The 70,111-nt window shown below is 41.9% G+C and overlaps 8 protein-coding genes across 12 annotated transcripts; 1 reads left to right on the top strand and 7 right to left on the bottom strand.

Moving 5' to 3' along the window:
• Window positions 1-32,104: 32,104 nt before the first annotated feature.
• On the bottom strand, window positions 32,105-33,498 carry LOC122030190 (gibberellin 2-beta-dioxygenase 1-like). Its single transcript, XM_042589358.1, has 3 exons — window positions 33,116-33,498; window positions 32,672-33,023; window positions 32,105-32,583 (listed from the first exon to the last, which is right to left on the bottom strand). The coding sequence occupies exons 1-3, from the start codon at window positions 33,496-33,498 to the stop codon at window positions 32,332-32,334; spliced, it is 987 nt and encodes a 328-aa protein (XP_042445292.1). The 3' UTR covers window positions 32,105-32,331.
• A 1,144-nt stretch (window positions 33,499-34,642) lies between these two features.
• Window positions 34,643-37,459, bottom strand: LOC122030061. 2 transcript variants are annotated; one of them, XM_042589214.1, is made up of 5 exons: window positions 37,221-37,459; window positions 36,281-37,104; window positions 36,021-36,191; window positions 35,581-35,922; window positions 34,643-35,505 (listed from the first exon to the last, which is right to left on the bottom strand). In XM_042589214.1, the coding sequence occupies exons 2-5, from the start codon at window positions 36,300-36,302 to the stop codon at window positions 34,907-34,909; spliced, it is 1,134 nt and encodes a 377-aa protein (XP_042445148.1). In that variant the 5' UTR covers window positions 36,303-37,104; window positions 37,221-37,459; the 3' UTR covers window positions 34,643-34,906. The 2 variants fall into 2 exon arrangements, with proteins under 2 accessions (XP_042445148.1, XP_042445147.1); XM_042589213.1 differs by lacking the exon at window positions 36,281-37,104.
• An 11,051-nt stretch (window positions 37,460-48,510) lies between these two features.
• LOC122029768 (basic leucine zipper 61-like) lies at window positions 48,511-50,152 on the bottom strand. Its single transcript, XM_042588895.1, has 4 exons — window positions 49,444-50,152; window positions 49,261-49,351; window positions 49,064-49,190; window positions 48,511-48,957 (listed from the first exon to the last, which is right to left on the bottom strand). Exons 1-4 carry the CDS (start codon window positions 49,905-49,907, stop codon window positions 48,815-48,817), a joined length of 825 nt encoding a protein of 274 aa, XP_042444829.1. The 5' UTR covers window positions 49,908-50,152; the 3' UTR covers window positions 48,511-48,814.
• A 1,327-nt stretch (window positions 50,153-51,479) lies between these two features.
• On the bottom strand, window positions 51,480-52,385 carry LOC122029851 (RING-H2 finger protein ATL40-like). The gene has a single exon (XM_042588995.1). The coding sequence runs from the start codon at window positions 52,263-52,265 to the stop codon at window positions 51,531-51,533; it is 735 nt and encodes a 244-aa protein (XP_042444929.1). The 5' UTR covers window positions 52,266-52,385; the 3' UTR covers window positions 51,480-51,530.
• Window positions 52,386-57,250: 4,865 nt separating this feature from the next.
• Window positions 57,251-57,929, bottom strand: LOC122030527. The gene has a single exon (XM_042589742.1). It carries the CDS (start codon window positions 57,839-57,841, stop codon window positions 57,329-57,331), a length of 513 nt encoding a protein of 170 aa, XP_042445676.1. The 5' UTR covers window positions 57,842-57,929; the 3' UTR covers window positions 57,251-57,328.
• A 1,670-nt stretch (window positions 57,930-59,599) lies between these two features.
• Window positions 59,600-60,351, top strand: LOC122028719 (abscisic acid receptor PYL12-like). The gene has a single exon (XM_042587583.1). The coding sequence runs from the start codon at window positions 59,627-59,629 to the stop codon at window positions 60,203-60,205; it is 579 nt and encodes a 192-aa protein (XP_042443517.1). The 5' UTR covers window positions 59,600-59,626; the 3' UTR covers window positions 60,206-60,351.
• Window positions 60,352-61,137: 786 nt separating this feature from the next.
• LOC122028717 (rab3 GTPase-activating protein non-catalytic subunit) lies at window positions 61,138-65,179 on the bottom strand. The gene is made up of 8 exons (XM_042587579.1): window positions 64,715-65,179; window positions 64,468-64,608; window positions 64,103-64,294; window positions 63,920-63,981; window positions 63,678-63,835; window positions 61,868-62,016; window positions 61,629-61,772; window positions 61,138-61,437 (listed from the first exon to the last, which is right to left on the bottom strand). The coding sequence occupies exons 1-8, from the start codon at window positions 65,177-65,179 to the stop codon at window positions 61,258-61,260; spliced, it is 1,491 nt and encodes a 496-aa protein (XP_042443513.1). The 3' UTR covers window positions 61,138-61,257.
• Window positions 61,138-69,734, bottom strand: LOC122028718 (CBL-interacting protein kinase 19-like). 4 transcript variants are annotated; one of them, XR_006124926.1, is made up of 10 exons: window positions 68,105-69,734; window positions 66,907-67,003; window positions 64,715-66,601; window positions 64,468-64,608; window positions 64,103-64,294; window positions 63,920-64,001; window positions 63,678-63,835; window positions 61,868-62,016; window positions 61,629-61,772; window positions 61,138-61,437 (listed from the first exon to the last, which is right to left on the bottom strand). XR_006124926.1 is itself a non-coding variant. In XM_042587582.1 (2 exons), exon 1 carries the CDS (start codon window positions 69,578-69,580, stop codon window positions 68,111-68,113), a length of 1,470 nt encoding a protein of 489 aa, XP_042443516.1. In that variant the 5' UTR covers window positions 69,581-69,734; the 3' UTR covers window positions 66,642-67,003; window positions 68,105-68,110. The 4 variants fall into 4 exon arrangements, 2 of the variants coding, with proteins under 2 accessions (XP_042443516.1, XP_042443515.1); XR_006124925.1 differs by having other exon boundaries at window positions 68,097-69,733; XM_042587582.1 differs by lacking the exons at window positions 61,138-61,437; window positions 61,629-61,772; window positions 61,868-62,016; ... (3 more) ...; window positions 64,468-64,608; window positions 64,715-66,601 and having other exon boundaries at window positions 66,642-67,003.
• Window positions 69,735-70,111: the final 377 nt, after the last annotated feature.

Here is a 70,111-nt window from a genome sequence, read left to right as displayed (position 1 = left end):
TAAGTGAGTTACTGACAACTCATTTAATCAATATCTTAGTCCAAGAATAGTACCACTCAACTTTATCGTCATGTCGGACTAAGTCCACCTGCAGGGTTTAACATGACAATCCTTATGAGCTCTTCTTGGGGACATTATCAACCTAGATCACTAGGACACAGTTTCCTTCTATAATCAACAACACACACTATAAGTGATATCATTTCCCAACTTATCGGACTTATTGATTTATCAAACTAAATCTCACCCATTGATAAATTAAAGAAATAAATATCAAATATATGTGGTTGTTATTATATTAGGATTAAAAGTACACACTTCCATAATAATTGAGGTCTTTGTTCCTTTATAAAGTCAGTATAAAAGAAAACGACCTCTGATGGTCCTACTCAATACACTCTAAGTGTACTAGTGTAATTATATAGTTAAGATAAACTAATACCTAATTACACTACGACCTTCCAATGATTTGTTCCTTTCCATTTTGGTCGTGAGCTACTGTTTATAATTTATAAGGTACTGATAACATTATCTTTTGTATGTGACACCACATACTATGTTATCTACAATATAAATTAATTGAACAACTACAAACAAATGTAGATAATTTGACCAAATGTGATTCTTTATTCAAAATAAATGTTTACAAAAGCTTAGGCTTTCAGTATACACTCTAACAGGGAGATGATATGATAAATGATTGTTTGATATCATATATTGAGCGAGATGTGTTTGATACCATTGATAATGAAGCTATTATTCAACATTTTCAAAATATGAAATCTCGAAGAGTGATATTGTAAAAAACATATGAAGTTCATATATAACTTTTATTATACATTTTTTGTGTTGTATTATTTTTTTTAATTTGTTGAATTCCTTCCCCCCTAAATTGAAAATCCTAACTATACCACGGCTTTTGACCATTACAACTCATTATGATTATAAGATATGATAAATACATGTGAAAACATCTTTCCTTAACAGAAATCTATTCGAGGATATACAACTTGAAGATTTCATATCTGTTAACAAAACCAAAGTATACAAGATTTAATGGTCCATTTATGGACTGAAGCAAAAATCTAGGAGTTAGAATATCTGTTTTGATGAGGTAATCAACAAGTTTGATTTCTCATAAAATTCAAATGAACCTTGTCTGTATATGAAAGTTAGTAGGAGTGCGGTCGTATTCCTAGTGTTATATATTGATGACATATTGCTCATAGGAAATGAGATATCTATTCTATAATCAGTTAAATTTTGGTTGTCCAAAGCGTTCTCCATCAAAGACATGGAAGAAGCAACCTATATTCTTGAGATAAAGATCTGTAGAGATAGGTCAAGATGGTTGATTAATCTTTCACGGTCTACATATATAGATAAAGTGCTAAATGATTTAGCATGGAATAATCCAAGAAAGATTTTTATCCCATGAGACATGGAATTCACCTTTCAAAATCTATCTTCCCAAGCACACAAGAGAAGAGGATGTGTATGAGTCAAATCCCATATGCATCAGCTATAGGATCGATCATATATTTTATATTATAAACTAGGCCCGATGTATCGTATACTCTGAGTGTCATGAGCGGATATCAATTGGATCTAGGAATGGATCACTGGGTAGTTGTTAAGTCAATTCTTAAGTACTTGAGAATAACTAAGGATGCGTTCTTAGTATATAGAGATGGTGATATGGTAATACGCGGATATACTGATGTTAGCTTTCAGACGGACAAGGATGACTTTAAATTCTAGTTTGGATACATATTTATCTTAAATGGAGCCACAATTAGTTGAAAAGTTTCAAACAAAAATCGTTCTTGAATCTACTATTGAGACAGAATACATAGCTGGTTTTGAAGCAGCAAAGGAAGTGGTTTGAATTAAGAAGTTCGTCACTGAACTTATTATGATTCCAAGCATTGCTAAAGCATTATCAGTTTATTGCGACAACAATGAGGTCATTGCACGGGCTAAAAAATCAAGGTCTCATCAACGATCTAAGCATATGTTTCACGCTATCATTTGATCAAGAAGATCATAAGTAGAAAAGAAATACCATCTCCTCATTGCCGAGCACAAAGAGAGTTCTCCAGCAATGAGGCACAAAGCCTCATTGCCGGGCACAAAGTCGATCCGGAGAACTCTCTCAGATCACACCATCTCCTCTCTTTGGCTAGTACCGAAGCGAAGATGAAACTTATGGCTTTGAGAAGCCGTCTCGAAGATATCTCGACATAGATATAGATAGAGGCAACCTTTCTAAAAGTTTCTTTTGCTACACGTCATCTAACAAGTATGATCTAAACAAAGAATTTTATTTTCTATGATTATATCTACATGTGTGAATCACGTATGTGTATAATGCATGTTGTAATAATTTAGAAAATTATTATGTTTCTATTGCTTGTTTTCAAAATAAAAATTTTAAATCGTACTTAGAAACACCCAACACCTTTGTCCCAGTTTGCCCCTAATTCCTATCACATGATATGTAGTGCCATCATTATTTATCGATTGTACTATGACCCTCTTGATTGAGTACTCTTTCACTACTTTTTCTCACTATGGGGAGAGCTCCAGGTTTTCTATTTCATAGTCAATCAGGATGTAATTTTCTCAACAAGTACCCTTCCTCGCACCACGGATGAAGAGGCCCCTCATTTTTGTCAACCCCCCCCCCCCCCCCAACCCACATCGTACACCTGGCGCACCACTTAGCAAAATGATCTGCCAACTCAACTACCATTTGGACAGTATAGATTGGAGCAGGCATACTTGGAGCTGACTAAGATTGTAGGCAGTCTAAAGTTTAGTGTCGCCCATCTAGTGGAGAATGAGACACTACTTTACCATACCAAGCTAAGTCTAAATGCAATCCCTTTAGACGACTAACTAAGTAAGGCATATCTTTGGTTAAGTTTTTCTTTTTACTAATTAACTGTTCTTGTCTTTGCAGATCAAATTATGTTTAATGCCTCGATGAACAAAAAGTGGAAATAGAACTTGCCTTCTATGGATGACATATGGACCTCAGAGGACATTGTCAAGGGATCATCAAAGTTGTTGCCACCCCACTCCTTTGTGGCAGGCGAGTCTACTACAGTCATAGTCGAGACTTCTACGGATGCAGTTACTGTTGGTTAGTCCTAGGAAGATCGTACCGGTTTCACTGTACAAAAATTTTGTACAAGTGTTGAACCTTTCCTAAACAACCCATTGTGTTCTTTAGAAGTTAAATTAGGAATCACAAACGGAACTTAACATTATTGATTCCAAATTTAACTTATCTGTTATTAATGGTTTAGATTTGGATAGCAAGCGAAACTTAACACTATTGATCCAAATCAACCTATGTTATAAAGTTAATTAAATATTTTTTTCTAAAATCGGTTCCCAGGTCAAACATGGCGAGGTACTAGATCTTCTTGGGTATGAGATCATCCACCACTGCCCCGATAAAGCCTTTAATAGAAATTCAATATTTAATTTCCTAAAATAACATTAGGTTTAACCGAAAAGAACAATCAAATCACAAATTTGAAAAATAAAAAAAACACAACTCGAATTACAAATTCAAAAAAACTTAAATCTAATGTCTCTTGTATTTGGAATTCATACAAAGAAAAATAACTAGCATGATGCGGAAAGCAATTACTAGTTATACCTTTTCTTTGTATACTAATAACCTCGAGATCTTTCGTCGTATTCCTCACCTCGCCTTGGACGTCGTGTGGGCGACAAACCTCCAAGATGAACACCACCCAAAAGCCTTCTTTCTCCTTCTTTAAAATCCTGCCACCACCACAAGAGAACAAAAGAGAGCAAGGGGAAAAGAAGAGGGAGAGGGTCGGCCACAAGAGGGAGCACCAACTTGAGAATAAGAATTGATCATTCATGAGGCCTCCTCTCCCCTTCTTTTATATTATTTGCCCAAGGTAAATAAGGAAAGACTTTTTATAAAAATTAAAATCTTCCTCTTGTTTTTCCTTTTCCGCTTTTATTTTTCCTTTTCTTTCCTCTCGATTGATTCAATCATCAATCATTGATTCAATTGATTGAATCATGGATGATTGGATGCTTTTAATGGCCGGCCCCTTGCTTGGACACCAAGCAAGGGTGGTCGGCCACATCATCATCAAGAGAAATAATTTTTTATAAAATTTTATAAAAGAAGAAATTCTCTTATAAAATTTTACAAGCTCTCTTTCCTTATGTGGATGTTAAAAAAGGAAAGTTTTAAAAAATTAAAACCAAGTTTTAAAATTTACAACTTCTCTTCTAAAATTTCTTTTTTTTTAACATGGTTACAAAAAAGGAAAGTTTTAAATTTAAAACTCTCTTTTAAAAAATCATGAGGATGGTTAAATAAGGAAAGTTTTAAAACTTTTAAAACTATCTTTTAAATGACCTAATTCAAATAAGGAAAGTTTTAAATTTTAAAATCTCTCTTTTAAACTTGTAGTTATCTACAAAGAGAAGATTTTAAAAATTCAAAACACCCCACCTAATTTGAAATATAGTGGTCGGCCCCTCCTTTGCTTGGGCACCAAGCATAGGGTCGGCCCTCTTGAGGAGATGGTGGTCGGCCCTTGGCTTGGTCACCAAGCCTTGGGTCGGCCCCCTTCTTAGACACCAAGATGGGTTTTTATTTGGATGGACTTGAGACTTTAATAAGGCTACGACAGAGACCTAGAGGAGAAATTGGTTTTGGCCTTCCGACGAGCTTGAGTATCTCGTGTTCGCCCTGAACACACAACTCAAGTTCATCAACAATAACTCATTCCACTAGAGAGTTATTATTGCACTACCGCACCAATCCCAAATTATATTATGGGCTCCTTCTCATCATGAGTGTGTTAGTCTCCCTATATTTAAGATATCGAATGTCCACTAATTAATTGAGTTACTGACAACTCATTTTAATTAATATCTTAGTCCAAGAGTAGTACCACTTAACCTCATTGTCATGTTGGACTAAGTCCACCTGCAGGGTTTAACATGACAATCCTTATGAGCTCCTCTTGGGGGTATTTTCAACTTAGATGACTAGGCACAGTTTCCTTCTATAATCAACAACACACACTATAAGTAATATCATTTCTCAACTTATCGGGCCTATTGATTTATCGAGCTAAATCTCACCCTTTGATAAGTTAAAGAAATAAATACTAAATATATATGCTTATTATTATATTAGGATTAAGAGCACACACTTCCATAATAACTAAGGTTTAATTCTTTTATTAAGTCAATATAAAAAGAACTTACCTAAAATAGTCCTACTTAATACACTTAGAGTGTACTAGTGTAATTTATTAGTCAAGATAAACTAATACCTAATTACACTACGACTATTCCAATGGTTTGTTCCTTTCCATCTTAGTCGTGAGCAACTGTTTATAATTTATAAAGAACTGATAACATGATCTTCTGTATATGACACCACACATCATGTTATCTACAATATAAATTAATTGAACAACTACACTTAACAAATAAATGTAGACATTAGACCAATGTGATTTTTTTTATTTCAAAAATAAATATTTACAAAAATTAGGCTTTTAGTATACACTCTAACAGTTACAGCTATGACTGAGACTTCCGAGGCTATAGCCGAGATGGGGGTTCCTTCTTGTAGTGCTGGAATCCTTTGTTGCTGAGATGATGGTCTCGATCGTCGAGTTGAGAGAGCCTCCCGAAATATAAAAGTCCAAGACTAAGGCCTAAACCGCAGTTCAACACCAGGAGATGGAAATCGATCCAATCTTAAATGGAAAGCCACTTGGTGCCACCATCAATAAGAAGCTACCCTCATGCAGCAAGCACTAAAGGAAAAGCTGAAGCGTCAGGGGCCTTGGTTACCTCTATGGCTGCTGGCAAATCCATTGTTCAAGAATCCAGGAAAGCGCTCTCCAACTCATGCAGCATGTCTCAACACTAGGTGTCTTCATCTTCTGAGCCAACACATTCGAACTTTGGTTCTATCCTGCCGTCCCAAAATCCCTAGGCTGACTGTGAAGAGAAAAAAATAGGTCAAAGTATTCTGTAGAGAGACTCCATCGGTATGAGACTAAGATCTTACCAAGCATGGAGTTGGGCAACTTAAGTGAGGTCCTTAATGCCTCTCTCACAAAGGTATGACCCCATGTTCAATTCACTTAGCAAATATTATAGTTGAAATTTCATGTTTGTGTAGACTTGGAAGGAGCATCCCGAGCTTCACCACAGACTAATCGTCTTCGTCAAGCGATTTCAACAGATGGAGGTGTAGTTAACAGAGCTAGTAGGCCAACCTGCACAGCTGAGCTAGGAGATAGAAGAGATTCAGACAACATCATCTGCGAATAAAGGAAGCTCCTATTGAGGCCAAGGCAGACATAGCTGAATTGGAGAAACTGTGACAAGAGGTCGAGCTTCAAGTCAAGGAAACATACGAACATAAGCAGTCCTTGAAACATGCTAGTTCCACGACTATGGTTTTAGAGGAGGAGGTGGACAAAACTAAGGAGTTATCTATGGCTTTCACAAAAGAGGCTGCTAAGGCGAGGAGAGAACGTTATAGCCCTTGAGGCCAAGTAAGCCAAGCTTTGCAAAGCCCTTCGTGAGCCAGTCGCGAATAGGTAAGACTTTGAGCAGCATTTATCAAAAGAGAAAGAGAAGCGGGCAAAAGTAGTCTCTGAGTTGACTATCCGCAAAGATGATGAGGAGCAGAAGAAAACTTTCCTAACCTCTGAAAAATTTTATAGCCTGCTTGCGCAGAGAACATGTAGAATGCTCCAGCATGGATATGAAGGTGTCATTCATTAGTTCATCCAATCAAATCTCATCTCAAGGGGAAGTGATTTGATATTTCTGAACTGCAGAAGGTCTGGAACGAACTACTTGCCTCTGAGAAGGCGAACTAACAATGCCTGCCACTTAAAATGCTACCTCTATTTTTTTGGATTTTCTAAAACTTGCCTTTAGTTATCTCTAGTTATCTTTATGTTATCTTCCGTCTTATTACAAAAACCTTCATTATGAATAGTTATTACTTTTCAAAACTTGCCTTATTGGTATGCGTTGAGTGTGTGCTTTTATAGTGTATCCGAGTGAGAAATAAACAAGACAACAACTAAGGCAATGATCCTCCCCCCAAAAATCTAAGTGAGAAATGATCAGGAGCTTGGCTGAGTGGTATGCATGGTTGTCTTCTTTTAACATGTTTGCCTTGAGGAGTATTGAGCAGTGAATGATCTGACATAAAGTCATAAGCATAGAGACATCGAGTTTGTCGTAAATCAAAGTACCTGATTCGGGACTTGTGGTTCCCAACATATCCTAGAGCTAAGTTGTTGGTTGGAGTTAAGAGTTCGGAGCCTATCATAAGACTGAAATAGAGGGGGTGTCATCAACTGAGGTCACAGTATAAATGATATCAGGATCTGAGACCAAGCAGAGCAATGTCATGATTTGAGCTAAGACATGGAGGTGGGCCATTGAGGCCAAGTCCGAGTAGGTATCTCATCTCCTAGCAAACCTCATTCCTTGGGCTAAGTTGCTAGCACAGGGCTAGAAGTGTCAGACCCATTGTATGGGTCGGATTTGTGTGATAATTTTTTACAGAGATAGAGGGTGTATGCTGAATTGAAATTATATAAAATAAATCTCTAGACTTATCATCATAACAACTTAAGCGAATAATCTCAAGGTGTCAAGTAGGGAAGAATGAACTGCTTGAAAAGACCGTGTTGCCTTGTATGGCGAGGCTGAGATGTTCCTGGTCAAGCCTATCATAACGCTAAATCACTAGCTCGGGGCTAGAAGTTCTGAGTCTATCGTAAGGCAAAGCCATTGGCGAGTGGTTCTAAGAGGAGAAGCAGGGTCTCATTCGCTAACGTGATGACAAGTTTTTTGAGCCTATCGTAAGGTGGAGCCGTTAACAAGTGGGGTTACAAGGGCGGACAGAGTCTCAGTCGATAGCACAGTGTTAGATTTTCCTGGCTTATCGTAAGGCAGAGTCATTAGCAAGTGGAGTTAAGAGGGCATACAGAATCTTAGTTGCTAACGTGATGCTAGATTTTCCTAGCTTGTCGTAAGGCTGAGCCATTAGTGAGTGGGGATAAGAGGGTAGACAATCTCAGTCACCAGTGTGATGCTAGATTTTACCAGACTATCATAAGGCAGAGCCATTAGCGAGTGTGGTTAAGAGGACAGACAGAATCTCAATCGCACACGATGCTAAATTTTCCTGGTCTATCGTAAAGTGGATCCATTAACAAGTGGGGTTAAGAGGGCTAGCAAAGTTTTAATAGCTAGTACGATGCTAGGTTTTCTTGACCTATTGTAAGACAGAGTCATTAGCGAGTGAGGTTAAGATGTCAAGTAAAGTCAACCACTAGCACAATGCTAGGTTTTTCTGGCTCGTCGTAAGGTGAAACCATTAGCGAGTAGGGCTAAGAGGACAGACATAGTTTCGGTCACTAACCGATACTAGAATTTTTTGCCCTGTCGTAAGGCAGAGCTATTAGCGAGTGGGGCTAAGAGGGAAAGCGAAATTTTAGTCGCTAGCATGATGCTAGGTTTTCCTAGCCTATCATAAGGCAAAGCCATTAGCGAGAGGGGATAAGAGGATAAGCAAAGTCTCAGTCGCTATCGCGATACTAGGTTTCCTTGACCTGTTGTAATGAGGTGGACCTGACACGCACTTCAATAGTCAAGCTGGCATCAAGGAGTCCCGACAAGCCATTCTGAGTCTCAAATTAGAGTTTGCTTAATATAGTATGCAGGAAGGAGAAGGTGGAGCAGAAGGATCGGACCAGGCGGAGTCCCAAAATGGGGAAGAAGAAGTCCTTTGTCTTTACCTTCTTTAGAGTATATATACTGTCAAAAGAGCATCTCCCCATTTGATGATGTAGAGGCAACATGCTTCTCCTTCATCCTCGTAAGTGCCAATGAGGGGGCCAAATTCGACAGCTATTAATTATCTCACCACTCACCAAACACCACGTGTTTGTAAGAGAGCATCTAGGAGACCAGAACTAACAATCTCGTAACAATTTCTCCATTCATCTATTGCCACATGTTCTTGGATATTCCTAGGGAGATAGTCTATTTGATGAGGCTATTATAGGCCAAGTAGGGTGTATGCCTAACACGAGGATAAGGAAATGGAGAGTATGTCAGGAGACCTTATGTATAGATGAAGTCGACAACTGAAGCTGAGACAAGATGCCGAGATCGTTGATTGAGATGTTGGTTGCTACTCGGAAAATCTAATGGTTCCACTGTACAAAAATTTTGTACAAAGGTCTGAACCTTTTCCTAGCTACCATGTGTTCTTTTAAATTAAACTTGGATCGCTTGCAGAACTTAACACGTTTAATCCAAAGTTTAATCTATTTGTTCTTTTAGGTTTTGACTTGGATCTCCTCCGGAACTTAACATTTTCGATCCAAATCACCTAGGTTATTAATTCTATTAAATATTAATTTCTAAAATTAGCTTCCAGTACTGACGTAGTGAGGCACATGACCTTCTTGGATATGGGAGCAACCACCACCGACTAGACAAAGTCTTTTAAGGAAAACTAATATTTAATTTCCTTAAATAACTTTAGGTCAACCGAAAAGAACAATCAAATCACAAGGAAAAGAAAAAATAAAGAACACAATATCAAAAATAAATTCGAAATACTAGAATCGTACGCCTCTTATATTTGGTATTATTTCCAAAAATAACTAGTATGATGCGGAAAGGAAAAATACTAGTTATACCTTTTAGAAAGACCTATTGATCTTCTACTGTATTCCTCTTCTAACCTTGGACGTTGTGTGGGCAACGATCTTCCAAGATGAGGACCACCTAGCACCTTCTTCTTCTTCCTTCAAGTTTCGGCCAAGCACCAAAATCCAAGGATGAAGAACTTTTCCACCAACTAAGCTCCAAGGGATACAAGCTTTCTCTCCTTCTTCTTCTTCTTCTCCAAGTAGTATCCGGCCACCACAAAAGCTCCAAGCAAGGAAGAGTTTCGTCCACCACAAAGAGGAAGAAAGGGAGAGAGGATGGCCGACCACAACACCAAGGAAAAAGAGGGAGAGAATAATAGAGGTTGTGTCTCATGAAGGCACCCCAACCCCCTCTTTTATATTCCTTAGCTTTGGTAAATAAGAAAATTTAATTACAATAAAATTTCCTTAACTTTCCTTGACAACAATTAATTAAGAAAAATTAAATAAAATTTCCTAATCAATTACAACATGGCCGACCACCTCAATAAGAGTAAACAAGGCAATTTCAATCAACAATTAAAATTCCTTATTTGTCTTCGAAAATTTTAAAAAATAAAATTTCCCTTTAAAATCCCTTCATGGTTGATAAAAATAAATTTCTATAATTTTAATTTTCCTACATGTGAATAATTTATAAAGAAGAAAAATAAAATATCTTTCCAATCTACAAATAAGGAAAGAGATCTAATCTCTTTCTTTAATCTTTTGTAGATCCTTTTAAGAGATATTTTAATTTTTATCTCTCCAATAAATTATATCTTTCACATAAAAAATATTTAAAATTAAAATTCTTTTAAATTTAATGGGGGCCGGCCACCTAAGCTTGGAGCTTGGGTTCAAGCTAGGGACGGCCACCCATGAATCAAGGCTTGGCCGGCCCTAGCTTGATCCACAAACTAGCTTGGCCGGCCCCCTTATCATGGGTATGAAGGTGGGTATAGGTGGGTATAGTACTCTATAAATAAGAGGCTACGATAGGGACCGAGAGGAGGAATTGGTTTTGGTCTCCCGATGAAATTAAACATCCCATGTTCGCCCCGAACACACAACTTAATTTTATCAATAATAATTCATTCCACTAGAGAACTATTATTGAACTACCGCACCAATCCCAAATTATATTTTTGGGCTCCTTCTTATTATGAGTGTGTTAATCTCCCTGTGTTTAAGATGTCAAATGTCCACTAATTAAGTGAGTTACTGACAACTCATTTAATTAATATCTTAATCCAAGAATAGTATCACTCAACCTTATTGTCATGTCGGACTAAGTCCACCTGCAGGGTTTAACATGTTAATCCTTATGAGCTCTTCTTGGGGACATTATCAACCTAGATTACTAGGACACAGTTTCCTTCTATAATCAACAACACACACTATAAGTGATATCATTTCCCAACTTATCGGGCTTATTGATTTATCGAACTAAATCTCACCCATTGATAAATTAAAGAAATAAATATCAAATATATGTGCTTGTTATTATATTAGGATTAAGAGCACACACTTCCATAATAACTGAGGTCTTTGTTCCTTTATAAAGTCAGTATAAAAGAAACGACCTCTAATGGTCCTACTCAATACACTCTAAGTGTACTAGTGTAATTATATAGTTAAGATAAACTAATTCCTAATTACACTACGACCTTCCAATGGTTTGTTCCTTTCCATTTTGGTCGTGAGCTACTGTTTATAATTTATAAGGTACTGATAACATCATCTTCTGTATGTGACACCACATACTATGTTATCTACAATATAAATTAATTGAACAACTACAAACAAATGTAGATAATTTGACCAAATGTGATTCTTTATTCAAAATAAATGTTTACAAAAGCTTAGGCTTTCAGTATACACTCCAACATGAGACTGAGCCGTAGAGGATGTCAACAACTGAGGTCGAGATGGGTTGCTAGGATCCAAGACTGAGACAAAGCCATGGAGGATGTCGATAGCCGAGGCCAAGCCATGATGTTGGGATTTATGATTGAGTGATAGAGGATGTCGGCAGCTGAGGCCGAGATGAAATGTTGGGATCCGATATTGAAAAGGAGCCATGGAGAATGTGGGTAGTTGAGGCTAAGACAGGATTCTAGGATCCGAGATTGAGATTGAGTCATGGAGGATGTCTATAGTTGAGGCCAAGACATACATGCAGGATGCTGGAATCTGAAACTGAGACTAAGCCAATTTATCAGCAAGTGAGACAGAATGTTGGGATTTGAAACTGAGACTAAGTTATCGAAGATGTCAGTAGTTGAGGCTAAGACAAGCTGTTAGAATTCGAGACTAAGATTGAGCCATGGAGAATATCGACAGCTGAGGTCGAGATAAAATGTTAGGATTTGAGACTAAGATTTATCTTTTGGCAAACTCTATTTAAGAGGATTAGTGTTTTGAGCTGGTTCGATCAGACCCTAACCTCATCTATACTAGGTTTGACTCCCTTTGGATCACGCTTAACTTACCTTGCTCAGTAAAATTTTCTATTCCACGGAATACATGAGTAGGGCAGTATTTCTCCAGATCACTGACAATGACTCAAAACTCGTAAGAAAGTAACATGAACCAAATTATAACATGCATCTTTGATGCATTGTAAACTTTTTAAATTTTAAACCAGAGTTTGCTTACAATCTTTAATCTAGAAATGCGTAAGTTGATTTCTTTAAAAATTGAAAGTATCTACATATAAGCAGGCACACTTCGGATCACAGCTTATCTTTCTACGAGAAACTCCTTTTTTATTTGTGGGCAAAGAATATCAATTTATATATATTACAGCTCTCTCCCACCTTAATTAACATTTGAAGCCACATGAAATTATAAAAGAAATGGTTCATTCTTTTATATCATTGATAAATTCTCCATTTACTTTAAAAGAAATGGTTCATTCTTTTATTTTCAAAACTTGCCTTATTGGTATGCGTTGAGTGTGTGCTTTTATAGTGTATCCGAGTGAGAAATAAACAAGACAACAACTAAGGCAATGATCCTCCCCCCAAAAATCTAAGTGAGAAATGATCAGGAGCTTGGCTTAGTGGTATGCATGGTTGCCTTCTTTTAACATGTTTGCCTTGAAAAGTATTGAGCAGTGAATGATCTGACATAAAATCGTAAGCATAGAGACGTCGAGTTTGTCGAAAATCAAAGTACCTAATTCGGGACTTGTGGTTCCCAACATATCCCAGAGCTAAGTTGTTGGTTGGAGTTAATAGTTCGAAGCCTAACATAAGGTCGAAATAGAGGGGGTGTCAGCAACTGAGGTCACAATATAAATGATATCAGGATCTGAGACCAAGCAGAGCAATGTCATGATTTGAGCTAAGACATGGAGGTGGGCCATTGAGGCCAAGTCCGAGTAGGTATCTCATCTCCTAGCAAACCTCATTCCTTGGGCTAAGTTGCTAGCACAGGGCTAAAAGTTCCAGACCCATTGTATGACTCGGATTTGTGTGATAATTTTTTACAAAGATAGAGGGTGTATGCTGAATTGAAATTATACAAAATAGATCTCTAGACTTATCTATCATAACAACTTAAGCGGATAATCTCAAGGTGTCAAGCAGGGAAGAATGAACTGCTTGAAAAGATCGTGTTGCCTTGTATGGCGAGGCTGAGATGTCCTTGGTCGAGCCTATCATAACGCTAAATCGCTAGCTTGGGGCTAGGAGTTCTGAGTCTATCGTAAGGCAAAACCATTAGCGAGTGGTTCTAAGAGGAGAAGCAGGGTCTCATTAGCTAACGTGATGACAAGTTTTTCGAGTCTATCGTAAGGTGGAGCCGTTAACAAGTGGGGTTACAAGGGTGGACAGAGTCTCAGTTGATAGCACGGTGTTAGGTTTTCCTGGCTTGTCGTAAGGCAGAGTCATTAGCAAGTGGAGCTAAGAAGGCATACAAAATCTTAGTTGCTAACGTGATGCTCGATTTTCCCGGCTTGTTGTAAGGCTGAGCCATTAGTGAGTGGGGATAAGAGGGTAGATAGTCTCAGTCACCAGTGTAATGCTAGATTTTACCAGCCTGTCATAAGGCAGAGCCATTAGCGAGTGTGGATAAGAGGGCAGACAGAATCTCAATCGATAACACGATGCTAAATTTTCCTGGCCTATCGTAAAGTGGATCCATTAACAAGTGGGGTTAAGAGGGCTAGCAGAGTTTTAATCGCTAGTGTGATGCTAGGTTTTCCTGACCTATTGTAAGGCAGAGTCATTAGCGAGTGAGGTTAAGATGTCAAGCAAAGTCAACCGCTAGCACAATGCTAGGTGATCCGGCAGTAAGGTCGGGGAACCCCCTCTGGAGGGGAGTCAACGCCACGTGGAGGTCAAAGTCAAAAGGGTCAGCATGAGTTCCGGCCGATCGGAGAAGGGGTGGGTCGATCGGCCGAATGGGACCGAGCGGAATCAAAGACAGCCCGACGGGAAGTCGGGTTTCCGACGCTCATGGTGAACAAGGTCGCCTGGCCGAGCGGGTAGCCCGCTCGGCCTAGGCGTAAAGCAGCAATGCTGTGAAGGAACAGTCTCAGCCGAGCACGTGAGGGAGTGGAATCTTCCCGGTCGGACCGATACCTACACCCGGTCGGACCAATGCTTGCCGAGCGGATGGACGCTCGGCTCAGGGAAAAAGGAGACAAGGACAAGGGGACATTGAGGAACATCTTCTGACAACAGGCATGTTCGACGACCAGGCCATACGCAGAATCCTACGACGGAAGGTTCCGCTGTCCCATCAGAGAAGTGCTCAGACTGTAACAGTATGGTGTCAGGCATGCTCTTCTGGCAAGCCCATACTAAGGTATGGTAAAGGACACGTGTACACCTCGGTAGGTGTGCATAAGCCTCCCCACAGCTCTATATAAGAGCCCACAGACTTCACCGGAGGTATACGATCTCTAATTCTTGAAGCCACTTCATCGTTTTCCTCTTGCCTGACTTGAGCGTCGGAGGGTCGTCACCGGGAAACTCCTCCCGGCCCGACTTCCTTGTAGGTTCGCCGGAGATTTGTGCGACTGGTTGGAGATAGAGGAGAGCGCCATGTCCCCAGCGTCCGTCGACTCATCGTTCAGACAGGATCAAATTGGCGTCGTCTGTGGGAACGCACCTGCATCTGAGCGGAAGAGATGGACGAAGCTGGACGACCTCACACCGTGATGCTCTCCCAAGAGGAGCTCGACGCTCTAATCGAGGCAAGAGCAGCTAAGCTTGTGGAGCAACAGAAACATTAGGCGCAAGCTGAGCGACCAGAGCAACAAGCGACGTTAGCGTCAGGAGGCCGAGCGACAGCATGGGGCCGAGATAAGGATCCGATCGGCATCCAAGGAGAAGCATCGCCTGCCCCGATTACATTTCATCGTGCCCTATTCCGTACGCCTCATGAAGTCGCACCAGCTAACTTTGATCGAGGATCTTCATCTGACGAGGCGCCCAGGCGAGACTACAGAAAAGACAAGGCTCCCCGAACGGACGCCTCCCCCGAGCGGATCAACCGGCAGTTTTCAGAGGCCATCCTGCGGGACCCTCTGCCAAAGCATTATGTGCCTCCGGCAATCGAGGAATATAACGGAACCACCGACCCGGACGACCATCTGGGTAAGTTCGACAACACAGCTACCCTACATCAATACACAGATGGAGTAAAGTACCGGGTGTTCCTTACCACCCTCTCGGGATTGGCGCAACGGTGGTTTCGGAGGCTGCCGGACGGATCCATTACTAGCTTCAAGGAGTTCCGCACGGCCTTTCTCCACCATTTTGCAAGCAGTCGACGTTACCAGAAGACAAGTGTCAGTTTATTTGCCATCAAACAAGAGCCCAGGGAGTCGCTCCGGGCTTACATCCAACGATTCAACCGGGTGGCCATGAATATTCCAACGGCCACCTCAGAAACAATGATGAATGTGTTCACGCAAGGCCTCGCGGACGGAGACTTCTTCCGTTCACTTATTTGAAAGCCGCCCCGAGACTATGATCATATGTTACATCGGGCCAATGAGTACATTAATGTGGAGGAAGCTCAGGCGGCCCGAAGGAAAGAAGCTCCAACCGAGCGGCTAGCCCCTGCCGAGCGAAAGCCGCTCACTGGCCACCAGACGCCCAGAGGACCACGAGCTGAAGCAGCCCGCCCTCATCAACATGTAAGGTCTCATGCCATCCAAGAGGTATCCGTCGAGCGGCCCAAACCAAAAAAGAAGGTATGGACCCCCATGTTTTGCTCGTTCCACCGAACCGACACGCATAACACACGAGATTGCCGAAGCCTTCCCCTGATCGCCCACCCCGTTCCCTGGAGTGGTCGCCGTCGGTCGCCATCATCCGACAGGCGACAGCAGCACCATGAAGTCGGTCAGCGGATATCCAGAAAGTCTCCCAAGCAGTATCATCCTCAGAGGCACGAGGACAATTCCCGGGTATCTAAGGAGCGGCCTAGGCCGCCCGCACGGGAGGAAGAAAATAGAAGCAACGCGTCCCGGGACGAAATCAACATCATCGCTGGCGGACCAACCGGAGGTGACTCTAACAGAGCAAGGAATGCGAGTGTCAGGCAGCTCCAGATCCATGCGGTCGGGTGCAGTCAGGAACGGGCGAGCGGGCCTGAAATCAGCTTCAGGCCCAGGGACCTTGAGGGAGTCGAAGTGCCACATGACGACGCCCTCATCATCAAAGCGGTAATAGCTAACTATACTATTCACCGCATTTTCATTGATACAGGCAGTTCGGTCAACATCATATTCAAAAAGGCTTTCGACCAACTGCAAATCGATCGAGCTGAGTTGCTGCCCATGACAACCCCCCTCTACGGGTTTACGGGCAATGAAGTTCTACCGGTCGGACAGGTCCGACTAGCTATTTCGTTGGGAGAAGAGCCGCTCAGAAGGACGCGAACTGCCAACTTCGTTGTGGTCGATTCTCCCTTAACATACAATGTTATCCTGGGGCGACCAGTGTTCAGTGAGTTCCGAGCGGTCGTCTCCACCTTCTACCAGAAAATTAAATTCCCGGTTGAAGATAAAGTTGGAGAAGTGCGAGGAGACCAGCTGGCGGCTCGGCGATGCTACGTCGAAATGGTCCGAGCGGAAGCTAATTCCGCGCAGAAGACGCCACGGATCGAGGTGAACGCCATAATCGAAAAATCACCCTCTTTGGTTTATGAAGAAAAAGAGGAGGTGCAGATCCACCCAACCCGATCGGAGGATACCACATTCATTGCGGCCGATCTGGAGGCAAGCCAGAAAAAGGAGGTGATCAAATGTCTCCAGAGAAACTGCGACGTCTTCGTTTGGTCGACGCATGAGCTGCCAGGAATTTCGCCAAATATAGCACAGCATGAGCTTCACGTCCGTCCGGACGCTCGGCTAGTGAAGCAAAGGAAGAGGGACTTTAGCGCCGAACAAAACGCCATCATCCGAGCGGAGGTCGAGAAGCTCCTGGAGGCCGGCCATATAAGGGAGGTCCAGTTCCCGAGCTGGCTCGCAAATGTAGTGCTAGTCTCCAAGCCTGGCAACAAGTGGAGGATTTGCATCGATTTCCGGGATATCAACAAAGCATGCCCAAAGGATTTCTACCCTCTGCCCCGGATTGATCAACTGGTGGACTCCACAGCCGGGTGCAAGCTGATATGCATGCTAGACGCCTATCAGGGCTACCATCAGGTGCCGCTCGACCGAGAAGATCAAGAGAAGGTCAGCTTCTTCACAGCTGACGGCACTTACTGTTACAATGTAATGTCGTTCGGACTGAAGAATGCGGGAGCAACCTACCAGTGCTTGATGAACAAAGTATTCAAGGAGCAGATCGGACGCAATTTGGAAGTGTACGTGGATGATATTCTCATCAAGTCCGTCCGAGCGGCTGATTTTTTTACGGACATGGAGGAGACCTTCCGAACGCTGAGAAAGTATGGAGTCAAGCTGAACCCTCAGAAATATTTGTTCGGAGCAAAAGGCGGGCGTTTCTTGGGCTATATAGTGATCGAGCGGGGCATAGAGACAAATCCCAGCAAGGTAAAAGCGTTGCAAAATATGCCGCCCCCAAGAAATCTGAGGGAAGTACAACGCCTGACCGATCGGATAACTGCATTGTCAAGATTCATCTCTAAGACTGCCGACCGGAGTCTCCCTTTTTTCAAGATCCTACGCAAAGCTACTAAGTTTCATTGGGACGAGGAATGCGATCGGGCGTTGGAGGAGCTGAAGACGTACCTGAAATCCTTGCCAGTGCTAGCCAAGCCAGCTGTAGGTGAGCCGCTCTGTATTTATTTATCTTCAACCGAGCAGGCAGTAGGCTCGGCATTGGTGAGGACGAGTGGTGAAGAACAACCCGTGTACTTCTTGAGCCATATTCTAAAAGATGCTGAATCTCGCTACACCCGGACTCGAGAAGTTGGCTTTTGCTTTTGTCCTCGCCGCTCGGAGACTTCGTCCTTATTTCCTAGCACATACAATCATCGTTCGGATAAATAGCCCATTGGGAAGAGTGCTGCTGAACCCAGAAGCGTCCGGACGGCTCATCAAATGGACAACGGAGTTAAGTGAATTTGACATTCAGTATCAGCCCCGTTCGGCGATAAAGGCGCAGTCCTTAGCAGATTTTGTTACCGAAGTACAAAATCCCGAGCCCGAAGCTATGTGAAAAATATTTATGGATGGATCGTCCACTCGGCTCGGGAGCGGGATTGATGTGCTATTACTCTCCCCCAAGAAGAACGGATGCATCTATCCGTCCGGCTGGACTACAAAGCCACAAATAATGAAGCGGAGTATGAGGCCCTCATAGTCGGCTTGCAGGCAGCCTGGCATGTAGGAGCCGGTCGGGTGACACTCCATTCAGACTCTCAGTTGGCCGCTCAGCAGCTCTCGGACACTTTTGAGATTAACAACGCTCGACTCAAGCTCTACGCTAAGGCCTTCGAAAAGCTCAAGGTCCACTTCAGGGAAGTCATTATTCAGAAGATACCTCGAGCGGAGAACCAAGCAGCGGATGAGTTAGCCAAGCTCGCAAGTTCAATATCACCGATCGTCATCCAGCAGCCAATTGAGCAAGTATCCTTGGTGGCGCACATTGACCGGATGGAGGGCCTCGCATTCTCGAGCGATTGGAGGACAGCCATTATAGAGTTTCTGCGCTCGGGTGCAACACCGTTCGATCGGGAGGAAGCCCAGCTATTGAGGAGGAGAGCCGGTCGGTTCACACTCGTTGGAGACCAACTCTACAAGAAGGCTTTCTCCCGCCCACTTTTGAAGTGTGTGAGCTCGGAGGACGCAGAGTACATCCAGCAGGAAGTGCACCAAGGATCGTGCGGAGGACATCTAGGTGGACGATCGTTGGCTAGGAAGATCCTGTTGGCCGGATACTTATGGTCAACCCTGCAAGCAGACGCCGCCCGGACCATCACGACGTGCCTCTCCTGCCAGAAGTACCACAACGTCTCCCACCGACCGGCGGATCGACCATGGAGCATGAACCACCTCCAGCCTTACCGGGCGGGGTGAAAGGTGTTGGTGCGGTTAGCACTAACGATTTAACCCAGGTTTTGATGGATGACAAATCAGGTTAAGTTAGTTTGTTGTTGTCTGACACTTTGATCGAGTGTGCAGGAGAAGTCCAGACAGGTCGACGGGCTGACCAGATGTCTGGCACGAAGCCCAGTTAGGTCAACGGGCTGACCGGATAGCTGGCACGAAATCCAAGCGGGTCGACGGGCTGACCGGACGCTTAGGTATGAAGTCCAGCTAGGTCGACGGGCTGACCGGATAGCTGGCACGAAGTCCAGACGGGTCGACGGGCTGACCGGACGTCTGGCAGGTAAGTGAGGTAAGTCATTGGAGGGGAGTGACTGCGAGGACGCGTTCCCGGGAAGGGAACATTAGGCATCGATCCGGCTTAGATCCATTTCGGATATCTAAGTCGAGATCGTGACTAGATTCAAGTCTCGGAAAGACGGAATCTAAGTCATACTCTTTTTGCTGATTCATACTCAATTTGCTTATCTAAAAAACTGTGCTAACAATCTGTGTTGCAGGGTATATTTACCTCGGACAAACCTTTTCTTGCAGGAGAAGGACTTTCTGGAGAAGAGGGGTCCGAGCGCCCGGAGGGGATCCGGGCGCCCGGAGGTGAATTTTATCCAAGCCGACTCGTCGCCACGTGGAGTTCGCTGATTAGACCTGCCACGTCGCACCAGGGCGCCCGGAAGGGATCCAGGCGCCCGAAGCAGCATATAAAAGAAGCCCCAGGGTGGAACTTCAAAATCATCTCAGAACTCATAGACTGCTTGCTCTGCTGCTCTGCGCTCCAACGACGCTAATGAAGCTCTGACAACGCGCCTTTGTCCTTGTGGTTTTCTTTCTGTCGGTATAGTTTTGTTTTAATTTTCATTAGCATTTCTTGTACTGTCTTTGTAATCATTATTTCGAATTGCTAGTGAATTGCCCAACGAAAGTACTCATGGAGTACGGGCCTTCGAGTAGGAGTCGTCACAGGCTCCGAACGAAGTAAAAATTACTGTGTCTATTGTTTTTAAATTCCGCTGTGCTTAACTCTTTTTAACGCTATTTTTTCGAATCGATATTCACCCGCCCCCCCCCCCCTCTATCGACATTTCACGATCCAACAAGTGGTATCAGAGCTGGTACCGCTCTGATTTGGTGCAACCACCAATCAAGCAAAGGGGGGTCGTTTTAAAGGCAAAGTCAACCGCTAGCACAATGCTAGGTGATCCGGCAGTAAGGTCGGGGGACCCCCTCTGGAGGGGAGTCAACGCCACGTGGAGGTCAACAGTCAAAAGGGTGAGCATGAGTTCCGGCCGATCGGAGAAGGGGTGGGTCGATCGGCCGAACGGGACCGAGCGGAATCAAAGACAGCCCGTCGGGTTTCCGACGCTCATGGTGAACAAGGTCGCTTGGCCGAGCGGGTAGCCCGCTCGGCCTAGGCGTAAAGCAGCAATGCTGTGAAGGAACAGTCTCAGCCGAGCACGCGAGGGAGTGGAATCTTCCTGGTCGGACCGATACCTACACCCGGTCGGACCAATGCTTGCCGAGCGGATGGACGATCGGCTCGGGGAAAAAGGAGACAAGGACAAGGGGACATTGAGGAACATCTTCTGACAACAGGCATGTTCGACGACCAGGCCATACGCAGAATCCTACAACGGAAGGTTCCGCTGTCCCATCAGAGAAGTGCTCAGACTGTAGCAGTATGGTGTCAGGCATGCTCCTCTGGCAAGCCCATACTAAGGTATGGTAAAGGACACGTGTACACCTCGGTAGGTGTGCATAAGCCTCCCCACAGCTCTATATAAGAGCCCACAGACTTCACCGGAGGTATGCGATCTCTGATTCTTGAAGTCACTTCATCGTTTTCCTCTTGTCTGACTTGAGCGTCGGAGGGTCGTCGCCGGGAAACTCCTCCCGGCCCGACTTCCTTGCAGGTTCGCCGGAGATTTGTGCAGCTGGTTGGAGATAGGGGAGAGCGCCACGTCCCCAGCGTCCGTCGACTCATCGTTCGGACAGGATCACAAGGTTTTTCTGGCTTGTCGTAAGGCGAAACCATTAGAGAGTAGGGCTAAGAGGACAGACATAGTTTCGGTCGCTAATCGATACTAGGATTTTCTGCCCTGTCGTAAGGCAGAGCTGTTAGCGAGTGGGGCTAAGAGGGAAAGCAGAATTTTAGTCGCTAGCACAATGCTAGGTTTTCCTAGCCTATCATAAAGCAGAGCCATTAGCGAGAGGGGATAAGAGGATAGGCAAAGTCTCAGCCGCTAGCGCGATACTAGGTTTCCTTGACCTGTTGCAATGAGGTGGACCTGACCCGCACTTCAATAGTCAAGCTGGCATCGAGGAGTCCCGCAGGCCATTCCGAGTCTCAAATTAGAGTTTGCTTAATATAGTATACAGGAAGGAGAAGGTGGAGCAGAATGATCAGACCAGGTGGAGTCCCAGAATGGGGAAGAAGAAGTCCTTTGTCTTTACCTTCTTTAGAGTATATATACTGTCAAAAGAGCATCTCCCCATTTGATGATATAGAGGCAACATGCTTCTCCTTCATCCTTGTAAGTGCCAATGAGGGGGCCAGATTCGACAACTATTAATTATCTCACCACTCACCAAACGCCGCGTGTTTGTAAGAGAGCATCTAAGAGACCAGATCTAACAATCTCGTAACAGTTTCTCCATTCATCTACTGTCACATGTTCTTGGATATTCCTAGGGAGATAGTCTATTTGATGAGGTTATTATAGGCCAAGTAGGGTGTATGCCTAACACAAGGATAAGGAAATGGAGTGTATGCCACGAGACTTTATGTATAGATGAAGTCGACAACTGAAGCTGAGACAAGATGCCGAGATCCGAGACTGAGACTAAGCCATAGAGGATGTCAACAACTGAGGCCGAGATGGGTTGCTAGGATCCAAGACTGAGACAAAGCCATGGAGGAGGTCGGTAGCCAAGGTCAAGCCATGATGTTGGGATCTATGATTGAGTGATAGAGGATGTCGACAGCTGAGGCCAAGACAAAATATTGGGATTCGAGACTGAAACAGAGCCATGGAGAATGTGGGTAGTTGAGGCTAAGATAAGATGCTAGAATCCGAGATTGAGATTGAGATTGAGTCATGGAGGATGTCTATAGTTGAGACCAAGACAAGATGCTGGAATCTGAAATTGAGACTAAGCCATGGAGGTTATGGGCAGGTGAGACAGAATGTTGGGATTTGATAAGACTAAGTCATCGAAGATGTCAGTAGCTGAGGCTAAGACAAGCTGTTGGAATTCAAGACTAAGACTGAGCCATGGAGAATATCGACAGCTGAGGTCGAGACAAAATGCTAGGATTTGAAACTGAGATTTATCTTTTGGCAAACTCTATTTAAGAGGATTAGTGTTTTGAGCTGGTTCGATCAGGCCCTAACCTCATCTATACTAGGTTTGATTCCCTTTGCATCACGCTTAACTTACCTTAAGTGACAGCTCCGTAAATTTTTCTATTCCACGGAATATACATGAGTAGGGCAGGATTTCACCAGATCACTGACAATGAGTCAAAACTCGTAAGAAAGTAACATGAAATAAATTATAACATGCATCGTTGATGCATTGTAAACTTTTTAAATTTTAAACCAGAGTTTGCTTACAATCTTTAATCTAGAAATGCGTAAGTTGATTTCTTAAAAAATTGAAAGTATCTACATATAAGCAGGCACGCTTCGGATCACAGCTTATCTTTCTACGAGAAACTCCTTTTTGATTTGTGGGCAAAGAATATCAATTTATATTGTTAGTTAGATCCCTAGAGCCAATCATTTGATGATTGTATGGACTCATGTATATCATATTCTTGTATATTAATAAAGGCATTTGTTTGGTTATTATACTTATTTATATTAGTGCCAAATAGACTAAGTATGATAGCGTCCTTGAGTAGAAGGTTCATACCTATATCAATCGATTAGTTGAATCGATAGTGAGATGATATAGGGAACACTACTCTAAATCATTCCTAGTCGAGTATTAGCATTCAGGGACAATGTTAATACAATAAGACTAGCATGTAGGTCAGCTCGATGACTTGATCTCACAAGTCATGGATATAGAGATATCAAGCTGACACATGGGTATGCATTAGAGAATGTATATTGAATGACCCGCCATGAGAAAGTATCATGGATCGTTATATGAGTGTCATATACTTTCTCATGTGGCTATTAGTATGACTATTAGTCCTTAGACCTGAAGTCACCATAGATCCCTACATAAGGAGTTATGTACTTTAGTTTTGTCAAACGTCACCCGTAACTGGGTGGACTATAAAGGCGATTACTGGGTATGTAACGACTTATGCAGAGGGATGTGAGTGATGTAGATGGGATCTATCCCTCCCATATGACGGGAGCGACATCGCTATTCTTGATAGAGTGAGACCACTAAGCGCATGGTCATGCCCAAATGAGTCAACATTAGATGTTGAGCTCATTTGATCGAGTGAGTCTAACTTGGAGTTCAAGATTTAGATTGATTAGAGGATGACACGGTCTATGCCTCATATTGATCAATCTAGATGTCTAGGATAGAAGGACACTTGTCATTATTTTGTGAGTAGTCACAAGGTGATGTCGGATCTCGACATTCTTGTAACTTGGGTAGTAATGATGTGTTGCTAGATACCGCTCATTACTTATGCTCCTAAATGGGTTTAGGGCATTGCCAACGTTACAAGAACCTATAGGTCACACACTTAGGACAATTAGGTGGAGATTAGGTTCATTTGATGAACCAAGAGGATTAGATTCATTTGATGAATCAAATTGGATTAAGAGTAATCCTAATTGGGCTAACTTGAGTTCGACTCAAGTTGATTCATGTGTTAAATGAGTCTAATTTAGATTTTGACTCATTGAATCAATTTAATTTAATGAATTAGATTCATTATATTAAGTTGGCTCGAATCAAATGGTTGGATTAGATCCACCATGGTAGAGATTGAGTCAAGTTTGACTTGACTTGAGAAGGAAGACCAAAGGTCAATTTTGACTTGACCTTTTGCCACCTCATTGGTGAGTTGGCATTAGGTGGACCAATAATGATGTTCCACATCATCATGGGTGCCACCTCATGGAAGTGACAAAGCCACTCTCTTAATGGTTTCATATTAATTACAATTAATGCAATTAATGTGATTTTATGGTTTCATATTAATTGCAATTAATGCAATTAATGTGTTTTTTGAAATGTGGCCGGCCACTTTGTTTTGGATGAAGAAATTCATTTTTCATTGACTTGTGTGCATCTTCCTCCTTCTCCCTCTCAAGCTCTCCCTCTCCCTCTCCTCCCTTGGCCGAACCACATAGGTGCTAGCACACCTTGGTTTTTGGTCATTTCCATCTAGTGTGTCCGTGTAGAGGACCGACGCTTGACGGTCTTGAGATCCGGCATCATTTGGACGAGCGGGAACGCGAAGGGCATCGCATCAAAGGTATAAATGGTTTATCCTTATGTAGATCTACTGTAGATTAAAGTTTTTCAAACTCGTACTCGTATTTTCGTTCGGTTTTACCTTGCACGAGATCCGTGGCTTGGGCGATTCGGGGTTTCCGCGACGCGAAAAGCGGTTTTCGCGGCCCGAAAAACCCAACAGTGGTATCAGAGCCACGTGCAAGGCTTGTACGAGTTTGTTTTTATTTTTATGAAAAATAAAACCTTCTGTGATTTTCTGTAAAAATTAGTTTTTTATGATTTTATGGGTAATTTTTCCGTAGAAGCGAAGCACAAGTGTCTCGGCACTTGTAGGCTTCGGCTACCGGAAAGATCTTTCAAAACCGGCTTCATTTTGCCCCAAATCCTTTTGGGACAGCGAGCTTGGGTGCCATTAGATCGCAAAGGAGCAACTCACGATGGTTAGATCGTGGGTAGGGGTACTGCCCCTAACCCCGCAAGGGGATTTGCTCCGCGATCGCACCCGAAATCGCTAAAAACGAACCCGCCGGGAAGATTTTTCCGAAACGGCAATGTCTCGACCCAAATCATTTTGGGACAGCGGGTTTAGGCGCTGTTGGATCGCAAAGGAACCCTCGCGATGGTTAGATCGCGGGTAGGGGCGATGCCCCTGGGCCCCGCAAGGGGATCCGTTCCGCGATTGCGCCCGAAACCGCTAAACGGGACCGCCGGGAAATTTTATTCGTAAAATTGTAAAAATTAATTTTAAAATTATAGAAAATTATGAAAATATATAATTTTGAATTATATATATTAATTTGTGATAGTCATGGCCCAAAGCCCAATATGATTGGTTGTGTTGTAATTCATAATACGGCCTGCGTGCCGTTATGTGTTTGCGAGTGTTGTATTATATTCGCGACTTGCGTGTCGTGCCTTCTCATATTTTCTTGTTGTAAATTAGATTTAGACTCGAATGTAACTCGAGTTTCAAATTGTAATGTACAAATTGGAGCGGTGGAGGGTCCACACGAGACGGAGTTCCGAGGCGGGCACGAGCAACACAAGGTGGTCAAAGGGAGGCGCTTGGAGAAGCTGTTGGCCCTAGGTTGACCAATCGATCTTCTCATTGGCTTGAGAAGATTGTAGTAGGGTCATGACTAAATCACAAATAGATTAATTAATTAATTATTATGTATCTGATGCATGTTTAATAGTTAATTAATTAATTAGTACCTTAACGATTAGATTAGATCTAAGTCGTGCACATGATGCACCCTTGCGATTAGATTAGATCTAAGTCGTGCACAAGATGCATCCTTCTCGATTAGATTAGATCTAGATCGAACCAACTCTAAATGTCTAACCGTGCCGTGATACCTATCACTACCTCGATCACATGTATTGTTGAATCTGCCAAAGCAGAGCAATACATATTATCTTGGTAGGGTACGGAGGGACAATCTTGGTCCCGCCTATCAACGCATGGATGAATACAAACTCAATTAGATTGAGTATTCCTAGTTACTCGGTTGGATCGAGTCAACTATAGGCATTATTCCAACGGTTGGAAAAGATAGGTCAAAATCACATCTATATTAACTCTCGGGCGTATTAGCCAAAGCTAACTCGAGTTTTAATATAAATACGGATATTGATTCTATAAACAAGAGTTGCATAGAGATGTAATTGGTAATCGTTACCTACCGATCATACTAAGCCTTGGGCGTATTAGCCAAAGCTAACTCAAGGGTTAGTATGATGTGGATCTTATCCCACAAGAATTATAGAATTCAGTGGGAGCATCGTTTAATTAAAGGCCTAATTAAATGATTTTTAAAGAATATGATATTTATTTCTGCAAATTTTTCTGTTGTAGATAACCATGACGTCAAATACGAACATTTTCTCTCTGCGATCTGTCCTTAAGAAGGACAAGCTCAACGGAGCAAATTTCCTGGACTGGTACAGGAACCTGAGAATAGTTCTCACCCAAGAACGTAAACTGTACGTTCTGGAGCAGCCTATTCCGGAGGCTCCTCCTGCCACTGCCACGCGAGCAAACCGAGATGCTTACAAGAAGCATCAAGATGACGCGTTAGATGTGTCTTGTCTTATGCTCGCAACCATGAACTCTGAGCTTCAGAAGCAACATGAGTTGATGAGCGCTTACGATATGGTTGAACATCTTTGTCACCTATATCAAGGACAAGCAAGGCACTGGAAGAGGAACTCCAAAGAATACCTGGAAGATCTTAAGAAGAAGAGAAATAAGATTTCTACTTCAGGTATAAATGTTATAGAAGTCAACCTCTATTTCTTCATCGTGGGTATTAGATACCGGATGTGCTTCGCACATTTGTACTAATGTACAAGCGCGGAAAGCAGAGCATTGACGAAGGGTGAGATAGACCTACGAGTAGGCAATGGAGCACGAGTTGCGGCTTTGCCGTAGGAACTTATCATCTATCTCGCCTCCAGGCTAGTACTAGAATTAGACGATTGTTGTTATGTCCCTGCACAAACAAAGAATATCAGTTTCTTGTTTGGACAAGAGAGGATACTCGTTTATAATAAAGAACAAATGTTGTTCCGTCTTTTTAAACGATATGTTCTATTGTAGTGCACCTCTGATAAACGGACTCTAAATTCTAGACCTAGAGAGCCCTGTCTATAACATAAATACCAAGAGGATCAAGTCGAATGACTTGAACCAAACTTACCTCTGGCACTGTCGCTTAGGCCATATAAATGACAAGCGCTTATCCCAGCTCCATAAGGATGGTTTGCTGGACTCATTTGATTTTGAATCATATGAGATATGCGAGTCATGCCTACGAGGCAAGATGACCAAGACTCCCTTTAGTGGGCACGGCGAGAGAGCGACTGATTTGTTAGGACTCATACATAGTGATGTATGTGGCCCTTTCAATCTCGCTGCTAAAGGCGGTTATAGATACTTCATCACATTTACTGATGACTTCAGTAGATACGGTTATGTGTACCTGATGACACATAAATCTGAATCCTTTGAAAAGTTCAAAGAATTCAAGAATGAAGTACAGAACCAGCTTGGCAAGAGTATTAAGGTACTTCGATCAGATCGAGGTGGTGAATACTTAAGCCATGAGTTTCATGACTACTTAGCTGAGTGTGGGATTTTATCTCAACTCACTCCTCCTGGAACACCACAGTGGAATGGTGTATCCGAAAGGAGGAATCGTACCTTATTAGATATGGTACGATCTATGATGAGTCACACAGATCTTCCGACATATCTATGGGGATATGCTCTAGATACGGCAGCTTTCATACTCAACCGAGTTCCATCAAAGGCCGTGATAAAGACACCATATAGGATATGGACTGGGAGAGATGCCCAGGTGTCTTTTATGAGGATTTGGGGTTGTGAGGCTTACGTACGACGTCAAGTCTCAGATAAATTAGGACCTAAATCCGACAAGTGCTATTTCATCGGATATCCCAAGGAAACTAAGGGATATTACTTCTACATTCCCAACAACACAAGGTAGTTGTGGCAAAGACTGGGGTCTTTCTAGAAAGGGACTTCGTTTCTAGAAAGACTAGTGGGAATACGTTCGATCTTGAAGAAGTTCAAGATGCGAACAATAGCACTGAAGCCTCGATGGAAGTTGAACTGGAACCACAAAGTGTTGTGGATGATGTTGTTCCACAAGGAGTTGAGAAACAACAACCAATTCAAGTAGACATACCTCTTCGCAGGTCTGATAGGGTACGTCGTCAGCCTGAGAGATACTCATTTCTCTAGTCTGACCATGATGACATTGTGCTCATAGAGGATGAGCCTACCACCTATCAAGAAGCTGTGATGAGACCAGATTCTGAGAAATGGCTAGAAGCCATGAGATCCGAGATAGAATCCATGTACACCAACCAAGTATGGACTTTGGTTGATCCACCTGAAGAGGTAAAACTCATTGGGTGCAAATGGGTCTTTAAGAGAAAGACTGACATGGATGGACTTATCTATAAGGGTCGCTTGGTAGCTAAAGGTTTCAAGCAGATTCATGGTATTGACTATGATGAAACCTTTTCTCCAGTGGCGATGTTTAAGTCCATTCGGATCATGCTTGCTATTGCAGCCTACCATGACTATGAGATATGGCAGATGGATGTCAAAACCGCGTTTCTGAATGGAAACCTACTCGAGGATGTGTACATGACACAACCTGAGGGTTTTGTAGATCCACAGCATACTAGCAGAGTATGCAAGCTGCATAGGTCCATTTATGGACTAAAGCAAGCTTCTCGGAGCTGGAATCTTCGATTCGATGATGCGATCAAACAGTTTGGTTTCATCAAGAACGAAGATGAGCCTTGTGTCTACAAGAAGGTTGTAGGGGACATAGTTGTCTTCCTCATATTATATGTGGATGACATACTACTCATTGGGAAGGACATCCCATGCTTCAGTCAAGACCTGGCTAGGGAGTTGCTTCTCAACGAAGGACTTAGGTGAGGCATCCCGCATTCTAGGGATACGGATCTATAGAGATAGATCTAAGAGATTGCTTGGCCTAAGTCGAGTACATACATTGACAAGGTACTCCTTCGGTTTGCCATGCGGAACTCCAAGGGATTTCGACGATGTCACATGGCGTGAGTCTTCGAAGACTCAAGGTCCCTCTTCTAGAGAGGAGAGACCGCATGGATCAGATCCCTTATGCCTCACCCATAGGATCGATCATGTACGCATGCTGTGTACTCGACCGATGTCTCGTATGCTTTGAGCATGACGAGCAGATATCAGTCAGATAAAGTCATCGATAGCGGTCAAGAATATTCTTAAGTACTTACGAAGGACTAAAGAATATTTCTTGATATATGGAGGCAATGATGAGCTAACCGTAAAGGGTTACGGTGATGTCATTTCGCCGATCGGGATGATTACCGATCGCAGTGGTTTGTATTTTGCATTAATGGTGGTGTCCGGTGGAAGAGTTCAAGCGGATACGAGTCGATTCTACAACGAGTATATTCTGCGCATCGAGGCAAGAAAGGAGGCGCTTTGGATCCGCAAGTTCATCATCGAACTTGGGGTGGTTCCTAGCATCGCGACCAGTTGAGCTCTATTGTGACAACAATGGAGCTATAGCACAGCGAAGGAACCTCGCTCACACTAGCGGACCAAGCACATACTACGGCTTCCCATCTCATTCGAGAGATTATCGATAGAGGAGATGTGAAGATTTGCAGTACCCACAGAGGCTAACATCGCAGATCCCTTGACCAAGGCTTTGGCACGGAGGAAGCATGATGGTCACACTAGGTCTTTAGGCCTTAGAGCCTATAATCTGATTGGCACTAGTGCTAGTGGGAGATTGTTAGTTAGAGCCCTAGAGCCAATCATTTGATGATTGTATAGACTCATGTATATCATATTCTTGTATATTAATAAAGGCATTTGTTTGGTTATTATACTTATTTATATTAGTGCCAAATAGACTAAGTATAATAGCGTCCTTGAGTAGAAGGTTCATACCTATATCAATCGATTAGTTGAATCGATAGTGAGATGATATAGGGAACACTACTCTAAATCATTCCTAGTCGAGTATTAGCATTCAGGGACAATGTTAATACAATAAGACTAGCATGTAGGTCAGCTCGATGACTTGATCTCACAAGTCATGGATATAGAGATATCAAGCTGACACATGGGTATGCATTAGAGAATGTATACTGAATGACCCGCCATGAGAAAGTATCATGGATCGTTATATGAGTGTCATATACTTTCTCATGTGGCTATTAGTATGACTATTAGTCCTTAGACCTGAAGTCACCATAGATCCCTACATAAGGAGTTATGTACTTTAGTTTTGTCAAACGTCACCCGTAACTGGGTGGACTATAAAGGCGATTACTGGGTATGTAACGAATTATGCAGAGGGATGTGAGTGATGTAGATGGGATCTATCCCTCCCATATGACGGGAGCGACATCGCTATTCTTGATAGAGTGAGACCACTAAGCGCATGGCCATGCCCAAATGAGTCAACATTAGATGTTGAGCTCATTTGATCGAGTGAGTCTACTTGGAGTTCAAGATTTAGATTGATTAGAGGATGACACGGTCTATGCCTCATATTGATCAATCTAGATGTCTAGGATAGAAGGACACTTGTCATTATTTTGTGAGTAGTCACAAGGTGATGTCGGATCTCGACATTCTTGTAACTTGGGTAGTAATGATGTGTTGCTAGATACCGCTCATTACTTATGCTCCTAAATGGGTTTAGGGCATTGCCAACGTTACAAGAACCTATAGGGTCACACACTTAGGACAATTAGGTGGAGATTAGGTTCATTTGATGAACCAAGAGGATTAGATTCATTTGATGAATCAAATTGGATTAAGAGTAATCCTAATTGGGCTAACTTGAGTTCGACTCAAGTTGATTCATGTGTTAAATGAGTCTAATTTAGATTTTGACTCATTGAATCAATTTAATTTAATGAATTAGATTCATTATATTAAGTTGGCTCGAATCAAATGGTTGGATTAGATCCACCATGGTAGAGATTGAGTCAAGTTTGACTTGACTTGAGAAGGAAGACCAAAGGTCAATTTTGACTTGACCTTTTGCCACCTCATTGGTGAGTTGGCATTAGGTAGACCAATAATGATGTTCCACATCATCATGGGTGCCACCTCATGGAAGTGACAAAGTCACTCTCTTAATGGTTTCATATTAATTACAATTAATGCAATTAATGTGATTTTATGGTTTCATATTACTTGCAATTAATGCAATTAATGTGTTTTTTGAAATGTGGCCGGCCACTTTGTTTTGGATGAAGAAATTCATTTTTCATTGACTTGTGTGCATCTTCCTCCTTCTCCCTCTCAAGCTCTCCCTCTCCCTCTCCTCCCTTGGCCGAACCACATAGGTGCTAGCACACCTTGGTTTTTGGTCATTTCCATCTAGTGTGTCCGTGTGGATACTTCTAGAGGACCAGTGCTTGACGGTCTTGAGATCCGGCATCATTTGGACGAGCGGGAACGCGAAGGGCATCGCATCAAAGGTATAAATGGTTTATCCTTATGTAGATCTACTGTAGATTAAAGTTTTTCAAACTCGTACTCGTATTTTCGTTCGGTTTTACCTTGCACGAGATCCGTAGCTTGGACGATTCGAAGTTTCCGCGCCCTGAAAAACGATTTTCGCGACCCGAAAAACTCAACATATATATATTACAGCTCTCTCCCACCTTAACATTTGAAGCCGCATGAAATTATAAAAGAAATGGTTCATTCTTTTATATCATCGATAGATTCTCCATTTACTTTAAAAAAAACGGGTTAGTAAAACAAAAGCAGCATTAATATTAAAGTGTTGTCGATGCCAACAGTTGTCTGGCGAGAAGAGGTCCCGGCATAGAGAAACCATAGAAAAAGAAGTTGTTTGGTTACCATATTTGGTTAGACATCTCAGAACACCAAGCTAAAGATACAGCGTGACGCAGCAAGGCACTGAAGTGAAGCCACGTAGATGAGCAGCAAATTTGGTCATCTCTTTTCAGTCCTCATCAGTGTGTCATACACGCAACTTATGAGACAGCGACCTCTGATTCTGATCACTGCCCGGTCGACTTCTCAAACAGCCCAAGCCTGTCGTCGCTCAGCCTTGATCCGTAAGCAGCCTTCTTGTACTCCTCCCATGTGAACTCCCTGTAGCGGCTCTGCTCCCCCATCCTCATCGCCTGTGGCAATGGTGCAATCCTCTCCCCCAGCGCTGGCCCGAAGAAGTAGATCATGGACACCCTGGACTCCCTCCCATCCGCCACCACCCTATGCCTCACACTCCGGAATCTCCCATTTGTCAGAACCTGTACCCATCCATTTTGTCAATTACCCCGATTAATTACTAGCCTGATAAATATTTTAACTTTAATTTAGTTAGTTAACGGCAAGGACCTGTAGGGCATCACCGACGTTGATGAAGAAGGATTCGTCGTCGGGGAGGATCGGAATCCAGCTTCCTTCCTTGACTGAAATCTGCAAGCCTGAGGTGTTGTTTGATCGCAGAATAGAGATGACCTGCGGATCGGTGTGCTCGCCGAAGCCAGTCAAGCAAGAATTAAACTCATGGAGTAACTGCAACGGGCAGGGAGGGTAGTGGTTGAGCCTAAAGAGCCCGTCACTCTGCTCACCCATCACTAACTTACTCAACGCGTCTCGCGGCTGGATCGCTAGCCCTTCTGCCATTAGCTCCAGCACCCGCTGAGCCAGCTTCCTGATGGCGGATAAGTACTCCCTCAACGTAGAGCTGCATGCACACCATTGAAAACTTAATCACCGATGAGATGAGCGCCGCGCCTAAAACAGAGGCTGCGAATCGATTGCTCCCGAGTAACGGACCTGAATGGGTATTGCTTCGGAGTGACCGCGAAGAGGAGGTACTCGAGCCAGCCCACGTCTCCATTAGCACCGATGCTTTTGTTTCCGTAGCCGCCGAAAGAATGGGGAAGGCATGACCTCTGCTTCTCCAACAGAGGCAAGGAGAAGAAACTCACGGCCTCCGCTTCGAGCCTCCGCATAAGCTCCAAGGAAACGCCGTGGTTGGTGACCTTGAACAGCCCCAAGTCTTGGCACGCCTTGACGATGAGCCGGGCCGCCGTGTCGTCGGGCTTCGAGAGGTCTATGGCGGGGACGACCGAGAAGGAACCAGCGGCGGCGGCGGCCGCCTTAGGGGTTCGGATGAGCGGTATTTGATCCAGCGAGGGACTGGATAAGACGACCATCGTTGAAGGGAAGATGGAATATATAGAAACAGAGAAGAGCAGCCGCTTATATAGTGGCATGGCCAAGATTGTAACACTCTTTCTCATAATAAAATTTATTACGCTTAATTTAGAATCCCCTGATTAATCATTTCCGGGACACTAAACTTTCGATCCACTATCAAAAGTATCCACGTCAGATCCAGCTCAGTCAGTCACATCCGTTAAGGTACAACTAACTCGACCATGTTGGTCTGGATTTGACCGAGACACCAATTCACCATCCTTGCCCTTCTTCACATTTTATTTCCGACGTGGCAGACAATAATACGTCGGTATCAGACGACGTTGATAATTGACCTTCTTTATAAAACTTGTCAAATTGATCTGGAACAGGAGTTCCAAAGCAGCACGACATGGTCGTCTCTGGCATTCGGTCCACTAGCCTGTCCCAAGACTGAATCCCTCGACACGAGTGCACACTGCGGCAGGTGGGTCCGACGACATCCTCCGCGATTCAATGCATGACATTACCCGGAAAATAAACCCATGAAATTGATGTAACTCGGTGCGTGCACATACGATTTATTATTATTATTTTAGTTATGAAATTATTGAATATCTAAGATCTTTTTCTACCTGAAGGACGTGCTCGGTATCAAAACATGAAATGCGGTGTCGATTCTTTATTAAAGTGGAGAGATGGTGAGCTGTTGGACCAAAAAATGGAAGCATAGAGGGTAGTGGATAAGGATCTAACCAACTCTAATCATTGGATGGGCAGCTAAAACGCAAGCTTGGGCAAGAGGATAGCGTACGGAGATCTGGAGGAATGGGAGTGCAGTGAGCTAGTGAGCTGGTTTGGTCATCTATCACCACCGAAATAATAAAGGGATAAGGTTCTGAGAAGCGAAGCAAGTTAAGCAGGAATAGGCGCAATAAACGAGAGTAGAACTGAAGTTTTGACAGCGAATCTACTTCGTTGCTCAATCGCAGTGCATTGAAGGAGGACGTGGACTCTTTCTTACACGTTGCCTGGCCCCGGAGAAGGACAATCTACCCGTGCTCACGTCGAACTGTGGATCAATCACTAATCTTGGATATGTCCAAGTCAACTTTGTTAAAGGAATCAATCAAATCAAGCAGACAACTAATGACTCAATTCTGTAGCATAATACGCGTCAAATTATATTTTTAACTTGTGATCGGATACCAGAGTGACTGAGAATATGAGGTTGCTCTTTCGCATAGGTGGGTTGATCTCCAAATACTAAAGAAAACTAAGCAAAACTCGATACCACTAACATCACATTTGCTCTCGTACGATATTGAGAGCTAAGACGATCACACAGAGTAATTTCATCAAACACCGGAGCAGCAAATCGGTTGAGACTTGGCTTCGACAGCTTAGACTGCAATCGACGGGTATTCAGGCTGTTACCACCATGAGCACAGTAACGAGCAGACTGAGAAGAGACGCGGCGCAAGCGCGCGTCAAAGTGACCGTGCTGGAGACGCCCCAAACCCTGACGTCGTCCACAACGGGGCCGCAGAGCGAGCTGTGGTCATCGCTCCGAGTGTTGTAGTAGACGCTGTAGAAGGCAATGCGCGTGCGTTCGGCGCGCGCCGTGAAGGTGATATTGGCCAGCTGGCTAGTGGCGTTGCCGGTGGGGGCGTAGTGGAAGTTCTGCGCCTGGTCGCTGGCGAAGGCCATGACCGCTAGCGGCGCTTGGCAGGAGTCTCCGGCGGCGCCGACGGTGAAGGTGAGGCTGTACTGCTTGTCGGGAGTCGTCTCCACCATCTGCGAGATGATGCCTTCCTTGCCTGAGAGAAGCTCGACGGCGCGCTTTCCTTGAGGAACGACGAAGTGGTTAGAGTCAATGTACCGCACCGCACGATTGGACTCCACCAACCAGCCCGGGAGAGCCGACATGGCCTCCTCGAGGTTGGTGGGAAGAAGAACGCCGAGGCTGGCGTTTTGGAACATCCACGGACCTTCCTCAAAGTCCCCGTTCACGACGGCGTTGTCTGAGAAACAGAACAATTAATGGCCACGCCGATCCAAGGCAACACAAGGACAATTGAACAGGGAAAAATCGACACCTTTGGGTCTTTCGGGAGTGAAGAGCTTCTTAATGGCGATGCTGTCGATGATAGGGCCACAAGTGGGATCGTCTTCCATTCCCGGATTCTTAAAGCTTAGCAGTGAGTCGGTGCCGTCGTCGGCCTCGGCCTGGAAAGCCCAGGCGTAGGCGTCCCACCCCTCGACGCTGTACAGCGTCTGCAGGTCCACCGTCGACGCTGCCGGAAACACCGACACGTTAAGCGACTCCAGTTGCGCGCATGTCCGCGCGGCACTAAACGTGACCGCGTACGACGCCCCTTTCTCCAGCTGCAGACCCTGCGATATCTGCGCCTCGTTGCCCAGCCGCAGTGCACGCGATCCTGCATCGCCAAAGATTACAGTCAAGTAGAAATCAGAGCAAAAGTTCGTAAACAGTAGCCGTCGATCATCAAATCAGCAAATTTATGTAAGTAATTACCTTCAGGAACGATAAGAATCATGCCGCCTTGCTTTTGGCCTGACTCCACGAGCTCGACGGTGCCATTGACGGTCCAACCGGGAAGGGAGGTAATTCCTTCGCCCAGGTCACTGCTGGCGGTCCCGCCCGAAGGCGCTGGCGTAGTCTCGAAATCCCCGTTGCTAATCAAGCCTGCGCATCATTTAATCGCTGTAAAAATTGTGCAGGAACAAAGAAAGGGATCGAAGCCCACCCTCCACACTGTTCACTGTTCATCATACCGTAGTCAGGTAGCAATAGCATGCAGCATTATGAGCTAGGGGATGGCATGGCGATGCCAGTGGCAGACCAAAAACACAAAAGAGCATGGGGAAGTGCGCCATTAGCCAAGCGCAGACGAATAGGCATTGCAACAAGTCCAACATTGCCTACTTTCTCAGTTACACGATGCAGAAGATAAAGACTATTTCTTTGTTTAATCTTCATCTCGATCGGCGTCAAGCTTTTGCTTTTTCTAAAGTTCACATTGTTTACATTGGTTAACCGGCAAGTGATACAAGCAGCTAAAGGTTGCTGCTTTTATGTAAAACAAAAGGACCACTTGAAACCCTGTTCAATGTTTACAAAACAAATGAAGGAACCATATCCGTAGGGCAGGCATGTCATTACCATTTCTTCAAACGCCAGATACGTCGCGGTTAATTAATAATGACACTCAGTATATGACAAAATGGTTTAGAGTAAATGCACATGAAGTAGAAATTAAAAGAGTAGTTGCAACTCAAGCGGAATACAATGGAACAATAGATAATTATTATATATCAACAACTCCAGCTGCAGAGCTGCAACATCTCACGAAGTAGGTAAAGCAAGAGGACAAGAAGCAAGAGGGTTGGATGCTTTCAGAGCTACAAGAGATAATTGCAGCGATGGGCGAGCAGAAAATAATTTATGTAGCGAGTTAAGAAAGGTAAAAGGTACTGTGAATGCGAGGAGAGTTTATCGGACCGCAGAGTAAATAAGCTCGCGTTGTTATCAAACTGCTAATTGTTTCTTGTTCAGGAGCTGGAAAACGAATGATAACCAACCTATTCAACACATCATCCTGAAATCCAAATAACCTTATCCTTCAGAAGTTCCGCAAACCAATCCAAGGAAATCTAAGACAAAAGATGAACTCACAACAATTGCATCAATGACACAGGGGGAAAGGAGGCATACCATCTTCCACCGCAGCTGAAACACAATGAGTGAGGAGGAAGAGGACAGTGAGATGTGGAAGACGAGCGAGTGGATTCATCTCCGGGAGACAGCAAAGTGAAGTGATCAGCAGACCAGGCACAGGACTCGGCCGGGGAGGTTCTTCCCCCCTTCGCTCTCTTCCTGCAGTTCCAAGGAGTGGAGTGGAGTGGAGTGGAGTGGAGTGGACACACACACCAGTTGGTTGGCTCAATGGCAGGCCTTTTATTACCACGGATTCCATTTCCTTTGGCACTATGTTGGCCAGTGTGAATACTTTAATTTATTTATCCGAGAAAAGTTTTTGTTTATTTTTTTTATTGAAAAAGAGGAGGAGTGAGAAATATAAAGCAGAGTGAGTAAGATTGGAAGGAAAACTTAAATAAAAATTGAAAAAAAAAATCAGTAGTACGGGTGTCACTCCTAATTTCCGTACTGACTGTACCCACCACTTTCTGTAACCAATGTCAAATCAGGGATTGTCTCTTCTTTATAATACAAACTTATGAAAAGGTTAAAAACAACAAAGAGCGCTGTCATGGGAAAAAAAAGAAAACCTCCGGTCTATTGTTCTTTTTTTAAATATAATATTTTAATTTATGAGTAATGAAAAAAAAATTGTGTGAGAGAGAAAGGCAACGGCGAGCGATGGGCTGCGGATCACGCGGAATCACAGCTTCGATGGCGCACAGTTGTGACGCACTCTTCTTTAGGCTCTATATGGGTTCCACCTTTGAATTATTACAATGCTATTGCTGTGTGCGGTGCATCTCATTTATCTGCCACTCCGCATTTGATGGATTCACTATTTCAGGATTTCTGTGCAAAAATTGAAGATTTTGGATCCTTCTGTTCATAATCGATTGGTCTGGCCAAAATGTTTTGTATAGAAATATCGGGTCATTTTTAACAGATATTTTTTATATTTACCATACCCTATAAAATATTAATAAATAATAATAATTACGATTAATAAGCATCATTAAATGAAATAAAGTATCTTAAAAAATAGTTATTGATATTGATATATCAACGGAGTCAAGAGTCATATTAAGCTGTAAATTAAAGTTAGGTAGGTCAAACTTGATTGAATATGGTCAAGCTTGGTCAAGGATGAACCCAAGGTAAGTTGAGTTAACTCAACCAGCTTAGCCCAAGGAACTTAGACCCAAGCGAGTCAAATGGACCTCCAATCCAGTTAGACTAAACCCCACCTCTTCAACTCGGTCACGTCCAACCTCTTCAACTCGGCCACATCAATCTCTTCAACTCAAGCACATCTGGCCTCTTCAGTTTAGTCACGTCCGACCTCTTTAGCCCAACCACAGTTGACCCCTTTAGCTGGATCATGTCTAGCCTCTTTAGCTCGTCCACGTTCAGCCTCTTCAGCCTAGCCATGTTCGACCTCTTTAGCCCGGCCATGGTTGACCGCTTAGCTTGGTCACGTCTGACACCTTTAGTTCGATCACGTTCAACCCTTTCAGCTTGGGCACATCCCAGCCTTTTAGCTCGACCACGTTCGACCTCTTCAATTCGGTCAAGTCTGACCCATTTCGAGCACCTCTAGAGGTGGTCGCCAACTTCCTCCCTTTAATAATGGAGAACGTGGGTACTGTAATAAGTGAGGAATGTGTGGCGACTAGGGGAGAAGGGTAAAACACGTGGATCTATGTGGTAATTGTTAGGACACGTGCGAGCTAAGGAGGGGTGAATAACTTTGATTGCTTCTCATCGTTGCTTTGTGTTAAAACCTTACTTCAAACTCGACTTCACATGCACAATACCTTGTTTTAGTTTGTAACTACATCCTTGAGATGAATAATCCAAGAGTCAACATCAACGATCTTCTTCCAGTATAAACTCTCTCCTTCTCATAAACTCTTTTGAGGCGGAGAACCCTCTACAAACTCGTTCTTATAAGAACACAACGAGAAACAAGAAAGCAACACAAATATAATCGAAAATGACTTTACAATTAAAACCTTATTTGTTTGATCTCTTATTGCTCAGAAATACCTCTTGTTGACTCAAACATGCACCAGCACTTCGCTTCAGAATCTCCAAGAACCAATGGCAAGAATCCTCCTCGAGATCTCCTTTATATGGATTTTGTTAGAGTTGATTTTTACAAAGCAATCGATTCACCTTACTCACCAATTGAATACTATGTCAAATCTGACCATTCAAACCTTCAGAACGGTTATTTTTTTGTCTGACCAATCAATTAATGAGTCATATCAATCCATTGACGACTTCTAGTTGATTGACTCAATTGATTCTCAAGTATTTCTTCTCTTGAGAAGCTTAGGTCAATCGATTGTCCTAATCAATTATGAGATCTTTTATTCGTTCGAGAAAACATAGCTAATCAATTGACTTAATCAATTGTTGTAAGTCAATTGATCACCATGATCGATTTAGAATGTTTATGTGCTTTCTTAAATAAGTTCCCAATAGATTGCTTTGGACCAATCAATTACACAAATCAATTGTCCAACCTTAAACTTTGAATCCGAGTTTCGAGATACTTTGCTTAACATCCTGTGACTTGTTGGGACTTTCCGTTGTCTAGCATCCAATCAACTTTTACTTGTCAGGGCTTCTTCATCAAATGCTCAATCCTTCTTGACTCACTTGGACTTTTCTCTTGCCAACCTTCCCATTAGACCTTCGACAACCAAGTGTCTAGTCAACATTTGACCAACTTGGACTTCCCTCTTGTCAACCTTTCTATTGGATTTTCGATCACTAAGTGTCCGGTCAACCTTTGACACACTTGGACTTTCCTCTTGTCAACCTTCTCGTTGGACTTTTGGTCACCAAGTATCTAGTCCTCCTACTTAGACTTTTATCTTGCCAACTTTCCATTAGACTTTTGATCATTAATTGTCTGGTTCTTCGTAACTTTCTTGGATTTTTCCCTTGCCAACTTTTCATTGAATTTTCGATTACCAAGTGTTTGATCCTCCGTAACTCACTTAGACTTTTCTCTTGACAACTTCCTGTTGGATATCCAATTGTCAAGTAACCAGTCCTTCTTGACCCACTTGGACCTCCCTTACTAATTTTTCGTTGGACTTCCAACATCGTTAAGTATCCGATCAACCTTGACCTACTTGACTTCTCTCTCACATATTGATCAAATATCAAAACCAAAGCTTGAACCAACCCGAGCTTGGTCAACCTTAACCCGAGGTTGATTGCACCAACAATCTTCTCCATTTTGATATTAACAATATATTTAAGTTAGACAAATTCATTATCCCAACTTCCTTCTTCTCATGCCAAAATATGAATAAGAGTTTCCTTACTTAAATTCTGCATTCTCTCTCTTTTAGCATACATCAAAAATTTTCTCTCAAGATTCATTCATCTTATCCTTCAAACATTACAATGGAGTTCCTCTACCTTCCATTTTCCCCAATGCTCAACCTTGAACATTCATCCATTAACTTTCAAGATTACTCCTTTCTGATCCAAATCATGCCTTTAAGGAGAACCTCTCCTCAAATAATTCCCCAACAATGATTTGGAGTTCTTAAAATTTTAGAAAATCTCAAAATTTAAGTTATGAAGTTAAGAATTCAACCTTGAATCAAAAATCTCCTCCTCAGTTTCACATTATTCTCCTTTAACAATCACCTTATGATTTTTATCAAGAAAATTACAAGCCCCCCGGGCTATGGTGCAGCGTCAGAGCATCCAAATTGTCATCTAGGAATTCATGATTCGAGCCCCAGCTATGACTAATTTGCAAGAATTTTTCCTCCAAATGGGGCACGTAACTAAAGGATGTTGGGCTCCTAGGCTACCTACTACGAGTGTTTCCCGATTTACCTTGGTTGCTGGTGGGAAAGGTCAGACTGGTCACCCCAGAATCGACGTTACCTAACTTGATTAATCTTTTTTTTTATCAAGAAAATTACACATAAATGTTGATCCAAAATTACCTAAACTCCACTTAATTGATTGAAATAAACACATTTTAGTCCAAATCAACAACTATCAATCAATTGGTATTAGTTATCAATCGATTCCATCATTTGTTAATCGATTGGTGCTAGCTTCCTATTGATTACCCACGTATCAATCAATTAATAAATGATATCAATCGATTGTATTGGTGCAATTTTTCTCAGGTCAAGGTTAACCAGTTTGATAATACGTGAGAGAGAAGTTAGGCAGATTAAGGGAAGACCAGACACTTAACTAGGAAAGTCCTAACTGAAGGTTAGACAATGAAAAATCTTAATTGGAGATTAGGCATCAGAATGTTCTAGTGGGGCTAGGCAGTGAAGACCTATTTGGAAACTAGGCGGTGAAAGTCCTTGCGAGGCTAAGCAATGAATACCTAGTTAGGAACTAGGCAATGAAAGTCTTAGTGAGGCTAGGCGATGGAAGACTTAGTTGAGAACTAGACAATGAAAGTATGAGAGGGGCTAGACAAGGGAAAAATCCAAGTGAGTCAAAGGTTGACTGGACACTTGGTGATCTAAAATCCAACGAGAAGTTGGCACGATATAGAAAGTCCGAGTGAGTCAAAGGTTGACCTAATACTTAGTGAAGAAACCCTTGTAGATTAAGATTGACCAGATACTAGCAACGAGAAGTCCCAACAAGTCACGGATAACTTTAGGATTGGGCAAAGGAATCCTAAACTTAGGTTAAATTAAGGGTTGAGCAATCAATTAAAGTAATCAATTGGGCCCAAAGTAATTGATTAAAGTAATTAATTAGGAGTTTTTCGCGAGAGCACAGTAGGGTGAGAAATCAATTGGGTAATGGATTGGCTTATGGTAATCGATTAGGATAATCTATTAGATATGTTATCACAAGAGCACAAAAGGTGCTGGAATCGATTGGACAATCGATTTCGGTAATGTCAATCGATTAGGTCAATTAATTAGGCTATGTTTCTCTATAGAAAGCCTTGAATTGATTGTGGCAATCGATTAAGACAAATGCCAATCGATTAGGCAGTGTTTTTGCGAGAACAGAAATCTTCTGAATTGATTGAGGCAATCGATTAGAAACTGTCGAATTGGTGTGTAAGACTCATCAATCAATTAGATGAGCGAAAAAGAGTCATTCAATAGGTTTTGAATGGTCAAGCTGATGTGGCAATCGATTAGGGATAAGCCAATCGATTAGGAGGCATCGAAGTTATCCTAGAAAAGGGATTTTTACAAAGATTTGAGGAACACATGTTTCTGCCGATTATTGGAAGTTTTGGAGCAAAGAATTGTTGCATTTCCATCCATTAAGAGGTAATCTAAAGTAAGAAAAGAGCAAGCAATGCAAAGTTCCTCATTGTAAACCCTAACAATCATTCTTGATTGTATTTGGTGTTTGTGTTCTTGATTTCTTGTTGTATTCTCATGTTTGACCTTGTACGAGGCTTCTACCTTCGGAAAGGAAGTTTTTATAGTGCATCTGTGAGAGTGAGAAATGGATCCTTGGATTGATCACCTCAATGAGGTGGATACCAAGTAAAATCAAGGTGTTATCATTGTTTCAAGTTTTTTGCTGCAAATCATCTTCAAAGAAGCTAGCGAAACTATTCACCCACCCCTCTAGCTCTCTACATATCTTAGCATATTAGAGTATATGAATTTCAAACTCTAATTTAGATCGAATTTTAGAAATTCATAAATAATTCTATGATTTAAAAAAAATATGAAATTTCATGTAGACATTACTTATGTTTTATACTATCGTAGAAAAATAGTTTTCTATAAAAATATATTTCATTTATAAAGAAAATGATATAAAATTAGAAATAATTGAAAACTTTAATATTTTATTGTAACTTTGTATCGAACTAATCAATGTTGATTTCTATCAACAAATAGACTTCACCAAGATTTTTCAAAATACTTTTGAAATTATTTTCAAAATTAATTTCATATTATGATTTATGGACTAAATGGATATGACTTGTATATTAGCTTTCCCCATGATTGGCTAACATAAAAATGCATTTATTTTGATGAACGTAACTAAAATAGATTTATTTAATCAACATCTTGTGCTTTATTTATTATCCTAATATCTCACTTATATCTAATGTATCTCAATATACACACAAGTCATCCTATACTCTTTATGAGATATAAAATTAGCATTTCTCTAAAACTATAGGATCTTGCATCTTTAACTAAGTATTTTAAATCTGATATCATCCTACCTACGATGTTAGCTAACATCATTATCCTTAATTAAGAAGAATTAAAATTTATGAATGTAAATGAATGACATAAATCAAATGCATAATTTTCAAACTAAAATCTATCATAACTTAATGATGCATGGATGACATGACATGTATCATTTTTTATGAAAAATATGAATGTATGATATGATATCATGGCGTATGATTGGACACACAAGTATGATATCTATCATAGCTTTGATCACTTTCAGTCATTGCTTTATATTCGTCGTTGAATGCGCAAAGAAACCTTGCTTCAAACTTGACTCAACATATGCAACACCTTGGTTTACTTTGGTATCCACCTCCAAAGTAACTAATCCAAGGGTCCACACTAACGATCTTCTTTCACTATGAACTCTCATTTTTTTCGAAAATTTTCTCAAGATGGAGAAGCCTCTACAAACTCATTCTTATTGCTCGAACATACCTCTTGTTAAATTGGAAATGCAATAGCACTTGGCTTCAAAATCTTCAAAAATCCACGACAAAAATCCTCCTCGAAATCCCCTTTATATGGATGCTTTTAGAGTTGATTTTCGTTTAGCAATTGATTGACCTTACTAACCAATCAAGTGTCACATCAAATCCAACTGCTCAAACCTGAAAATGACTACTTTTCGCTCGACCGATCGATTGACTCAATTGATTCTGAACCCTTATGTTCTCTTGAGAAGATTAGGCCAATTGATTTGTCTCAATTGATTGCATTAGCCTTTAATGACTTGTTGGGATTTTTCGTTTCTCAACATCTGACCAATCTTGACCTGCTAGAGTTTCTTCACCAAGTGTTTGATCCTTCTTGGCCCACTTAAACTTTCCTCTTTCTAACCTTTCTGTTAGAATTTTGATCACCAAATATTCGATTCTCCTTGACTCACTTGGACTTTCCTCTTGCCAACTTCCCGTTGAACTTTCAATCACTAAGTGTCCGGTCCTTCTTAATCTACTTTGATTTTTATCTTACTAACTTTGTATTGGAATTCCGATTACCAAATGTCTAGTCCTTCATGATTTACTTGGACTTTTCTCTTACCAATTTCCCATTGCACTTTCGATTGTCAAGTGTCTGATCCTCCTTGACCCATTTGGAATTCCCTTACTAATTATAACTTCTCATTAGACTTTCAACACCGTCAAGTATCTAGTTAATATTTACCTACTTAACTTATCTCTCAAACTTATTTAACTTAGTCAACCTTGATCCGAGATTGATTACACCAATACCAACCTCTCGACCTGAATGTAGAATTCACATCTCCCTTCAGGAAGACGGTATAAAAGGGGCCCGTTTTGCGGGCGCAGGTGCACAGACTTGAATAGGCTAGATCATTTTCTTTCTATTTGCTAACTTCCTGACCAATGGATGAACTATCGTCTCCACTGACCCTTTGGAGCCACGCCTCCATTTTCGACGTATTCTCTGGTGGCTCTTGGCCGGAACCGTTATGCTTTAGCTAGCATCTCATCTCATGCCAACGACACTTTTAATAATAAATGGCATTTAGGGATTGTGCAATTGCCGCACTTGATGTTCATTTACTACAGAAGACAGAATATATACGGAAATGCAAACGCTTTTATAGCATCTTTAATTTATATGACCATCTTATTAAATCTCTATTTGATTATATTTAAAACACCAATCTACAAATATGAATAACAGATACTCAAATTATTATCAACTTTAGATATGCATTGACCAAAACTGCTAAAATTTAAATCACAACATTAAAATTATACAAGATTGATCGAGCTGACTAGTGGTCGGTGATCATGTGCATGGTCGCGTGGTGTTTTATTAAAACTCTAATTAATGTGTGTTTGGTTGCTTATTAATTGCCGATCGAGATTTCAATGCCGAAGCTTATAAAAAAGGCATCAGCAAGTATATATAATACAGAATTACAGATGTTGGTTCTTATAATTAATAGAGTTGCTGCCCCAACGATTCTTCACGTGTAATCGCGAACAACTCCAACAATTCCACTTCCACCAAAACCAACCGATCATATCGAAACTCATGTGTCGCAGTGAAGCTTCACCGAACCAGCTAGCTGTTGGTTTCATTGAATTGCACCAACAGTAAATGTTTAAATGCAACGTAAACAATTTTGTTGTCAGACAACGGCCCAATCGGAGAGAATAGATCGTCCATCAATCCTCCTCCATGTTGATCCTGGGAAGAATTGATGAATACGTTGAGGACAAACGTATTCATCTTTTGCCATCAGAATAAATCACTCATCAATGAACAGTTCGTTCATTCGACATTGTTTTCGATGTGATCTTTTTTATTAAGATTTTGGACATTTTATTAAAATTAAATAGACGTTTAACAAGTTTAATTTGCCTCTCGGCTCATGGTAACGTAAATTTAATTTAATCATTTCTGAAACGAAGGGCATTACGAATTTTGAACAATGACTACGTTTTTTAAATTAATAAATCATACGAATTAGTCTCGCAATTCCTTCATTATACGGGAAGTAAAGAATGTGAGGCAAGCGACGGCATCGGTGTTTATTGCTTTGGTATCATCGATGAGGATGACCGCCCACGTGATGATTGAATTTTGAATTAAGTTAAGGAAGGGGCTGATTAATTAATGGCTAAACAGTGTCTTTAATTTGTGTTCTACATGAATATTAAACACAAAATTGACTTGAAATATAATTTTTTAATATGAATTAGGTGTTTAATTTCTTTCAATATGAGATGGTTAAGTTTAAAGGGTCATACTTTTAAGTTCACGCGATATTATTGCACATAAATTGATTTATAAATTGTTTTACTAATTAAAAATCCATTTAATTTTTTTTTACAAAATTTAAAGCTTGTTAGTCTATTTATGGAACATCTCGACATCATGCCGTTAACTAATAATACGATGCATAAAAATGAGGTCCGATGAGATTAGATAGTTAAAATTTAAAAGGATGTGATGGTCAGAAGTCATGAAAACGTGACAGTTAGAAGTCAAGGGGGTGTGACAGTCAAGAGCAGTCAGAAGTCAAGAGGATGTAGCAGTCAGCAGATAGAAGGGGAAAGAAGTAGTTAAGCCGCATAATTCCCGGTCAGGTATCGACAGATCAGGATCGTCTCAGATCTGAGACACAATATATAGTTTGGAGTAATGTCTGACCTTCCCTGACTGGTTTGGTTTCCTCAACCCTGGCCGCATAGCCATGCATGGTACTTTCAGTAAGACAACTCCTGGTCGACCTTTCGGTGATCCAAGCATGAAAGGTGGGACTCTCGCCACAACTCGTCTCCCTCGTCTAGACTCGAGTCAGGTGTTACACCTGAACGGTCATCCCGAGCAGCCCGTAGCCAAACTCGGACAAAACAAAAGGTACTAGGCGACAATGATGTTAGGGAATCGTACCTCCTGTCAGGGAATAATTGTCATATATCAAGGAATGTTCCAATAGTCTGTTATCATATGTAAATGGAACCTTCTTTCAACCAATGAGAGGACACCATGTGTCCTTCATCACCCGACAGGTTCCAACACCCAACATTCTCTGACAGCGGTCAGGCTCCAGAAGTACCCATTGTCATATAAAAAGGGAGGTCCTCTCCCTTAGCTAGGTACGTGCACATTCGCGCTCATCTTCTATAGTTCTTTTTTCCTTTTTACACTGTTCTTCTGGGAAAAAAATATCCGACTTGAGTATCGGAGGGTCTGTGCCGGAAATTTTTTCCCTAGTTTCTGGTCTCTAATGTTCCATGTGCTTGTCTGAGTGTGCGCATAACTTAAGTATTATCGGTCTTATCACCACTGTCCTTGAGTTCCATATGAGAGTTCATTTTTTCAGTGCACATACGTTGAGTATGTTCAAGTCATCTATCTATCAATACTGATACTATCTTAGTCGATCTTCGTCCGATTCAAATTTCAAACGGGATCAACTGATTTATTTATTAATTTAAAGATATTTTTTTAATCATCCTTACTATGTTTGTATCGGCATAAGTTTATTAGTTTAAAATTTAAAATTTATGTAAAATTGGAGGTAACTTTAAAAAGTCTTTTATGGGTCAGTTGATTAGCAATTAAAGTCGAACTTTTTATTTTTGATGGACTTGGAAACTAGTGGTAATTTAATTAAAAAATGTGGTTGATGTGACTTTAATAAATAAATAAATAAACTAATAAGAAATTAGTTGAGCATGACTTGTAAAAAAAATGGCAAGAGTTAGATAAAGCAAATTATTTCATGATTATAATTAATACGGTGATGGTGATAAAGAGGGTCCACTAAAAATGAGTTAAAGTAGGAAAGAGTAGTTATCTAGGAGGTTAAAATTAAGATAATCAAAAGTCTACGTCCATCGATTGAGTGAAGTTGAGGTTGATCGAAGGTGATCATTCGAACAATCATCCTTTAAAAACGTGCAACTGGGGTTAAGTCCGAACGACTATAAATCTCTCAATTCACCGTCCCTGCCGAATAAACGATGTGTTTGATCGAACAAAAGGCTCCAACAATCAGATAGTTGAGTGAAGGAAAACAACTCTATTTAGTACGATCGAGCTGAGACGTCCTTGCAGAACAGTGTTTGATAGGTCTACAGTGGGATCTCCTATATATTTAATCGTACCTTTTTGAAGTTTGTACTATTGATAACATAGCATATCTAGTAAGTAAATCATATTTTAAAAATTTTCAATCTATCACATCAGTGATTTATATGTTCACTTAAGGAAAAATATTAGGAATATTTTTACGTATGTTTTCCTAAAACGCCTTAGAAAATATACATATACTTTGAAATATATACATAAATACTATAATAATAATAATATAAAAGAAGATTTACATCCACAAATAAGGCATGCGAAATCTAAATCTTATTTTCAATTAAGGAGTCTCTATCAAATTAACTACAGGGTCATATTTCCAATCTATCATCTTTTTCTGTTTTTCATTTTTCAGACGGGACCAGTAATGAAAACAGAATGTAAAAAAAAACATATACATTGCATACTCGAGGAGAAAGGTAGGAAAATGAAAGACGAAGCAGAGTTTTCAAGAAAGCAAATTATTGTGCTTGTTTTTGACTCTGCTTTAGAATGAATCGACGTCGCTAGACACAAATCCAGTGACACCTCTCGTTAGAAGTTCTCATCATACAAATTACAAATTATTCCCCAAAGAAACTCTTAATTACTACTCTGCTCAAGCAGCACACGGTACAAATTTTCCCCCAACACAATGGAAATAAATACAGTTAAGCAAACAAATGCACAATTAAACAATCAATGCCTACATTACTCACTTGGAACAAAACAGAGAAGAAACTAAACCAACTAATACATCGCTTCCCTCGGCATGCACTTCTGCATTATATTCTTCTGTCAGCAGAGCAATTCTTTCTCTGGAGCAGCGACGGCGACGACAGGTTCGGAAGCTGCCGTTCTTTTATGATTTTTATCCAGATTTTGCTCCTCGTACACTTGCCTTAGTCGCTCAATCTCCTTCTTCAATGCTTCCTGGTGCGCTGCAGCCAGCATATACATATAAATATAAAAGAACACCTACATTAAGCTTAATTTAATACGATTAGGAGTTATGGATTTGATAATTAAATGTCAAGGAGCACAGACCGTCCTTGAAAATTCTGTCCTGCGCCAGCGCCGCAATCCGCTGCTTGAGATGGCTGTTGCCCATTGTCAGAATGGAGCGCTGGTGATCGAGGAACGCCACCCGAGGAGACAGCGCCGAAACTTCATTCTGCGAGATTTTACAATTAGATTCGCCGTCGAATCTTAATGAATTGTACAGATTTGCAAATTATACGTGCTTGTAACGAAGTCACGCTGCGCTCCAGCTCGGAAATGTACTGAAGCTTGCGCACTCGCGACCTCTGCGCCGACTGCCTGTTTGCTAAAATCCTGATCCATCGACCCATCGTACGTGAACTCATGAATTTCGTCGATCGATCGATCGATTGCGAATTAATTAAGATCAATCGGAATTCTGGTACCTCTTTACTCTCTTGGGGTCCACGGCCGGATGCTCAGATCCGGCGGTCTCGCTCTCCGTTTTGCATAGGCTCTGCGCCTCCTCGGTCCCCGCCGCCGGCGCGGCCGGCTTCTCCTCGTTGACGCTGTTGTGGTCCGACGGCGCAGTGCTGGAAGACGTTTGCGGCGCCGGGACCAGCTCGTCGGAGAACATGGACATCAGCTGGTCCTCGTCGACGAGGCGGTCGTCGAATCCTCCAGCCTCGTCGACGAGGAAGGCGACGGAGTCGTCGCTGGCGGAGCGGCGGCGGTGGCCGCGCCGCGCCGCGGAGAAGTCGAGGAACTCGTCGACGACCCAGGCGGGAGGCTGCTGCGCAGCCGCCAGCATTGCGGCCGAAGAAGGGTCGTGGCGAGGCAAGTGACTGGGCGCGGCGGCCGCGGTTGGCGATTTCGGCGGGAGCTGCGCGGCGGATCTCCGCACGTACATGCTGTTTCAGAAACGGCGGCGGCGGCGGCGGCGGCGGCGGAGGATAATTGACAACAGACACTTAACTCGTCGATTAGGTTTTTGTATTTGAAGCAATGCCAAGGGAGGAAGAATTGATGAGGGAGACAGCTAGCAACAGCTGTGAGGAAGTGGAGGGAGTCTGAGGAGAGGGGATCGACGGTGGCCGGTGAGCGACAGTTAAAATTTAAGCGCGACGCAGGCAGGAATCTGCCACCACGTGCCGCTGATGTGACCCAATTTGTTGCATTGCCTCATCATATATATCCACATATATCTCCCTTTCATTTTCATATTATTATTGATAATTAATTAATTAATTTTCCTAAGAATTTTAATCAAATTTACGATTGACGCGATGAACAGATTGATCGATGCGGAGTAGGGTGGGGATGAGCTGTTTCAAATAATACTCGCTTTCAATGCAATAAAATACAATAAAATAAAATAATAAAATAAAAAAGAATAGAATTCGCAAGTTGGGAAGGGAGATTAAAATGATGGGGGTGTGCATGTGCAGTGTTTGTTCGCGTGCTGTGCCCACACTCCTCCTCGCTTTGTCGATCACATGTACCGCCCCAATTTGTCTCCTTTCCTTTCATTTCCTTGCCTTTCCTTTATTCATTATATATCTTCCTTTTGCTTTTATTTATTTATTTAATTTTTCCTCCGATTAATATCTCTTTTGTCTGCTTTTATTTAATCTTGATGCATGGCCTTCTTGATTCGGCCGATGCAATTAAATTGGCTTCCGTCGCTGGAATTAGTAGATTGGGCGACATCCGTTTATTTGCCGATGGACGGCGGTTAAATGCCAACGTGGCACCGGGCTTGACCCGGCGTCCGCCGTGGCAAACCTCAGGTTCATGGCATGGTTCAATTTTGCTTCAGCTCATGTTAGACTTAAGTCAACATTATGTTAGACACGGTTCGACGTGAGCCGGACAATCTTCTTAATTGGCACATCCCATATCGAACACCTGCGAGCCCAAACTCCGGGCCTTTAACCTAACGAATGACTAGGCCTTGAATACGGGCCGAAATTCTATTCGTGGGCCCATTAATCTATCCCTGCGCTACTAATACGAACGAATTCCTAATTAACATGTCAGCCATGGAGATTAATAAACAGCAAACAATTTACTACTGTCACTTACAGCCTTAATCTCCGTTATATTTGTAAAAAATCAAGGAGCTTACTTTTTTTAAAAAAATATTTTATACGATTATTTTTTCTAAGAAAATATATAACACACTCTATTTTTTTTTTAAAAAAAAAGCTGTAACTCGTTGACATTGGATAGCAACCTAAAGCTACTAAAATAAAGTTAGATTTGACAATATTTGATGATGACGATCGAGTTGTCGTTTTGGATTCTCCAATCCATTCATTTTGTCATTGTCCCATTAAAACTAAATATGAAATTAAGAATTATTAAATCCAAAATAATTTTATGAATTATATCCGCATAAAAAACCACCCATTAATTATTTACCTAACGTGTCGTGCACAGCAATTGAGCAGCAGCAAATGAGGGGAAAATTTAATCATAATATACAAAATAATTATTTGACGAAATTTTATTGAGCAGTGCTACGGTTGAATCACAATCTGTCCAGATTAGACGGCAAATCTTCTGTTGATTCTTCCGGCGACCGCCGGCTCGACGACGACCGGCTCCGGCTCACCATCCTCTTCAGCGACGCGCTCAAAGCAAACCGCGACGACGCCGACCCGCCCTCCTTCGCTCCCGACGGCCCCGCCGCTGCCGCCGACAGCGAAGGTTCTCCGACTTCCACCACCTCGGCGTTGGCCGTAATCGGCTCCACCGTCGCGCGGCAAACCGGGCAGGTAACGTGCGATGCCAGCCACATGTCGACGCAGCCCACGTGGAACACGTGCTTGCACGCCGGAAGCCGCCGCACCATCTCCCCTTCCTCCACCGCGCTGAGGCACACCGCGCACTCTGCTCCGCCGCCCGCGGCCTCCTCCTCCACCTCCTCCCCGGGGGGCGTCTTCCGGTAGGGGAAGGACGGGAGTGCGGCGATGGCAGCGGGATCGAGCCCCGCGGCGTCCGGGTGCTGGTCGATGCCGGCGATGACTGCGTGGAAGCGGAACAGGTCGATGGCGGTGAGGCGGCGGCGGCTGCCGCCGCCACGGGGAATCTGGCGGCGGAGGACGTGGCGCACGTAGATGTGGAGGAAGACGAGGACGGCCAGGACGAGCGCCAGAGAGATGAAGCCGGTGGCGAGGATGCCGGTGCTCATGTTGTAGGAGTTGTTGCGGTCCTGGTCGGGCGGCCTCCTCCACTGGATTGGCGGCGGCATCGAATCGGACATGGCGGCGGTCGGAGATAGATAGATTCAGGGCGGAAAGAGGATATATAATCGAATCGCCGTCTGTAAATCTAGTGGGAATTGGGATCTCTTCAGAAATTTATCATTCAACATAAACGCAGAATCGTCAAGAATGTTGACTTAATCCCTTAGTTTTTTTTATTTATTAAGACATTAATTGAAAATTGAACAAAAGTAAAGGGCAAATTAAAAACCGGCATGTTGGATGTTCACACGATTAATCGAGACAATTGGGTCGGCACCGTCCCGAGTTCTGCTTGACTGACAGGCCAGGCCAGCCCAGCCCAGCCCAGCCCAGCCCATCGCAGCTAGGTTGCACCTGACACGATCAATTTTATATGGGAAAGTGGCTGAGTCCGATTGACGCCTCTAACTTCAAACTTAACTCGACCAAATTTAAACATCTAAATTAATAATAATAATAATTATTATTGGAGGTGGATCAATCAGTCACTTTGACAAGGAGAATGATGCGTCTAAAAGGTGGTTCACTCACTTTTTGCTCTGTTCACTGTTGAAACAGATGCTTGCCTGCCGGGGATGGACACTGGATACGACACATGCCTGGCAACTTAATCAGGAGGGCACTAAAGGTGAAAAAGACTATTGGAACAGTACCGGTTTCCATCATGGATGATATTTTCAGAATTGTGTGGCCACTTAATTCACAATTTTCCAAACTTTCCGTGGACTCCGGCAACGAAAAAACATAGCTAAAACGAAACTGAAGCAGCTTATTCGTGTAATTCGACGTGTATAAGATTTAGAAGATCCCTCCTTTTAATTAAACAATATTCGATAACTAACTAGCTCAGGCCCTCATTCCACACATACCTCCAACTTCCATTACAAAGCACTTTGATAAACTAATCTTAATCTTAAAATGAACACAACTACGTTTTCCACTTCAGGCAAACTAAACCAGTAAAATTGGTCAATTTAATGATTAAATACACCTAGAGACAAAAAAGTATACACACGATACCTAAGAAACCAATCTCTCTACTTTTTAATTTGGCCGCTTCCTCGTAATATAATCCTGTCTGTGAAAAAAAAATTGAATGCGCATCCACCTGAGCACTGTAGATCCGAATGCACCTTAAATTAGTTCATAAACGATCGAGGTTGCCCTAAATCGACAGAATCTATCACTATCAGGAGATCGAGTGCATCGACCCCATTCGACCAATTATTATATGTTAACTCTGACACATTAAATATAAATTAGTTGAATGAAGGGATTCTCTCAGAATACAAACGATGCGCGACTAGCTAGCTACATATATGATCTCTCTACTACTCTATAAATACAAACCTACCTAGTTGCCAGGCCTTACTGAATTATGATGAGAGCGGTGGTGGTGTCCTCCTTGCTCATACTCGTATTTGCTGCAGCAGCATTCATGGCAGTGGCGATCACAGGTGCTGCTGCAGGAGCTGCAGGAAGTAGCCCACGAGTTTGGAAGTCAGAGCAAAAGCTAATTCTACAGTCACAGTCACGCTCACGCCCACATAAACAGAGCTCCGAAGTTTACGAACCTCGAGGGTTCGGCAAGAGAGCAGTGCCAGGAGGGCCAGATCCTCAGCACCACTTCTAGCTAGCTTTTTCCTTGCACTATCGATTCATCGCTTAAAACTAAATCCAGTCGCATCACGCTTTATATGCATGGAGGAATTGTGATTTATACATGTGCTTTAAGAATTATATACTACTTCCTGCCGCATGCGTTCAAATAAATAAAGAATTTAATGATTAATAGCTAGCTAATGGTGCATAACACATAAAATTGGTAATCTTGCAAGACGCTTGATTTTCAAGCGGTTTGTTCCGATTAGGGCGTAAAAGCCGAGCCAAATTTAAGATTATTAATTCAACCTGAGCTAAACCTAAAATAAACAAAGTCATTAAAATGATTGTTCAAATTAGCTTAGTTTGTTTAGATGTTAATTGAGCTCTCAATTCAAGTTTGTTTGATTGCTTCAAATTTTTACATTTTAAACTTATTGAATTAGTTATTGAGTTTGATAATAAAAATATTTTTGCTCATTTTGAACATTTCTTTATTTATTTAGCGAGTTGATAAAAGTTTTATTCACGAATATGGTTCACGATATATCTATTCAAATTTATTCGTTTAGTTAAAAGAGTTATTCAAGGTTGTTCATTTAATTGATCTTGTATATATTGAATAAACATTAACAATTTCTTATTAAGTCGAACACTAAATTTATTCAAAAACTTTTAATTCATTTACATCCCTAATTTCAGTCAAATACCATGGATGATCAAGTCATTAATCAATGAACAAGCTGACATGTGAGTTCTTCAGAGATCATAGGTAAAAAGGATGAAGGAACTCAAGCTACACTCTAAAAGAGGGTTAGAATGATGCTAGGGATGGATCCTGACAGACCACTCCAAGTTTAGGATTTAAGTTAGAGTTTGCGTGAGATAGTATGATGAAGGAAGAAGACGGAGAAGAAGTATATAACTTGGTAGAGTCCAAGAATGGGGAAGAAATTCATGAGTGCTTATATAGTTGTCATAAGAGCATTTTCATGCTACAAAGATAGTATGCCCCTCCATCATCCTTGTATGTGTCGGTGAGGGGATAAATCAGATTGTCATTAGTTGTCTCTCTGGCTCTCCATTCATTAAATGTCATGTATTTAAAGGAGCACATCTAGGAAATCAGATTTGACAATTTCATAATTGCATCTTCGAACCATTCATCCTATGATGTGTCATAAAATATTTGCAATCATTGTCCACCTTTTATTTTGGGAAAAGCTGTCTTTTCTAGGCCCCGCATAGAGGAGGTCTGATCTAAGGACGGATGAAGAAATGATGTTGATGTTGAGTGATCTTAAGAGTAGATGATGTCAGTGAGGCCTAAATTGGGATGATGTCAACGATTGAGTTAAGATTGAGATGTGGGAACATCGAGATCAGGAACTGAGCCAGGAGGGAATATTTGCGACTGAGATCGAGACATAAATGATATTAAAATCCGAGACACAAAGGATGTCAACGATCTAGGTCGAGTCCTGGATGATGCATGTGCCAAGATCGAATACTGAGTTGGAGGTGACTAAGGCCAAACATAGGTGATATTGGGATCCAATCATGGCAGATGTCAGCGATCTAGGCTGAGACATGGATGATGTCAGGATCTGAGATCGAGCCGGAGGAGATATCAACGACTAAGATAAAGATATAGGTGATACGTGATCCAAAACGTGGAGTACGTCGGCAACCTAAGGGCATAGATGATACCTTTGAGATGAGTGTATTAAGTAAGTTTAATTAGACCTGAATCACTTTAGGTTGAGTTTGACCTTATCAAATTTATTTCATATTAATTTTGATTGACAGTTCAATATGATTTCTAGCCACCAGCTGGAACAGTTGAGGACGGTAGAATTCTGCAACATCACGGTATACTTCATGCTAGAATCCCATGTCGTCATATCGAGTGATTGATTTCCATGTGCATTTCGAAAGGACCAATTATATTTAGTTGACCATTACAGCGAGATTGTCAAACTGTTGCATTTGATGATTGATTGCTAAGAGATTCTGTTTCCATAACTTTCAATAGGGCATTGATGTGTCGGAATCGAGTCCTCTTAAGTAATAAATAAAATTATAATATTTATATAATATTATCTCAGATATTGTGTTCGTGTCCTCTTAATACTAAAGTGAAATTGTGCTTCCTTAAAATATCTCTTCAGGATTTCTGAGGTATGGAACCGTCATGAGTAGATTCAGTCACTATAAAAAATTATCCTATTTTAGTTTTGTCGAAATTATTTATCCCAAGTTATAAGCATGGAGACATGTGTTGTCTTCAAAAAATCCATTAGGGTTTTTTTTTTTTTTTTTTTTTTTGATATGGGACCGTTTCGATGGCGGGACCGATTTAAGGATTTTTTGATATGAGGTCGTTTTGACAGTGGAACCGATCACTATAAAAATTTAATTTGGATATTTTTTTTTTGTCTCCGGAGCTATGGTGCCGCAGTAGAACATCAGATTATCACTTAGTAGAACCCCAACTATGATATATTTATAAGAATTTTTCTTCTAAATGAGAGATGCAACTAAGATTTTGGATTTCTGGGTTGGTCGTCACTTGCGCTTCTCGATTTATCCTGATGATCAATGGAAAATTTTTATAGCATCAGACTGATCACTCTAAGATAGTCAATGAGATTAACTGAAATTATTATTATTATTATTATTATTATTATTATTATTAGTTATAGTAGAGGGCATCGAACAAGTTTGATGAGCAATATTTTCTTGTTTTTTTACACTGATTTAAATCAAGGTGGCACACTGATTTAAATAAAATGAGAATGAAACATCGATCGAGCCCATTTATAAATATGAGCCTGATTACGAGCCCATGAATATGCCTGCTCTGCATTTAAAATTTTGACCAAAATTTTAACAAAAAAAAAAATGGTGAAAGTCGATAAGATTGGTTTTTATCGAGAGAGGGATCTCTCTTTTCAAATGGAACACTACTTTATTAATTCAATCAAGAATACATGGATTGAAGGTCTGAAGACATAGATTTAATCAGATTCTAAGAACAGTAATTCTTTTAATTAGACAATGATGATGAGAGGCTGCCCAGTGAGAGCTCCCCTCCACTAATTGTGTGTCTGTGTTAGCTTGCAAAGGGATTTCCCATGTGAGCCACCACCTTTCTCTATCTCTCTAATTATATCTACCAATCGCTTCCCTCTATTATTTATTAAAACATCATTTCTTTTCTATATTCCATTGTTAATTCTAATTTTATAAAACATGCATTTAATCTCTTGTAAATAATTATGTTTCTCATCATCTATCTAATCCTGATTCCTGTGCAATATAACGCAAGCGAGGAAATGATTTGAGATTATCATGGGAAGTTTGAAAACCAAATTAACAGGATAATTAAATACTCGAATTTAAAATAAAATAGGATCCATGGATAATTAACGAACTAATAATCGATTTTTAATGCTCAGAGATCACTAGTGATATTTCAGGAGACCTCGGAGATGCTCTCCAAGTGCGGCCGCCACACCGCCGCCCTTCCCCGGCGCCGCCCTTCCGGCGCCGCCCTCTCCGACATGATCTCCGATAAGTACCTCTCGTTCACCAGCAGCAGCCTCGCCTTCTCGCCTTCCCCATTCACGTCGCCGCCGAGGGCCGCTTCCTTCTTCTTCCTCCGCCGCCTCCTGGTTCCGGTCCCGCCGGCCTTCTTCGCCGCCGGCGGCGGCGGCGGCGGCGGCGGCGGCGGCGCGGGAACCAAGAAATAGATTTTGCCCCTGTGCAGGTCGGCGGTGGGCGGCAGCGTGACGGCGGCGTTGGGAGAAGCAGAGGAGGCGGAGGCGAGCATGCGGAGGACGTGATTCGGATGGGCCCGCATCACGTCGGCGGCGGTGGCGGCGCCGACGATCTGGTCGACCCGACCGTCGGCGTGGACGACGCGGACGACGTCGAGGGCGCCACAGGGGAGGATGCAGGAGATGCAGCAACGGATCGTTTCCTTCATACTTCTCTTCTTCTTCTTCGATTATATTTGATTTTCCTTCCTTGAAAGGAAAGGAGCAAAGGAAAACAAGGGAAGGGAATTATTAAGCGAGTGGGAGAATGAATGAAAGTATAAAGATCGCTGGATTAGAATTATAAATTGTCAAATAATTAAGACAGTGAGATAAATAAACATGCATGCTTCTCGGAAACATGGCATCATCATCATATTCATACCTTTCTTTTGCTGATGGTGGATCAGTGGAAGGATGATGTGACTAGCTAGGATCATATAATTTTCTCAATCTATCCAATGACCCTATCTTTTCCTTTTAGTTATATGTAGATTCGCTAGTTCAAAAGAGATGGGTCTCTCAAGAGAATAGTAATTGAAAGTATATCACTGTTTCAAGTGAGCCAATCCAATAAGTACAGACACGTCAATTTTATAAACTGTACAAGTACAACAGTGCTTGGAATTCTCCCAAAACACATGTCAAGTGATGCAAGCAACTTTAGTCGAATTGTGACCGTGCCTTGGCCGAAATTTTGTCTTAGGGCTTCAGGTACCCGTCGTCCTCCCTTCTCTAACTCCTTAATAAAGTTTCACGGAAATCAAGTAGCACAATGCTTAACTTTTTAATTACTGTGTAGGGTTCGTTAATTGTGATCCGGCCATGTGATGCGAATGTGGTCGATGCTAATCCAATCGAACAGAGGCAATAGGAGTTGCCCGATGAGAACCATACAACCAAATGATATCGACTTTTCATCATCCATGTGTTATGTTTGGTATATGCCCGCCTTCATTTGATGCCTTTATATCTTACATTAATTTGTTTTAATGGTTTGGTTTCTTTTAGTTGTCCATTTCTCTCATAAATTTAAGCATTCAGGAGAAAATTTAAAAATTAAAAAAATAAAATAAAATAAAGAACAAAGCAAAGCAAAATCATTACAAACGGCCAAATTGAAACTTCACGCTATTTTTATTAATTTATTTTAATTATTTATAATGTTTTTTATTAAAAAAATTGATAATGAAATGGTTCATAATTTTTATTTATAAGAATTAATCCGATCATAAATAAATTATTATAAAATCAAACCATAAACTTATTTATAAATATTTAATTTATTCATGATTCGACCTTCTGTGTGTCGACACCTTAACGACACCCACTCCCGGAGTCCTACTCACCCTTCCGAAACGTGGCGGGCGAGGCGATCTATATCTCGCTGGGAGCGCTCCCACGTCACGTGCTGCGCGCGGGGCCTTTTGCGGGGAAAGGCTCCCCAGTCCCCACCTAACGAGCGCGTTGGCTTGCGATGGACAATGCGGGCGCCACGTCATCCGTTCGCTGAACCTAGCCAGCCGCATCCCCCGCCGTTTCGGTTACTGACACTCGATCTTTTGTCCCCCTCCCATTCATTCCACCATTTCGTAACGCATGCCTTCGTTCCCAACTGACAACGAGCCTAACTAAACCGTGAGCTAGCGATCGAACCCACCCACCGGATGCTGATTGCTGACTGCTGATGCATCCGGCCGCCACATCGACGACCAATGGCAATCGGAGATAAGCCTGGTTGGGGACGGAGCTGGAGCAGCTAGCGGATTCCGGTCCTGTACTTTAATGAATAAGAAATGGAGTAAGAAAATAGGGAAAAGGGGGTGCGGTTCCGAGGGAGGGTGGCCCACGGACACGCCTTGTCTTGTCGCCATGCGCGGCCTAAAGGCTGACGGTTTATAAATTAGATGGGCCAGGCGAAGTGGGAATGGAACGATAAGGATCGAATCGATGCCATGCCTCTGTTGCCGAGCCCGGTGGCGGCGAGCCCTGCGACGCAGGAGGTGGTGCGGCGGTACCACTGCCGGCGGACGGCGCCGGGGCAGTGTAGCTCCGTGAACGTGCAGTACGCGGCGGCGCCGGTGCCGGTGGTGTGGTCGCTGGTGCGCCGCTTCGATCGGCCGCAGGACTACAAGCAGTTCCTGCGCGACTGCGACCTGCGCGCGGGCGACGGCGGCGTCGGCAGCGTCCGGGAGGTCACCGTCGTGTCCGGGCTCCCCGCGGAGACCAGCACGGAGCGGCTGGACGCTCTGGACGAGGAGCGGCACCTGATGAGCTTCACGGTGCTCGGCGGGGACCATCGCCTGGCCAACTACCGGTCCACCATCACGCTGCACGGACGGGGAGAGGGCACCGTGGTGGTGGAGTCCTACGTGGTGGACGTGCCGCAGGGGAACACCGGGGAGGAGACCTGCTTCTTCGCCGACACCATCGTGCGATGCAACCTCAAGGCCCTCGCCAGCATCGCCGAGGAGATGAACCGAGGAGCCGCCTCCTCATCCAGAGCCGACGGCTTGAGACGCCTCTTCTCTTGATTAACCAAGTACAAGTAGTCTTTTATGCATGTGTTTAGTATATATGTAAATATTCGTAGCCGGAGCGGACGATCGAGAAACACATCGCCTCAGTGTTGATATTATAATTATAGCTCGCTAGCTAAAGGTTTTAGTGATTCTGTCAGTGCTAGCTCTATATATGTAAATGGAGAAATGGATCGTATGCATATATAAAATAGCGTATAGACTATAGAAGCAGGGTGACACAAAATGAAAACATAGCTATCTGTGTTGTGAGATGCCACATTCATGATCAGTTTGAATTGCATAGGTGAGATGAAATAACAAAATGAAAAAGAATTACAATTTGAATTTCGTTAATTTTAATTTAATATAGAAAATTCCAATATATTATATTATTATTATGCCGAGAACCCAGATCAAAACCTAACCGTCGTACGAGGTAAATTTTCGAATTTATTCAATTCAATTTATCGATCCAAAACAGATTCACCAATTAATATCGTTAAAAAACTGGTATCACAATTATAACAGACTACTTTTTATCGTAAAAAATATGTTAATAATCAAAAGATATAAAAATTACAACACTCCAGAATATTTGATGATGTTAATATATTAAAAAAAAATAAAAGAAAGTAAATGATACGAAGAAAATGGATTTTTTTTCACCCTTAACTATCATCTCATTTGACATAATGGTGTTACTTTTGTAAAGATTAAACAATTTATCAAAATCTCAACGTCACAAATCTACTAATTCCTTGGGTGCCATAAATAGGAGTTTTTCTCAAATAATTGCTTGCGTGCCATAATTCTACTAATTACGAATTAGGAAGGACCAAGTTAATGCATAGCTCGCACTTGTAATAACAAACAGAAGATAATAATAATAATAATAATAATAATAATAATAATAATAATTTAAGAAGCTTTAGGAACATTACCCAGACAAAAAGTATTATTTGAATAAGGTTGAATTTGTGCTTGAAATATACAAAATGCACAACAAATACCAGTAAATGGAGATTAAAAAAGTGCTCAGAACTGTATCGAGTCTCTTACCAATATCAAGAAAGTGATCGGTTTAGAACAGATATTTGTCCAGAATCTCCGTTGAGTACAAAAACTTCCAAGGGAATATATGGCGATTGGGACGAGGATCCAGACCTAATGGATGGCTGAAGAATTTTGCTTCCTTTAGGGCAAGGGACTGTTAGAAGGCGAGGCCCAGTTCGCATCTTCCAAATCTGCGAAATCAGATTCATCTTACATGATAACCAGATCTTTTTCCACTATTGCAAAGTACAAACAAGTAGTAAGGATGAAATGAAAAATAGATGCAAAGGAGGCTTTTGAACAACTGGTTTTGAATTGCTTATGACACCTCGTTCATTGTTCGTGTATTAACATTCACAAGAATATGAAGACCAAAACTTACCTCAATTATCCCTTTGCGAGGTGCATGAATTGCTAAACACAAACAATAGTCGCCTTTTGTATATTCATAATTACTGGAACTCGATGATGCTCTATCTTTGCTTACTAGCGTCTCAACAAAAAGACAGCAAGCATCGCGATATCCCTGAAAGCAGAAATTTCATACATATCATTTCTAACTGAAAGGGGTATAGGATAGTCTAAACAATTCTGTTATATTCAACCAATGAAAATGGAAACCTTCCACAGTCGCACAACTACAAGTGCCTGAGTATCTAGTAACAGAATTCTTCCTAGAGAATCTGTTATTGCAGCCAAGGTACCACTTGGAGACAATGTGAGTTTCTCTCCCTTCCTTCGTGTATCTTTAAGACAAGTTAAAGGAGATGCTGCAGCAACGCAAATATAGAATGAGTCAAGGGCACGTTTTCATACAGAAGATGATGGACCATTTCATATAGGGAGACTTCATTCCTTAACAAGCTAAGTAATGAATGAGACAAAAAAGTACCATGAAAACGGAACTCCAGAAAAAAACCAATTACGATTTTGGTGGAAAGTATATGGTTTCAAAAATATATCACAACTGAGAACTGTAGGCCTGAGTTTCTGTATGTCTTCATTGGGTATTTTCTAATCTTACTGAAAGCTTACAAATATAAGTTCCTGTTTTCTATATATTAAGATCTTATATAGTTGATCAATATGGTTAACCACTCTTTTGTTATCTATCAACGCTAGAAGATAGCTAATTTTGTGGATTGAAACAAGATCTTGCGGAATCAACCATGTCAGCTTCTAAAAAGCTAACTAAGAAGCTATTCCACAATATCATCGATCTCAGACAACTAGCATGGTCCTTCCCCCATCACGAAACACATTTCTGGGTTGGCCATATTATAATTGTTTTATCAAGGTAGAGCCATGAGCAAACTGCAAAGTATGCCCAAGCTTGATGATAGATGTGGAGATTCTAACTTCTAAGTCCCTCAGAACCTAACTCTCAGACTCCTTTCAAGGACAACTATAATCCTACCATCACTTTATTCACATGGTTAATTCAGAAATAACAGCTTTTTTTCCCCAGATTTTTAGTCCTGGTTAATAATGTGTTGTTAAACTGACTGTTTGAGAAATAGCAGATTGGAAAACTCTGCAACTATACAGACTGGTAGGATTAAAGAAAATGATTTTCACATAACCATTAGGTCTCATTCCATAGTGAAAACATCTCCAGTATCGCTAGGATTATGGTGGTGTCAAAATACTAATTAGTGTGTATGTGATTTTGCAAGTTGTAGTTAATTTATAAAGATCCAACACTACTAGTTTGCTCATCCTTCTACAGATTGCTAGTTGAGCATAGATCTGCATGTGATTTAAAGTAAACCACTGCCTCAATTAACTTTATTTAGTACTTCTCAGTTCTCAGTAAAGAAATTATAATTTTTAAGCCTTTTCAACACATCTATAAGTCAAAACCATGAAGCCAAAAAAAAAACAAAAAAAAAACTGGGTATCACTGAGTATTAACAAAAAAAAACAACCAAGTTTGAGATCGATAATGGGGCCTGCTCTCATTGTTTGGTCAAAGGTAAAAACTCCTGAGCTTCCTTTTCCAGTAGTTGATTTAAGGTCCTTCCATCAAGAGTCAAAAAGAAAAATAAATGTACCAACTTCATCCGCCTCCACAATGGTAATACACAAGCATAGTTACCTATGGAAAGTGAAACCAACTCTGAGCCACACAAAAGAACTAATAGGCCAACATTTCAATCCAATAACACTGATTTAGTTTCCCATTCCGCCACACATATAGGTTAATTGTGCCAGTTCAAAATGGCCTAATGGGAACCATCATCGACATAAAAATAAGCATTTTGTCACATGGTTTATGCAGTGATTCTCTTATCATGCCTGTGGTCACACAGCAACTCCTCATATATATAACCAAATAACGACGTTTAGCAATATAACAGTTTAGCTTGGACATATGTACGAGACTTGTGAGTTCACTTGGAGAATGAAACAAGAATAACTAACTATTAACCTTTAGCAAATGACTGAGGTGTTGGGCGGGACTTCCTTGTTGCATTAGACTCATTTCGCCATATCAATTTTGAAAATGATGCAATGGTTGAGAATGTAACAGGGACAACCTTCGAGAGGATTGTTCCAACTAAAGATCTACTCCTATCCTCTGAAAGCCTGTAATAGCAACATACAAGCAATTACCCAAAAAAACTATTGAAATATCCTAATCCACCCTAAGCAAAATTAAGTTGAGCATACCTATATGCAGAAATCACAGAATCATTCCCAATGGTAATCGCACAATAGAAACGCTGACTTGACTGCCCAGTAATAAAGACAGCTGAATTCAATATCGGAATCAACTCAGGCAACTTCCAGCACAGTTCACATAATATGGTGGGAAACCTTTATTGAAAAATGCTAGAAAGGATGATGCTTCACCTGGAGCTCCAAGAGTGGCGGTGGCATTATGCTTGTGATAGCTGCATCAACACAACTTCCAAACTTGCCAACATTCCAAACCTGAAAAGGTATCCTCCCATATGAAGTTTCATCATCCTCTGACTCCAATTTATTAAGGCTATTCTCCCACATTCCTGTTTCGGACTTTTGAAACCATCTATGAAGTAAACTCTGCAAAGTGAAAGTTGAATTGTAGATATATGGGGAAAAAAACCTCTGAGAAATCGTTTTATCAAAATGAACTCAACTGAAGGTGCAAAAATCATAATGACATAATTAAAATGATCAGTCAACAGAGGAAGCTTGTACTTTAGTTCGAAGTTAGGATAAGATAGAATTTCTACCTGTATATCCGAACCATCAAAGCGGGCAACCACGCCAGGCAATACCACACAAAGTTCCTCAGAAATGGAGCCTTCCCCAATTCCATCTGCTTTTGCAGTTTGGCGAAATCTAAGCCTCAATATATGCCCAGTATGAACAAGCTACGAGACAAAAAAAATGTCATGGACAAATCAGAAGGCAAACAAATAACCAAATCAATCCTGAATAAGATCGAGGAGATAAAGGTTAAAATGGAACTCCGTTGACCTGCTTGTGGATCAGATCGCCTCCAACAGAGAAGATGAGGAGGAGTCCGGCAGAGGTGCCGAGTGCCAGAGCGAGGACGTCACCGAAGGGAAGCCACTCGAGGGCGGTAATACGGCCTTCGTATGGAGACAACACCGGGTGAATCTTGATTGGGTCTCGGACAGCGGAGGAGGAGAATCGATGATCGTGGTCCCAACCAAGGACTAGGGCAATCGGGCGAGTGGCGGAGGCAAGAGCGAGGGAGTGGTGGTGGAGAGCGGCGAGGAGGGAGGGATCATCGAGCCACCCCTCTCTCTCGCCTGCGCCGACTTCCGACAGCTCGTCGCAGGCGATGCACCCGATCTCCATCAGATGTGATCGCCTCGCCATTGCTTTTCTTCGATTTCGCTTGCAAGAAAGAATACAACTAATTAAATTCTCCTCGCGTATAAAAAAAACATGCGTTTGGGCTTCTAAAAGGATCATGGGCCGCCTCCCACATTTCCAACCTTAAAGAAAATTAATGAAAAATAAATATTTAATAAAAAACATAGTTTTTAATTTAAAAAAATATATAAACATAAAAAAATTCCGTATTTAACTTTTCAAACATATATATGTGTGTATATTCAAAAGAACAGATTTCTTCATTTGATTTTTCTTAAAAGAATTTTAAAATTCGAGCTTTGCCTAACTAATTCTCAAAATAGATACTTATGAAATAAATTCATAACACCACTTGCTACGAGAAGAAGTTGAGCAAAAAACCAAAGTTAAATATAACCATTTAACTTCCATGTCAAGAAAACGACATCAAACAGATGGAAAAGAGTCATCTTCATCAGTAGTCACGGCAAGACGCAGTTGAAGGATAATACAGAGAGTTTCTCCTCGACCCGACAACAAGATAATGACAAGAAGAGCAAAAGCTAAATTGACTAGCAGCTACAGCCTCAAGGCAACCTACGGCAGAATAAATTTTTAAGAAACGGTTGTTATTCACAGACAAATTTTGTACCAAAACTGGTAATAAGTTAGATAGCAAATGCCTGCAAGGCTGAGAATGTTAACAGTAGGCCACGGTGACAATGCCATCTAGGATCTTGTCTACCATCGGGAGTCCATTCAAGCACCAGCGTTCCAAGTTCATCATCATTATCAATGATCATCTTCATGGTACCATGTGTGTGCCAACCACGCAGGGTCAGTTATATGAATCTCATCACCTCTATGCAGGACCATATTACTAGTAAAACAACAGATGGGCGAGACCTTTACAACGATACTGGTCTGGTCTGTAGCTGTAAAACTCTTGCAAAATATATTCACACAAATCATATAACAAAGCAGATATACATGACTCTGGGCACTACTACATACTAGGTCTAAACAAACAAACACACAAAAAAACATACAGACCTACATCATAATATACATGAATCATGCAAGTATTCAGGAAATCCTATTGGATGAGGACTGTTTGATTATAGAGAAAAGGTTAACTCGATGGCTATTTGCTCCTTCACGAGCAATGAGAATGAAGAAAATTGCAAACAATCTCTAGCAATCTAAACATAATGCAGCATATGCTTTGACAGGGGAGTCCTACCTCTTTGTTGGCTTCATGATTCAAGCAGATTCATCAAGTTAATCATGCTTATTCCAATTCGAGCCAAATGCAAAAATTGAAAGATAAAAGATTGCACAATAAAGAGTACCATCCTCAACTATTGTATTGTAGATGTTGATAAATTGAGAGGTAGGGATTTGAATATCATTGTTTTGACTTTTGAAGAACAATTAGCAATATCTACACAAGCTTTGCACGCCAAGTAACAATCAGTGATGTCGGTGGCGCTCCAGTTTCATTTTGGCATAACAAACAGTAATGCTTTCAGATCAAGAATCCTACAGAACAAATAAAAAAAAAGAAAAAGAGAGAACAAGACATTAAACACAATCAGAATAAAACATTGTAATCTGAAACAATAATGTTGTTTTTTGCTAAGATGAGATAGCAACATTGTTATCCTTTATATCCATTCCCAGTTAGAATTTGCATTAATAAACATGACACTGACATGGCAACTGCCTCTCAAGCACAAGATTTGGAATCCAAAAGGCTAAATAAGGATTTCCACATTTTTTTAGTTCACGAGTTCATTATTCAATAAGCATGTCGTGATAAAGAAAGAAGATAAATTAGAACCCACCTCTCCTATCATCTCAGCTTGTACTCTTCTATCAAAAAGCCTACCAACATTACAGAAGATGTTCCGATGTGCTCAGCCATCAAAAAAACATAGAAACCTGGTTGCACAATTGTTTGTTAGATAAAATAACAGAAATAATGACTTAAACCAGGTAAATAGAAAAATCTACGAATTACCAATATTACAGAACATATATATCCCTGATGTGCTCAGTCATTGTAAAACATCATAACCTGGTTTCCTATTGCATTTTTAAATTTTTTTTATAAGATAGCGGACATGATAAAAGATTAACCAGGTGCTTATTGCACTTGTAATGCAATGAGAGTGGAAATGGTAAAGATGCAATTTTGATTTATTTATTTTTTCCAAATATCTGCTCTAGCTCTAATGAAGCCAATCTACTTTTTCCGATCTCTATCTTTCTAACACTTCACATCAAGCATTTTGAAAGCTTTTCAATCTGGTTTTGCAATGAGCACTACCAACCAACTAAATTTGGAATGCAAAATATCTAAACCAAAGTAAGTTCCCTTCAAATTGATACTTGCAACAAAGAGAAAGGACAATACTTTTTACAAAGTTAATTCATGATCAGGACCCAATAATCCACCATGCCCACAAGAGTAAATTGAGACCTTCATGAGAAATTCTAATTCAGAATTAGCTAAAACAAATGTGTACATGTATCAAATGAAATAGAATACTAAGTTTTTAAAGGCTGCTGTTGAAGACTATTGTTCAAAATGCTTAATTCATTGAAGGATAATTGCGCGCGAACACACACAGATAGACATATACATATGTAATTTAGCACAAAAAAATCATCATAAAATCTAAAACTTTCATATATGACACTTAGTATATGCTCCTTAGAATATAACATAGATAATTTGCTCCTTCAAATCAGAGTGTAGAGATTGATAAGAACCGAGAGCATCATACAGCAAATTGCTAGCCACGATAATAGTTGAACTAAAAAATCATGGAAGGACCAAGAGCATCATATAACAAATCAGTGACCCTGAATTCTATTGAACTATTAATCATGGATGAATACATAACTGCCAAAATTGAAAACAGAGAATTTTTTCGATGTTTTAACCAATGCATCAACCATCATGAAGGTGGTGTGCTCAAAATATAAAAATAAAAAGGAAAGGCAAAAAAAAAAAAAATCGAGATCTTACTGCACTACATTTGCCTATCCAGTGCTGGTACTGGCTTTTGCGACGGGTGGTGACTCATAGACTAGATCTTTCAAGCCAGTCTTCAGCTCATTGATGCAGAATTCTTCGTACTCCTTTCCATCCCCAGCTTTCTTTTTCACTTCAACCACCACCATTGAAGGGGTTAGCTCATATATCTCCACACCAATCGTCAACGGGCCCTTCTCCCCCTCCCTTGTTCCTTCCAAGAAGATTCTGCAATCCTTCATCCTTACCTTAAAGTTTGCAGCTTTCGCAATCTCCTCTAGCTTGGATATAATAGTGGACGTAGGCTCCTTGGAAAGAAACCTGGTCATATCCCCAGTTTCTTCAAACAGTCCGGAGAGGTCAAACCCCTTGGAGAACGATATGATATCGAAGGCTGTAAGGCTCGGCGGCCTCGGCAACCCTAGCGGCTCACGAAGATCGTCCGAGAAAGTAGCTGGACAGGAAGCAACTGAGCAGTCCGACTCAGACCCCGATTCGTATGGCTCATCCGCCCGACTAGGTTCATCAACATTCCGCAATTGGTCATCTTCTGGTTCAGTTATGCTATGCAGCTCATTGTCTTCAATATAGAATCGAATGTGGCGGAACCCTTTCTTGAACCAGGGATTCTCCATTATCTCGGGGATGGTGATCCGAGTTTGGGGATTAACATCGAGAAGACGGTGTAGGAGGTCGATGAGTTCCTGCGAGAACCATCGGGGACACCTGAATACGCCCTTATAGATCTTGCGATACATGGCCACGACGCTTCGGTCGTAAAAGGGTAGATGGCCGGCCATGAGCACGAAGAGAATGACGCCGCAAGACCAAATGTCAACTTTGGCGCCGTCATAGCCTCGCTGGGAGAGGACCTCGGGAGCGACGTATGCCGGGGTTCCGCAGAAGGTGTGGAAAAGGCCGTCGCTTCGAATCTGGCTGGCGACTGCGGAAAGCCCAAAGTCGGAGACCTTTAGGTCACCTTTCTCGTCCAAAAGGAGGTTCTCTGGCTTTAGATCGCGGTGGTAGACACCGCGGGAGTGGCAAAAGGCCACGGCGGAGATGAGCTGCTGGAAGTAGCGCCGGGCGGTGTCCTCAAGGAGGCGGCCCTTGGAGACCCGGGAGAAGAGCTCGCCGCCGCGGACGTACTCCATGACGAAGTAAATCTTAGTCTTCGTAGCCATGACCTCGAACAGCTCGACGATGTAGGGGTGGCGCACGCGGCGGAGGATGGAGATCTCACGCTTGATGTGAGGCACGAGGCCTCCCTTGAGGATGGCTTCCTTGTCGAGGGCTTTGATGGCGACGAGCTCGTCGGTCCGCACGTTGCGGGCGACATAGACCTTGGCAAAGGTGCCGGCGCCGAGGAGCTTCCCGACTTCGAATCGCCCGAGAAGGAGCCCTTTGCCTCTTCCGCCGCCGCCTTTCTTGGCCTTCGCATCCTGCTCGGCCGCCGCCTTCGTTGCGGCCAGCTCCGCCATTGGGGATTGGAGGGATTCCAATTACGCTTCTTTCCAATTCTCGGCCTCCAAGAATTAAATTTGGGGGCGCCCAATCGCTCGCTCGCTGTTCCAAATCGCGATCGTCTATGGAAACAAAATAAATTAAGATTTGGGCGTCGGTGGGCGATGTGACGGCGAAGCTGTTGCCTTATTACGGCTCCTCTCTCTTCTTCTACTTTCCAACCGTGGTTGCCCTGTCAGTATTTTTATTTTTTAAAATAAAATCACTTTTTAATCACATCATTCGCTTTTAAAATAAGATCAAATAAAATAAAAATAAAGGATAGCGTTTTGCGAATCCTAATGCATCAAGGATTGATCCCGTCCCTAGAAACGTAGCCCGTTTGTCATCCCTGCGTGCTTGCGTGGCACCTAACAGTCGACAAGCAGCCCGCCCGTTTGTCATCCCGGCGTGCATTGCGGCGCTGACGTGGGTCTCACAATTGCTTTCCAACCTTAGGCGGGGTGTTTGTGGCAGGTAGATTTAAAACTATTTGTAATTAATTAATT

Source organism: Zingiber officinale, chromosome 10B (genome assembly GCF_018446385.1).
Source record: "Zingiber officinale cultivar Zhangliang chromosome 10B, Zo_v1.1, whole genome shotgun sequence".
Lineage (NCBI taxonomy): Eukaryota > Viridiplantae > Streptophyta > Magnoliopsida > Zingiberales > Zingiberaceae > Zingiber > Zingiber officinale.
This window is presented reverse-complemented; position numbering and strand designations above follow the sequence as displayed.

Excerpts from the sequence above, each read along its gene's own strand:
- LOC122030527 (XM_042589742.1), bottom strand. The coding sequence starts at position 57,841 with ATGAAGGAAACGATCCGTTGCTGCATCTCCTGCATCCTCCCCTGTGGC.
- LOC122030190 (XM_042589358.1), bottom strand. The coding sequence starts at position 33,498 with ATGGTCGTCTTATCCAGTCCCTCGCTGGATCAAATACCGCTCATCCGA. Across the intron at positions 33,024-33,115 it reads CCGAAGCAATACCCATTCAG|CTCTACGTTGAGGGAGTACT; the intron begins GTCCGTTACTCG and ends GTGTGCATGCAG. Across the intron at positions 32,584-32,671 it reads ACGTCGGTGATGCCCTACAG|GTTCTGACAAATGGGAGATT; the intron begins GTCCTTGCCGTT and ends GGATGGGTACAG.
- LOC122028717 (XM_042587579.1), bottom strand. The coding sequence starts at position 65,179 with ATGATCCTTTTAGAAGCCCAAACGCATGTTTTTTTTATACGCGAGGAG. Across the intron at positions 64,609-64,714 it reads GCGATCTGATCCACAAGCAG|CTTGTTCATACTGGGCATAT; the intron begins GTCAACGGAGTT and ends TTTGTCTCGTAG. Across the intron at positions 64,295-64,467 it reads TTGATGGTTCGGATATACAG|AGTTTACTTCATAGATGGTT; the intron begins GTAGAAATTCTA and ends TTCACTTTGCAG.
- LOC122028718 (XM_042587582.1), bottom strand. The coding sequence starts at position 69,580 with ATGGCGGAGCTGGCCGCAACGAAGGCGGCGGCCGAGCAGGATGCGAAG.
- LOC122030061 (XM_042589213.1), bottom strand. The coding sequence starts at position 37,299 with ATGAATCCACTCGCTCGTCTTCCACATCTCACTGTCCTCTTCCTCCTC. Across the intron at positions 36,192-37,220 it reads TTCAGCTGCGGTGGAAGATG|GCTTGATTAGCAACGGGGAT; the intron begins GTATGCCTCCTT and ends AATGATGCGCAG. Across the intron at positions 35,506-35,580 it reads CACTCCCGAAAGACCCAAAG|ACAACGCCGTCGTGAACGGG; the intron begins GTGTCGATTTTT and ends TCTGTTTCTCAG.
- LOC122029768 (XM_042588895.1), bottom strand. The coding sequence starts at position 49,907 with ATGTACGTGCGGAGATCCGCCGCGCAGCTCCCGCCGAAATCGCCAACC. Across the intron at positions 49,352-49,443 it reads GACCCCAAGAGAGTAAAGAG|GATTTTAGCAAACAGGCAGT; the intron begins GTACCAGAATTC and ends TCGATGGATCAG. Across the intron at positions 49,191-49,260 it reads GCAGCGTGACTTCGTTACAA|AATGAAGTTTCGGCGCTGTC; the intron begins GCACGTATAATT and ends AAAATCTCGCAG.
- LOC122029851 (XM_042588995.1), bottom strand. The coding sequence starts at position 52,265 with ATGTCCGATTCGATGCCGCCGCCAATCCAGTGGAGGAGGCCGCCCGAC.
- LOC122028719 (XM_042587583.1), top strand. The coding sequence starts at position 59,627 with ATGCCTCTGTTGCCGAGCCCGGTGGCGGCGAGCCCTGCGACGCAGGAG.